We start from the raw sequence: 72,089 nt of genomic DNA on the forward strand, positions 1-72,089 counted from the left end.
TCCACTGTGTCTTCACACTTACCAGCATCTGGGACCCAATTTGCCGGTCCTGCAACATACATGCGACTTTCAACATTTTGTGCCTTTTCCCTCGCTATTTCATCCGCAAATGCATTCCCTCGACCTATGTCATCAGTAATCTTTTTATGCGCACTACACTTCACAATCGCTATTTGGGTAGGCAAAGCAAGTGATTCAAGAAGGTCAGTCACCAACTGACCATGCTGTATTTTAGTGCTGTGGGAGGTAAAGAATCCTCTTTCTCTCCACAAACGGCCGAAGCTGTGGGCAACGCCAAACGCGTATTGACTATCTGTGTAACAGTCACTCTCTTTCCTTTCGCCAACACACATGCTCTTGTCAACGCAATCAACTGTGCAGCTTGCGCTGAATGCTGTGAAATGCGTGCAGTTTCCACTATCGTATGTAGGGTTGTAACTGCATAAGCTGCTGTCGTCTCGCCATTAGGAAGCTTGAAACAAGACCCATCTACCCACAGGATCCCATCCGGATCCGTAAGAGGTGTATCTTTCAAATCAACTTGACCCTTAGTTTCTTCTTCTGTACGAAGAAAACAATCATGCTGATCTTGTACATTTTTCTCATCCAAAATAGGCAACAACGTTGCTGGATTCAGAACATTACTTCTCCTGATATGTATGTGACTAGCTAAAATCATCAACTCATATCCAGACAAGCGGGCACTCGTTAAGTGCTGGGTTTTTGTCCTGTTCAAGAGAGTATCTACTGCGTGTGGCACCATAACATTAAGAGTAGGATCCAACACCAATCCGGCAGATTGACGAATAGAAATCGCCGCTGCCGCAGTTGCTCTAAGACAACTGGGTAATGCTTTAGCAACTGGATCTAACGTAGCCGAAAAATAGGCACATGGCCTTTGCCTACCTCTGAATTGTTGTGTCAGAACTGATAACGCACAACCTTCTCTTTCATGAACATAGAGTGTAAAAGGTTTACTGTAATCTGGAGTACCCAACACAGGAGCCGAACACAAAGCAGTACGTAAATCAGAAAAACTCTTCTGACATTCATCCGTCCAAGGAAAAGGTTGGGGCGTATCTTTCAGAGTGAGTGCCAACAAGGGTTTAGCTAGTAAAGAAAAGTTTGGGATCCATTGTCTACAATAAGAGGTAATGCCTAAGAAAGCACGCACCTCTCTTTGTGTGGATGGTACAGACATTTGCGCAATTGCTTGGATACGTTCTGGGGTCAATCGCCTTCCCTCCTTCGACAAGAGATGACCTAAATAGGTAACCTCTTGGTGGCAATATTGTAACTTAGAGTAAGATGTACACCAGAAGGTGAGCAATACAATGTGGTATGCAGACGTTTCAATAAATCCAAAGCCAACAAATTCTCTCCGCAACCCGTCGTCAAAAGAAGTGGAGCTTCTAAATCGTACGGACCAATGGAAATAGGCAAAGGTCAAGAAACAGGATTGCGAACTGGGGCGCCAGAGAATCCCACAGAAACTTTGGTTAAGCCAGACAAAGGTCCCCCAGGGAGTTTGGAATGCATAATAGAACTTCTCATTGCACCAGTATCCAAAAGAAATGGTTCTGTAACACCCAATGCTACAACATTAACATAAGGTCCATCCTGATCCACTGGAACTGATACGACTCCCTTACTCTGTCTATGGCTGTCCTAGCAAGTGAGGAAGTCAGCATTCTCACCATCTGTGCAATAATCGTCATTGTAATATTGTGCAGACTGAGAATTCGGCTGGTCAAAATAATTTGCAGAGTCCTGAGAGGGAGAGGGACGTCGGTCCTGAGACGACGCACCACGCCCTCTACCTCTGGACAGTGACCGAGAATCTCCACGACCCCGTTGCTGTGATCCTCCATAATGCTGCAACAGAATCGTACAGCTAATCTTAAAATGACCTTCCTGTTTACAATAGGCGCATTGATTAGGACCCAACGGAAATCGCGGAGCTGGGGATGCAACAGCTTCTGAAACTGTGGGGGCTGTTGAAATTGCGGCTGAATAGAACGAGGAGGATAAGCCTGTTGCAGAAGAACCTTCGTTTTTAATTCTTTCGTTTTCTTCACGCTTTTTCCTTATCTTCCTTATCCCTATTCTCATAATATTGAGCAGTAGCTAATATTTGGGCAGTTGAAGAAACAGCCCATGCACTCTCAGATTCTTTCAATTCATGCGATAATTCTGGAAGTAAATTAAAAACGAATTTGTCTACAAATATTCGCTGTCCACCTTCAGTACTCATATCTTGACCACTATGGTCGATGAAAGTCTCTTCAAAACGAGTAAAGAAATCGGAGACATTTTCATCAATCTTTTGTTTGCACGCTGCTAACTTATCCCAGTTAACACGTACAGCAGGCATCATCGTTTTCATAAGATCTATTATTCTACCGGGCAACTCTGTAATCAGATCATCAGGCTTGGCACCACCTACTTGTCCAGCATCTGCGGCTGAAATAGCAGCCCAATCACCACCTAAAGCTTGAGCATGGTCTTGTCTACGAGTTTTAGCCCATAAAGCTTGTGGGAGTACATTTCCCATAAGCAAATCAATATCTGCCAAATTCATAATACATGCATTAACAGTCTGAGACAATTCTTTATAATACCCAGCAGGATTCTTACGAGGGTCCGGTAAGGACTGCTTAAGTGCCAACATTTCGGATCTTTTCCATGGATCATGTACCCATATGCGCTGAAAATGAGCTGGATTAGCATTTGGGTCTGCCTCTCTCCATATTGGAGGAACTTCTTGCATAGAATATTCTGCCATTTTACGACGAACCGCAGGATCAGGCTCAAGAGAAGTTTGAGAGAAGAAGGAAGATCGGAAAGTAACAAGCTTCTGAACAGCAGACTCTACACCAGGACCCACAATAAGTCCCTTATCAAATTGATCCCGTATTTCAAGTAAGCCCTGAGGGGGTAAATCCAAATCCATATCTTCCCACCCTTTGATAAAAGTGTTGCACATAGTATTAAAGACATACCTCTGCGTAGGCGCGTTCCATTGCAGAAAGGTGTCTAAAATATCACGCACACTATACTGTAAACTACTCGTGATCCAATTACGAGCAAGAGAATCTAGCTTAGTCCGTTCTTCCAAATCTGGGATCTGACTAAGAGATTGTCTTTGAGACGAAGCAAGAGAAAAGAAGAGAGATCCAAGAAAAGCTGACAAAAGACCAGAAACAGTTTCAACTAAACGATGTCGAGCTGTAGATGAATCTGACACTAGAACAGGAGACAACGTATTCTGCAAAACAAGAGAAGAGGCAGTAGCAAAAAAGGGTAAAGGAGACTGAGGTACAGGAGTTTGGGGTACAGAAGTCGGTGGCAAAGTGGGTGGAGGTGGAATTACAGGAAGAGGCAACTGTGCAGGAACCAGAACAGCTGGATTAACCACAGGTTGTAATGGAGGTGCATTAGCGCCTGAGACATAAGGTGGAGGTAATGTCAGGAGATGGGACACAAAAGGATCTTCATCAGAACCCTTACTCTTTGAAACAGTAGGTAACACAGGATAACATCTATCTATTGCCATACGATGCTGTCTTTCCGAAACCTCAACTATCTGATCAGCTTAGTTATTTTTAAACTGTTGGGCAGCCAGTAAGATCGTCATATCCTGCTCTTTCTTATCTTTCTTCATTTGCCTAATTTCTTTCTGTTTGGCTTCTTTACGCCAGAGGCGGAAAGAGTCAAACATTGCCGGCCGGGCTTTTCTCTTGAACAGAATTGTTTCCAAATTGTCTAGTATAGCAGGCCATTTTGTGACCACCGTAAAACACCATAATTTTTAGTGTATTGAATCCATGTTTCATTAAAGATAATAGGACCTAAACCATGTTTTGAATAGAGCTCATAAGTAGGAGTTCCAACCGGAGGAATCGGACAAGGATCCTCTAGCCGGGAATCCCTAATACAACCAAAGCAACAATAATTCTTAAACTTACTAAATCCAGGCATTTCGCAACGAACTGGACTACTTACAAACGTCAAGGGATTTTAGACAATATAGTCACAGCACAATCGTACTTACCCCTTGGCTTCGGTAAGTGCACTAATCGAATAAAAAAAACAAAAACAAAAAGTGGGCGCTACCCACGAATACTTAACTAAATGTTTTCTCACGCCAACAGATGTCCGTCTAACGTCTCGCGATACTAATCATCACCAGGGGCCAAAGCACGGCGACAGTCAGGGCAGCAGTTGTCAGCAGCCATCGGGAATGAGTAGCCGCGCCTCAAAAGACCTGTCGGTCCACTTCGACATACAGGGGCCGCTCACATGGCTCACGAAATCCTCAGGAATTTTCTTGGGAAGCTCCTCACGACTCTCGGGCAAAACTACTACCACTGAAGTCGCCCACACGTTGGGCCGCCAATTGGAGAACCTGACCTTATGGGTCAGGTGGCGCAGGGCATGCCTAAGATCTCCGGGTTCACCTGCTTTGGCAGACAGAGACACGTGACACTCTGTTAGGCGTAGAAAAGCAGATTTATTAGCTGCAGCTAAGCACAGTGGTCCTGTCAGTACACCAACTGGTAGGTTATCAGGAGACTGCCACTTCATTCTGTGGCGCACAGTCTATTGTAGTAGACATGTTTACAATGCCAACAACCAAACCATACAAAACTGACAAATAGGAATAGTTTGAAAACAAGCTATCGAATGTCTAAAACACACCCTCCTTTCAGACCCTGTGTGCTCCCCTCCCCTCAAGTTATTCAACACTAGTGCCCATAATTCAATTTGCAGGTGGTAGAACATGTTTGAATGCTTCAAAGGACAGAGTATGTAACAGGAGAACACACGAAGAGAATGGTGAAGGTCAGTTAAGCAAGATGGAGATGAGAAGAATGGTGGGACCCAAACAGTGGAGTAAGACATGGATTAATCAGTCTAGACATAGATTTACAGAACTCGGAGACCCTGACATCGGTTTCATAAATATGGGCAGGAGTTACTCTTTAACGGGAAAGACACGTAGCAGCTGAAAAGGCAAAAACATTGCGTTCACCACATCCGCCGTGCTGCCTGAGTGAGGCAACACAAAATCGGGGTTACATACAAAATGGCGGCTAGATATGAAGCGAAGTAGAAAACCACGTAACCTCAGGATGGCGGAGGGGACCGTGGCGGTGTGAAACACCGCCCGCCTGTTTTCCGCCCCGGTCGCATTGCGGCCGGGGCGGGAAATGATTAATATGAGGCGGTGTCTGGCAGACACCGATTTGTGCCATATTACAATGAGCTTTTGTTGATGCTGCCGCCACGGTAAGGCATGCGGACACTCCCTGCGGGGGCCCCTTGCGGGCCCCCTGGGAGTCCGTGGCTTTGGGGGTGCACATAGGGGGTACCTATGGTACCCCCCGCATTTCTAAGGGCAACATGGCAGGCACCGTGCGGTGCCTGTCATGTCGCGCTTAGAAAAGCACAACTTGCACTTTTACCATTGCGGCGGGTGGAGATTTCTGCTCCGCCTGCCGCAATGGTACATATACAGGATGCGCCCGCCTGTTTGCGGGGCGCATCCTAATGCCCTGATCGGAACCCCTGCCCTGATGACGGGCGGTCCCGGGTCCCAGTATGATGGCGGGCGGACTAAGTCTGCTTGTCATCATAATGACCCCCCAGTTGTTCATACCTGTCAAAAGGGTGACTTCGACCAATCTATGCAGCAGGCTACAAGCAGGGTTCAAGCTGCCCTGTCAGGCTGCACAGGGTAGACCTAAGGCCATGTTTTCCCAGCCACTGTAGTGGATGGCACAAAAGGTGCTGCAGTTCACAGGAGACATTTAAATTTCCATACTATGGATGTACTTCTGCACCACATACCATGGCCTTTTAAAAAAGTTAAACGTGCCAAAAAATGTTTTAGGCCAATTTCTACTTATTTTAGTGGTCAGAGAATATATCCTGCGCACTGGCTGGCAATGTGCATATGTTAGAGTTCACAATACCAGCAGTTAATGGGGTCACAAAAAGGGGTCACTTTGTAACACATTGCCAAATCGATAGGTCTCTGCTCTAAAAGGGCAAGCTATGTACTTTGACAGTGCTTTTTGTTGTTTGCATCAACATGCACATGCCAAGAACTATGCACGTGCTAAGTCAGAAATATTGTAATGGTTTTTATTAAAGAAAACCAATTTCAAGGATGAACACAAATGCTCACACATTCCCCATGATGCATACTCCATGGCACATGTGTATGGATGACATGTGAGATATCATGATGCATGCATGTGCATGCATTATGATACATAGTGGACATTTTCAATTTACTATTAAAACATGGAGGATGGCCATGTTAGAATGGTAATTTTACAACTTCAAAGAGTGAAAATAACGAGTGTGCTTTAGCACTTTGCGGATGCCGGACCCTCATGCAAAAATAAATAAATGTATACATTAAAAAAATAGAAAGGAGAACTGGATGGGGAGTAGAACAGGAAGTGGCATGAAGCATTGGGTATCATCTGGGAGTGGGAGGAGGAGCAAAAAAGAGCACATGTTGGGCAGAGGATACAGCAGAGAGAGGAAACATGCTTTCTTGGAGTGATCACTGCAGTGCAAAAACAAAATGATCCTCTGCAGTCAGCAGGGAAAGGATAGGGCTCATCGATTTAGAACACTGTGAGACCAAAATGGTCCTGGGTGGCGCAAATACAAAAACAGAGAGGAAGGTCATTCATTCAAGAGCAGACAACTAAGACAAACACCAAAACCATCCAATAATGACCAAGGGCTTGACCCAAAACCCACTCTAGGTATTTTATGTTTTGAAAACGATATGTCTACTAACAGATAGCAAAATATTTCTGTATCCAAAACCTAAGCAACCATTGGCAAATGCAATATGTTTTGCCTATGCGATTAATAATTGTTCTTTGTGGTAAGTTTTAGCTTGGTGAGCAGCTGTGCAGTACAAGTTAAAGAAACTCTGTAAAAGTGTTATGACTTGTTTATTGAGAAATGTTACATAGAAGGGTAGAACCAATGGCACTGGGACCTGGGTATTACATGTTACAAGGAAAAGGGGTCTCAGTACATTCACTACTAGATGAATCAGAATTCACTTTAAACTGTTCAAAAACAAGAATAATTTCCACAGTTACTTATGAGAGATGTTGTTTAGTCACATCCTCATCCATGCACATTTATGTACAAAACACATTCAGTGTATATAAACATTGTGCCCAGGGGATAGAAGATAGTTTCAAAGATCAAATATGGTCACAGTATAAGTAGTTGACATCACATAGGCATGTTCTTTTAGCCGTATCAAACACAATTGCAGATCTATCCCATACATTAGAACATAGTAACAATAATCTAGTGTTCATGGGTAGGTGTAGATATAAAAGTTGACGTTTCGACCCCCGATTGGCGTAAGTTGATTTCACCTTACTATGGGGTCTTCTTCAGGACTAGAGCGTGAAGTGGGGTGGGGAGGAGCACCTAAGGTTAATGAGAAAAATAAAATAAACTTACGAAGAAACACCTATTCATGAAGAAACATAAATTCATATTTTTAATTACCAAGAAGCCACCACCGCATGTGTGGGGCTGATTCAATGAAGTTAAGATGGGCCCAGAGGCTCCTAATTAGAGAGCTAGCCACAACCTGTGAAGCAAATGATATATGTGAGAGTATAATAGATTGCATCGAGGCCTGTCGGATGAAAGTCTTATCAAAGCTAGAATAAAGATTTCAACACTAACAGCCATAGGGGGGGCCTACTAGCTCATACTTTCTCTCCAAATTGACATATATCACAAATAGCCCAAAAAGGGGAGGGTCTATTTAACCAGTGAGTGAAGAATATGAGACACACAAGCCTACTTGGAGACGCCTTCATAGGAGACCAAATTCTATCTACAACTTGTCCTGCTTGGACATTTCCAGTGGTACAGGTACTGGAGGCAACAGTCGATCTACACCATTTCTGCTTGGGCATATCATTAGTTTCAGGAACAGCCTATTCGCATATGCACTAAAATTGAGAATGGAGTAGAATGTGTAGGCAGGTCAAAGAATTTGCTAATTAATCGAACACATGGGCAGGGATATACATATTCAAACGTGATAGTGATTAAGTCTAAAGTACAGCGTGGCAGACATAAAATACATGACTACAGTCTCACAATATTGGTTGCCATAGCCTGAGGGCCAATCGCTAAAGACTATTAGTGCATTGTTAACAAACACGTAGTAAATACCTGGACAGAGGTGCGCGTAAATCTAAATAATCCTTGGTATGTTCCAGGTTCCAGAACTTCAAAGGGTCCGAGCCTCAATCTAGCAATAAACAATGAGCCACATAAGCTACTTCTGCGCTCAAAAGCTGTTGAGATGACAGGGACAAAAGGCGCTCATGTAAAATGGCACCCTACGCCCAAATCTACACAATTAAGGGATAGAGCCTATTCTGTAGACACAAATAATTGAGTGTGTCCAGGATCAGTCTTTTTTAAAATTGCTTTCTTTGATGTGTATATAGCTGACAAATAGTACTGTCTGTTGTTTGTCTCTCTTTTGATTATATACTGTTTAGAAATATTTTTACAAACACCCTTCTTTTTTATTGTTGGTCTTAATGAAATAACGAAAGATATACGGATATTAACGTGGTGCTGTATATGTATATGGTTTTTAATGTAATTGTAATTTGTTGTTTTTAGAATTGTATTTCTAAATACAAGTTTGTACAACCTAGGATTTGTTTTTAACTCAACAATAAAAAGAAAATTATAGAATCTACTGATTGTGTATTATACTGTGTAAAGAGACCATTTCTAATATTTGGAGTAAATAGTATATTGTTTGACGTTTGAGTGTTCCACTAAGGGATTTCTCCCCTTTTTTTACCCTACGTGTGCATGCATAACACAAAAGTGGTGAATACCTGGGGCCTTATTTATGAAGGACTTGCGCCGCCGATGCGTCACTTTTTCCCATGTTAAAAGTGACGCACCGGCGGCGCAAGTCCTTCATAAATAAGGCCCCTGGACTGTATAGTGGTGTGCGCAATCCTTAATAATCCTGGTTTGTTCACGAATTCAAAACTTCAAAACAGATGATATCAAGCCCATGCCTCAATCTAAAATAATTTAAAAACTAACCGCATTACCTACTCTGAAATCTGAGCTGAAACGCTAGCATAATGACAACTGAAAGGCGCATCAATGTAAAACTCACCGCGGGACAAGCCGTCTGCACTCCCGAATGAATCACGGAGAGTGCGGTTGGGCCGGTGAATGCGTTTAAATACGTGTCTGCGTGCACCGCGTGTCCCTGCAGCCACTAGATGCTAGCAGGGCACGGTCTGAACGTCTCCGTCCGGTTGACCAAAAGCGTGAAAAGACTACTACCGGCGGGAAAAAATAATGGAATGTTGTCAGGTGGGTTCTTAAAAATAAAGTGCCACAGCATCGTGGAAAAGTTAGAGATGTTAAACACAACGCTACACTCGGACCAGTGTAAAGGATCAATCGATGGCGGTTACGCATATTGTTACACGAGGCTGATAATAATGGGCGGCGACCTCTCGATCTTGTGGCTATTGTTAGAAGTTTGAAGCAAGTCGGAAAGGGCAAATGGGCTCAGAACTAGTGTCCACTGTCAATTAGAAGGTGCCTAGTGAAATTACTCAGACCGTTGGAATTGAGTACAGTTTTAGTAATGGTTGTGAAGTTGTATAATACCCAAGTATTGTTCATGCTAAAGGTACTATGACTAATTAAAAACAATTTAATTGAACAAAGAAATTCCGTCAGCACCTTACGTGCCAAGAAATGGCAGATGGTAATTCAACAAACAGTATAAATTAATACAGTAACTAGTCAGGATATATACAACTTTATCATGTAATACATATACAAGATGTAGTGATGAAGATGAGCGTTATTTCATCTGTTAAGATACCTGTAGAGGAGGTGAAAATACATAAATCCAACAGATGCAATACTTCATGTATAATGTCACGCTTGCACTGTGGTAGGTATAACTAAGACGTGCTAGCTGGGCATAACTGGCATCATGCTCATTCAGTCCATCTTGGATTGAATCAAAGCGTGTCATTCATTTACTCTCCCTCAAATTCAGTATAGATCCTAAATTGCCACCCCGTGGGTCCAAGGCCACTTCTCAAGAACAACCCAGTGTAAGTCCTCAGGTGCATGATAGGCTGTTTTAAAATGGTCAACCAGGGGTGCTCCCTGGACGTCACATCTTATTCTACTGCAGTGTTGCAGGATGCGTGCCTTAATCTTTTGCTGGGTCTGTCCTACATAAATGAGCCCACAGGGACATATAATACAATATACTATGCTGCTGGTGTTGCAATTTGTGAATGATTTAAGATCTATGTTGTGTTGTCTGTATGTGTAGGTATGTGCACTGTTTGGTCATTTTACATGCCTTACACTGTCCGCGCCGAAGAAGGAGCTGACAACATGATCTCTTATACGTTTTGCCTTTTTGAAAGAGTGCATGGGGAGAATCCGTTGGTCAATGTTGTCAGCTCCTTCTTGAACACTCCTGAATCACCTACACTACAAACCACGTGGAACCTGCCTGTGACGATAGGACACTTCCGGTGCGTCTTGACCCTGTGCCTCATGGGACCAGTCCAGCCCAAACTGCCAAGCCATGTCTTCCCTGGACCGGAATCAAGCATCCTAGGACCGGTTTCTGGCTATCAGCCATCTTCAGCCAGGATAGCTTGACTCCAGTGGCTTAGTGAGCACGGGACCCACGTCTGAGCATACCCTTCCCACATAGGGTGAACAACAAAACACACAAGATGATGGACGGAATGTTGCACAATGGCAAAACATTCACCCCCAGTCACAGATCGAGTTTAATCCATTGTTATTTTGCTCACCAAGCCACCCCAGTTCAGACATGGCCATATGCAAGTCAGTCTTGACCATGTGCCTCATGGGAACAGTCCAGCCCCAACTGCCAAGCCATGTCTTCCCTGGACCGGAATCAAGTATCCTAGGACCGGTTTCTCGGTTTCTAGCTATAACGGACCCACGTCTGGGCATACCCTTCCCACATAGGGTGAACAGCAAAGCACACAAGATGATGGACAGCAAAGCACACAAGATGATGGACGGAATGTTGCACAATGGCAAAACATTCACCCACAGATCTCCCTCTTATTTTGCTCACCAAGCCACCCCAGTTCAGACATGGCCATATGCAAATCAGTCTTGACCCTGTGCCTCATGGGAACAGTCCAGCCCAAACTGCCAAGCCATGTGTTCCCGGGACCGGAATCAAGCATCCTAGGACCGGTTTCTACCGTCTTCAACCAGGATAACTTGACTCCAGTGGCTTAATGAGCACGGGACCCACGTCTGGGCATACCCTTCCCACATAGGGTGAACAGCAAAACACACAAGATGATGGATGGAATGTTGCACAATGGCAAAACATTCACCCCCAGTCACAGATCTGGGTTTAATCCATTGTTATTTTGCTCACCAAGCCACCCCAGTTCAGACATGGCCATATGCAAATCAGTCTTGACCTTGTGCCTCCTGGGAAGGGTATGCCCAGACGTGGGTCCTGTGCTCACTAAGCCACTGGAGTCAAGCTATCCTGGCTGAAGACGACCTGATAGCCAGAACCCGGTTTTCTCTCTATGCAATACACTTGTTTGTTTAGCTTTCCGCACTTTTTTTCTGTGTGTGTCCATCTTTGTTTTCTTAACCTGATGTGGAAGCTCTTTGTTCACCATGAGCATCTTGTTCAGAAGCATTTTTTAACTCATTGTCACACCAAGGTCAACCCATCTCGAGCGGCTTAACAAATTGTTCGTGTTGCCTGTTATGCGTGCATGTTTGTCATGCTCCTGTTGTGCTGTGTTTAAAAAATATGTTACATAGCAGCACTGTAACATGATTTCAACTCAATTCATTTTTGGGGCGCTTTTATATAGAACAAATTCGACCAGAAGGTATTGGAGTGCTTTACATGAGACCTACTTACAGGAACACTTTAATTTTTAACCCCTTCACTGCGGCTATTCCGCCGCAGTGCTAAGGGGGCGGGGCGGCCGCATGCTGGTGACGGAACCGCTCCGTCACCAGCGTCGGTTGACCTGTGCTTGTGACGGAGCGGTTCCGTCATGGCCCGCCCCGCTCAATAGAACGTCAGCGCAGTCGCGAAATTCGCGCCGCGCAGGCGCGCCGAGCGTGCCATGACGGAACCGCTCCGTCATCAGCACAGCTCACCCGTAGCTGATGACGGAGCGGTTCCGTCATCAGCACTTACGGGGTTAAAAGCATGTTACACAGAAGCGCAAGCTGCTGTGGCTTCAAGTTAAAAAATGAAGCCCTATGACGCTGTCAACGCTACACACGTCATAGTTTTTTATTTAAATAAAACCTTTAATCCATGTTGTGCAGCAGCTAGCGCCACTATGCAACGCTTTAACACTGTTTTGCTCAGTATTAAGTGGTCTAGGGTGTGCATTTGATGTGTTCACCTACTGGTACCCAGATTGCAGATAGCTGATGGCAGGTTTCAAATGCTTTATGCTCCAAGCAACAAGTGATGAGATGGTTGGTCCCAGCTTTAACGTTCTCCATGCTTTAAAAACAAGAAGGAAGAAAGGTACATAGAGGAATGATCGGAATAGGGACATGATGACAGAGATAGTTACTTCCCTGATTCTCCCACTCACAAAAGAGCTGTACATACCAAGGTCGCATTGTCAAACAATTATGGAAAAGACTTGCCACATGCTTAGTGCCTGTTAGCAAGTTATCAATAATCAGCCCTATTTCATCCTACCCAACATGGAGAGCACAGCACACATTAATATGTTGTGTCAGCGGTTATGCATACTCCCCCAACACATATGTTGAATGAAATGCACAGATTATTTGGAATTAATAACATTTTGAGATAATAAGGGACAGTCAGGGTAGGCTGGAATATGGTACCAGAGGGTAGAGAAGGTGGACAGGCTTACACGGACATGGGTAGAAGGGGTGTAGAGATGGTAGACACAATCTTGGCGACTCTGGAATCAAGGGAAGAAAGGGCAGATGGCAGCAAAGTGACGAAAGTAAAAGGGGCAGAGACGGGGTGCAGTATCATGCTAAGATGGGCACTGGTGGCACACAGCTAGTAGGGATACTTTGATACCTGAGAAGGCAAGAGCATGTGACACTGGCATTTGGGGCAGATGGAATGTGGTGAATGGAAGGCTGAGAAGGTAGACAGGCTCATGTTAACACTGGTACTGGTGGCAGGGGATAAACGGGTGTATGTACCTGAGATGCAAAGAGGGCAAAGAAGAGCAAAGCTACACTTCAGTAGAGGCAGAGAGAGCAGACAGAGGCAAGGGGAAAGGCACAACAACAGAGAGGGCAGACATGAGCGTATTGACTTTGGCACTGTTGGCAGACAGATGCATGGAAACATTGTTATTAGAGGGGCAGAAGTGGCAGACAGGAGCATGTGACATTGGTACTGAGACCAGTGTATGGGAATACTGGGTAGAGAGGGTGTACAGCAGCATGTTGACCTGGGGAAATATCCTTTACAACACAGTCACTATGCAGACCGCGAGATTACCACATGTTACTTTAACCCGCAAGTCATCGCAGCGGCTTGTTGTTGGGGTGCGTTGTTGGACTGGTGTTGGATTTCTAAGTCCAACTCCTTCCCTAATGTTGCTTAGACTGGAGTTGGAATAATAATTTATACTATTCCAAAGTCCAGCGACCCCTAATACACGTCATTGTGATGACTTGTGTGGTAAAGTAATGCATGGTAATGTCAGAGTCGGGGTAGTGACTGCCTTGTCCCGGCATGCAGGTAAATGCATGCAGGGTTCCATCATAAAACAGAGGATTGACGATGAGAGGAGATTGTCACCATGTCCTGGCAAGGTAGCATTGTACAGCCAATTTTCAAAAGTGGCCAGTCGAAAATCCTGTCAGTTATCGGTTAATTGCCTTAACTGATGAGGGCACTAAGGTTTTTGTTATAGATCTGTTTATTTACAAATAATACACAATAAAACAGATATGCAGTGCATATCATATCCGTACTCCATGGTACATACTTGTGCTATTTCCAAGATTACAGCGTACAACTGGTGGTGAGTACGGTACAAAGTTCAAAGTAAACACTTTTGACATATAATTCTCTTGGTGCCATACACTCCCCCCAAACAGAAACGTATAAACCAAAACCAAAAGTGTGATACAGCTGAAATTTGGTATAGTCCAGTGGGAGGGTCAGTTCCTTCTTCAGTCTCACATTATTAGTTACAAAGTTTCTTTATAATTTGTGTGTCCCCCTAAAGAGCAGCTCTTAAAATTGAAACAGGTAAAGTGCCCTGGCTCTGGCAGGGCATGCGTAAAGTGGAAGACCCTCTGAGAGATAAGACACCAGTGGGCCCCACACACATTCAAACTTGTTTGTAAGAGTCTGACAGAATGTCCACCAAGCGCTCCATCGTTAATTCTCTCCATAAGCGTGAGTGCCACTGGGTCATCGGGGAAGCCTCTGTTCTCTTCCACTCTGCTGTTACCGCCATTTTGGCTGCTCAGAAACATAACCACATGACAGATTTATCCCCATACGTCTGGGATTTTAAAGATTCACTGCGTAAACCCAAAAGTCCAAACCCTGGGTCCTCTTGCAAAGGATAGCCCAGGTTTCCTTTAAGCTGCACTAGTATCTCTGCCCAGAATGGTCTAATTTTGGGGCAATCCCACCAAATGTGTTTGAATTCACCTAGGAGTTCACATCCCCTTCAGCAACGGTCTCTTATTTGGGGGAATATCTGCTTGAGTTTGGACGGGTATAAATACCAATCAAACATCAATTCATAGTGTGCCTCTCGTAGCCACATTGAGTGATTGAATCTGGGAATATCTCTCACTACACCTGCCCATTGAGCCTCCATAATGGGCGTATTCAGTATCCCCTCCCAGTGTACCCTATGTCGGGGTTGTGGTGCGTGCATGTTATCTAGCAATATGTTGTACAGAAAGGTGATGGAGCCCTTCATCCCGTGCTGCTCTTCGCAAGTTTTTCAATAGATGTGAGTTCTCTTGTGGCAGCCTTCCGAACCCCAGATTAGGACACCCAGTGTATTAACTGATTGTACCTGTAGCGCTCTGTAGGTGGGAGCTGAAAATCCCGGACAGCGTTTTAAACGGTTCGCACATTCCAGTTATGGAATAAGTCAGAGATCATTAGACGATCCCCTTCCTCCAGGCCTCAAAAGGTCCAATCTGCCTAGCAGGTGGGAATGCTGGATTAAAGTACATTGGAGTAAGTGGAGATGGGAAGGAAGTCAGTTGTCATGCCCCGTGACTGTATCCCAAACTTTGAGGGTGGTGCTCGTTGTGGGTGTGCTTCGGTGTGCATTTGGTGGTCAGCCTGCCTTAGGCTTCCACATCACATCCCATATGTATTTCCCCACAAGCACCCTCTCCATATGGAGCCAATTTTTATCCGATTCTCGGGCTGACCATTCTGGAATTACCCTCAGTTGTGCTACCTTGTAGTGCGAATTAAAATCAGGTAGTGCTAGACCTCCTTTGGCTTTAGGTAGCCGTGGTACCCTGTACAAGAGTCTCACCCTTCTCCCCTGCGATATAAATTGCTTCAGCATGGATCTCAGATTAGCGTACATACTGCGGTCTACTTCAAACAGGAGCCCTTGAAACAAGTAAAGGAGGCATGGGAGAACTGACATCTTAAGTGCATGAATCCTTCCAAGTCATGACAAATATAGCGGGCCCATCCGTTGTTCGACATTTTAATAGTGGAGGATAGTTTGCCTGAAAAAGGTCAGTCAGTTTGGATGTGATTCTAATACCCAGGTATATGCTCTCAAGAGGAGCCCACTGAAAAGAGGTTGAGATGATACTGTCATTTACCATTGCCTGGGAGTCCTGCCACTGCCTCGAAGCGTTGCAGCTTGTCTAGTACTGTTCGCTGGCTCATTCAAAGAGAGCAGGATATCGTCTGCAAAGAGTGAGTTCTTATGTTCATCCTCTTAAACCGTAGTCCACAAATGTCAGAATTTTGCCTAATTGCGGCTGCTAGAGGCTCAATACTAAGTGCAAATAAAAGCGGGGAAAGGGGGCACCCCTGTCTTGTCCCCCTTTCCAATGGGAAAAAGTCTGAGCTCACCCCGTTAACCAACAACCTAGAAACTGGAGATGCATAGTTTGCCTTGATCATCGTTATAAATGTATTGCAGAAACCAAACTTGTTTAGTGTGTGAAGTAAAAACCCCCAGTCAACCCGGTCAAATGTCTTCTCGGCATCCAGCGCCAGAAGACAGCCAAGATCTTTTTCTTGGTGACTTTCTCTACTAAATGGACCACCCGTCGAATGGGGTCATCAGTCTGTCTCCCTTTGATAAACCCGGATTGGTCGAGTTGAATCAGTTCCAGGAGAAGATCATCTAATCGGGAAGCTAAGATCTTTGAATAAAGCTTGGCATCTAGATTTAACAGGGCGATGGGCCGGTAGGAGCCGCATTGTGACGCTAAGGTTTTTTCCTCTCGCCAGTTGATCAATTTGGAAAACTGGGCAGAGATGTAGGAAATAATCTCAGTCAACCAGAAAGGATTTCGTAAGGGCCAATCTACAACTACTAACCTGTTGGCCCTCACTTTACTAGCTGAACGGGCTTTTAAAAAAAAGCAAAATCTATATATTTGTTTTATAGATTTAAAGCTGCCTTTGAAACAGTTCCTTGAGTATTACTATCGAAAAAACTTACAGGATGGGGTATTCCCCAAAAATTGTTGGATGCTATAATACTTTTGTATACCAATACTTGGGTCCAGGTCAATTTAGGTGATGGACTTACTCAAAAAATTAAAACTTATATTGGTCTTAAACAGGGCTGCGTATTTGCACCTTGTCTTTTTAATCTTTTTATGTCAGACCTACTACAGCACCTTGAGTCTGTAAACCCCCATCTAGATATCTTGCTGAGATGCATCTTTGCTATTTACAATACGCTGATGATACCATTTTGTTGAGTCAAACGAGGATAGGCTTACAAAGATTGATTATTGCATTCAATGATTATGTTTTAGTTAATGGCCTGCAGTTGAATGTTAAAAAACGAATATCGTGAAAATTGGCCCAGTGAAAACTAAAACTGATGCATGGAGGGCTAGAGGTGGGCAGTCGAAGTGGTGAAGACATATAAATACCTGAGCATTTGATTTGACAATAGAGTTTCCATTAGAACTCATCTTAAAGTTTTGAGGGCAATAACTTAATCTTTAATTTACGCCTTCAAATGCTTATGTAAATTATTGTGGTGCCAATCGTACGAACATCTCCTTAAAGTTTTGGGAGCGAAGCATATGCATATGCATATGGCTCACGTATCATCAGGGGGAAGGATGCTAAATTAATGGATTTACTAGTAATCAAGGCCTATAAATCAGTCTTTGGAATCCCCAGGTCAATTGGCCAGGCGGAAATTAGATTGAATCTTGGCATCCAGAGACATCTATGGTGGTGCAAGGGTCCATTTTGAGGTGTATGTATTCCGTATTTTCATCTGACCCTGACTCTATGCAAATAACAGCTGGTGTGAAATAACTCACTCTGTCTACACAGATGCCTGGTGATCCCATATTCTAACATGCCTTCAAAGTTTTGATCTGCAGTCAAGGCTTCCAGGAAGGACAATATCCAGTTTAAATATTTTTTTTAAAGAATGATTAAAATTGGTTCACTTAATGCAGATAAGGCAGCTTTAGTGGCAAAAACACATGCTTCACCTGTGATTAATTCTCATCAGTCCTTTCAAATCCAGCCCTATTTGAATGCCTATTTCTTGGCTCATATGAAGGTAACATTTTTAAAATGAAGACTTGGCATATACCCAACTAAGGAGGGTACGCCGACTTAGATACAACAATGGCCAACTACAGAATGAATACTGTTTGGGTGGCCTTGTGAAACCTTATTACATGTTGTGTGTGTGTGTGTGTGTCCTAAATTCCTCAAAACACGTTGTGCACTATTAAGACCTTTATTCCTTAAGGCTGGGGTAAGATCAGCTTGCCAGGCTCTTATTTTATGTTTATTGGGTGAATCAATTCCATTACTATGTCAAAATGATAACATTTTTAACAATTGCTGAAAAACTGCTGGTGTCTGTGGTTTAAATCTACAGGTGTATATCTATTGTTAGGGTATATTTTCATGGTTCAGTAAATACAAGGGTGCTGATTGAAGGCTACTGACACTGGAACATTTTTGCTGTTTGACACAATGACTCTGGTTAGGCAATTATATTAATCAGGCTCCAAAGTGTATATGAAAGCATAGAGGCACTCTATTGTTCGTTTGCACGATGGTACACAATGTATACAGCTTTCACACTTAGGCACTTTGGGCCAGATGTACAACCCTATTTTGCATGTGCAAATGGGTTTGCAACCCTTTTGCGCTTGCAAAATCTAATAGGGCCATGTACAATCCCTGTTTAGAGAGTCGCAATTGTTTTTGCTACTCGCTAAATTGGAATTGCGAGTTGCTATTAGGAAGGGGCGTTCTAAGGGCGTCCTTTCCTAATGGAGATTCAGAGGTCTATATAAGAATGTTTTGCGACCACTCACAATTTACCGCACTCTTCAAGAGGGTGGTAAAGTACTTGCATCCCTTGCGAGTGCAGGCGAAAATATTTTTTAGGGGCAGACAGTGGTCCCAGGGACCACTACCTGCCCTTAAAAAAAATGAAACTAAAACGTTGATTTTTTTGTATTTTTAAATGCATTCTATTTTCCTTTAAAAAATGGGATGCATTTAAAAAAAAAACTGCTTTATTTGAAATCAGTCCCAGACATGGAGGTTTGCTGAGCCCAGCAGGCCACCATATCTTGGAGGGCCAGCCATTCCTAATGAGGTAGCAAATTGCGAGTGCCTTATTAATATGCTGAGGCATGCAATTTGGGACCCCATTAGGAATCGCTAACAGTGCCTTAGACATCGTTGTAGATGGCATTTAGTGACTCCCAAATTGCGACTCACAATTGAGCGCAATGTGCGAGTTGTAAAAGGACATGGTCGTACATCTGGCCCTTTAAAGCTTATTTGCACCATGTTTCATATTGTCTTTAGTTTTTATTGTAATTTCCTGGGAACTTGACAATCATATATTATTACTTTTATGATTAATGAGTGACTGTGGTAAAAGATGCGCATACGTGGTATAACATTTTTAGTACGGCATGTAACCATAGAAATATTGATTTTTTTGTGAAAAGTTTTACAATAATCTGCTAATTAGGAATTTGTTTTTAGTTATGATAATAATGTTTTAATTGCAATGCTTTTTGTTAATCAAGCAATAAAGAATTACAAACTTAAAAAAAGAGAGGAGATATGTGGCACAACGAAAGTGAACAAAGGGCAGAGAGGAATATAGTGATGCTGAGGTAACGGGGTGAGTTAGGGACAAGGAGTGTGACAGAGAGAGCGAGGGGGTAGGGGGGTTGTAGGGAACACCATGGCAGGCAGTTAAAAATTGGGAGAACATGGTGACTGGGGGGAAGAGGTGAAAACTTCACAATAACTGGGCGGGGTGGGGGCATTATAGCAGAGAAGTTGGAACCCGTGGCTGAAAAACAGGGGAGACGGGAAAACTTCACCACAATGTAGAGGAGCATTGAATAACCGCCTCTAAACATAGGGGGCTGTAAGGCCACTAAGTCAAGGAAACATCGTACCTTAAGTCTCCCACTTAGCTAAACTTCTCGTTGTCATGTGGGTGAACAGCTATCAGTGGAGAGGCCCGTTACCTATGCTACCCTGTCCACATGGACAGTGAACCCACATCATTGTTTACTCATAAGAGGGTACTGCAGCAACCAGTGTCAAGGCTGGTATTGGTTCGGGCATCGCTTAGAGACTCTGTGCCAGGCCGCAGATTAATAGTTCCCAGAAAGGGTATGCAGAGAATTCCACAGTACATAAAAAGCACATTTGGTAGCAGAATGCTACAAGTGGTAGCTGCAAGCTAGTGGAACAGGTTTCCTGAAATAAATAGAAATGAGAGAACGTGTAAACTTACAGAGAACAGAGCAATATTATCAATAATAACATGTTCAAGAAGAGATGCAGGGTAAGGTAGGACCAAAAGAGCGAGGTTAAGCTTACGATGTGTAGAGAGCAGTGGAGATAAACCAATAAAAAAATTAAATATCATAGTCGAGAAAACTGCTTGATCAGGCAATGTCGAGAATAGGGAGGGTTTTGTCAGGAGTGATAAGTCGAAAGCTCTAAAGTGACCGGTGAGAAGTAGTCATGTATGTGTTTGGGGAATCGGGATGGGTATCTTAGAGTCTAGGGAAAAATGTGTTCATAAGGAGTACTTTGACTTTTTTCTTGAAGAAGTGGCTGATTAAATAGCTATTGAGTGATAAGCAAAAGCGCCTAGGTAATCCTCAGTTGATGGTGTTTTATAAGTCTATAGACTGTGAGGACACAAAGAAAGATTGGAGATGAGACAATGGTATGTTGGCATGGAGGGAACAAGAAGTACAGAAGGTGCATAATTTCATTGTGGAACAAGGGGCAGAGGTGACCAACAGTGGAGTTCTGGACTTTTTGGTTCCGTCCAGAGGTGTCAGGGAACAACACCCGAAGACCCCGGAGTTCCACCTGCCTTGGTGCACAAATAAACAGAAACACGGGCTTCTCGATGGTGGCGTCAAAGACCAAAGGTTTATTACTGCAGGGACACAGAAGTCACAGAAACCACGCATGGGCAGTGTCTAGGAGCCTGTTCGATTTGTACATAGAGGGTTGCTCCTTATATACTAAAAATTGTGCTCCAGGCAAATATTTCACATGTTAGTACATTCCCAAACCTTTGTGTCCTAAACAATAAATATTTGGCGTTACACAGGAACTGTCGATAATATCTGATGCCAAACATTACGAAGAGGGGTTCCCACTAGTTCATCACAATCCCTTGTCAATATTGCATTCAAGAGCCGGACCGCCTCATCGTAAATTTCGTTGCCTCCCCCTAATAAAGATTCAGAAAGAAAGGAACGGAGCCAGGTGTGGAAGATAGAAAAGTGGGATAAGGGATGTTTGTGGGTTGTAAATGGGCAAGGCTACCGGCTTCGGCCGCCTAATCATGATCGGGACAATGGACACGAGAACCAATTCGGTAGTGCTGGCCTCGGGCAGAGGAGGCAGCCTTTGTCGAGTCATGCAGCTACAGCGTGTTCTGTTCCAAGGTGCACGTGTCACTTAAAGAGGTGAATCGTCGGCTAAGCCTACGTGTCCTTAATTGAAATGAAGTGATCAGAGTTTATTGCGTATGTGAGGGCAAGAAACAAAAAATGGCCGCCATGATCTAAGATGGATGCCATGGGTAGATCAGAAATGTGTTTGTAACAGGAGTACTCTTGCTCGTAGCATAGCGAAAACACCAGGATATGCTAAATGGATCATTTGCGGTTCGCTGATACCAATATTATGTATTTCCGACGATATTGAAAACACGGGTTCAAATCGTCACGGAACCTCAGACCCTCCTTTTGCCCTTACATAGGCAATTACTCAGTCTATGTCAGAGTCTAATTCTATGCTCATCAGGTCAGTGACATGCTGTTGTATCATCATCCTTTCTCGCGCCTTTTCTCCAAACGCAGGTGGTTTTCTGAAACAGGTTGCAGCACAAAGACTACACAGAGCAGGACCACACTGGATAATTAGGCAGCATGAGAAGAGGAATACTAAGATGACACCAATGACCATTAGAACCTTCCATCCCCACGCTGAGATCAGAGTCCAAAACCACTCCATGAAGGACCAGTTTCCCTTGTCTACATGAATAGAGTCGGAAATCTTGTGTAGTTTCGAGATCGCCTCATAGACTGTTGGAGCATTATTAGGAATAAAGACACAGCAGCTCGATTGGATCATTCTGCATACCCCACCTCGATCTGCAAGTATTATGTCTAGAACCATACGGTTCTGCAACGTCATGAGTCTATCCGCCTGAAGCTCAGCTGTCAAATTGCTAAGGGCACCAGCAGTTTCGGTGATAGTAGATTCAACTACCCGTGTTAGCTGACGTATGTTTCTACTATTGGCCATAGGCCCCCAGAACGGAAGGAAACCTTTGAAGAAGTCTCCAGCTTCCTGACCAGCGGTATCTTCCTTGCTGAAGACACCTCTTGCTACTCTGGTCTTGTGGTAGTCAGATGAAGCAGTGTATGTTGGAGGTAACAATCGAGCAATATAACATGATCCTGAAAAGTCAGCAGGCAACCATGTATATGCCCTGTCTCGACAGATGAAGTAGGTACCCCTAGCAGTAAGAAAAGCAGGGGAAGAGTTAGACGGAAACACGTAAGTCTCTACGCACTCACTCCTCCCTAGCTGAGCTCTCGGATTTCTCCCATTACCTTGCAAACAGACTTGACCTCGGTGAGGTACGACCCAGATTGGAGTTGAGCTTTTACGCTTGCTTTCTCCCAAACTAAGGCGATACTCTGAAGAATTCCAACTTAAATATACTCGCAATTCGTCTCTAGGGTAAGATGGAGTATTATTGACGTCCTTGATCATGTCAATAATTCCCTGGACTAAAGCTTTGTTGGCAGAGTTATATTTAGTGGAACGTGGTGGACGCGGAGGATAGGTTTCAATGGCATAAGCAAAGATGGTTTGAAGGGCCTGAAATGATCCATTATAGCTGAAAGGCAAAACCAGATAGGGAATGCCTTTATCCATAGTGTGGGGTATCAAGCCACACACCCAGCAGTCTGTAGTGTTAACTACCAGTTGGTGTTGGTGCAAGAGTTGTACAAAAGTGTTATTAATGAATTCTGAGCGTCGAGCTTGCTCATGTTCAGGAAACGAGTGAAAAGAGTGTATAGAAGAAACAGTAGAAGTAGCAGGATCAAGGGGAGGTACTGTGGTTACTGGCATAAAAATCAAACTCATACCAAAGACGATTCCACCCACCAACGTTATCAAAACAATCAAAAATGTAATGGCACATTGTATCAAAAAGCATTTGCTGTGAAGAATTCTGTAAAGTCTGTTTCTGCGAACATAAATCACATTTTCTCGTTGCAGCGCAGGAAGCTCCATCTTCTACAATCCGCTCGCGACCACTGATGATGTGTACGTAGATGAAAATGCCTCTATTAGCCCTGGGAGTTCCCAGAACCAACAGAAAGATCGACCTTGTGTCAGACCCCCGCAGATTCAACTAGGCACACAGCCACAACCCTACGGCTACCCAGACGGCAAGGCAATTTTAAAAACAATAAAACAATAGCAAACTTCCTGGCTGAAGGCAAAAGTTCAAAATTTCAAAATATCACAATAGGCAGTTGCCTGCTTTATTTGTCCATATTACGAGGTCGTAAATTGTATCTTTGCTTTGCAGGTACTGTTTGATCGGAAAATAGCGTATCACTAGTAGCTGTTGCAGTGTTCAGGTTCGCAGTTGACAGAGTTTTTTCTGATGCAGGGGACAAATGTTCAGAATTCAAAGGAGTCTTTTCAGGAGGAGAGTCAGAGTTCGGAGTGTCGGTAATCAATTCGGCATCGCTGAAAGGGATGAACTTTGGCGTTTTTTCAAATTCGGAGGCACCAATTCCCTTCTTCACCCAGTCGTCGTAAGGAAGTGGCAAAGGTACACGTTTGACATGAGAAGCATGTACCCAGTGCTTGCGACCAGCTACGCGAACTGCGGTTCTTGTCACAAGCAGGACTTGGAACGGGCCGACGAATCTTTCCTGAAGGTTCTTCGTCCTCGCGAAGTTTCTGATCACAACTTGATCGCCGGGTTTCAGCTGATGCCCTGGACTCTCCGGAGGCTTTGGCAATGCATCGAAAACCTGTTGGTGAATAAGACTCAATTTAGCAGTCAAGTCGTAAAGGTAGTCTATCAACATAGGATATTCTAGAGAACAAAACTCCTTTGGCCTAGGCACACCCCACATATTTGCCGGGCGGCTAAAGACAATCTCATAGGGACTAAGCCCTACTCTGGAATGTACAGTTGCTCTTGTTGATAACAAAGCCAAAGGTAATGCGTCTGGCCAGGACAAACCCGTGGATGCTTGTATTTTGGCTAGTTTTAGTTTGAGGGTGCCATTGTAACCCTCAACTAAACCAGCAGACTGGGGATGGTTTGCACTATGGAACTTCTGTTTGATGCCCAAACCGGCACACACACTCTGCATAACTTTCCCTATGAACTCACTTCCGTTATCTGACCATACAATCCGTGGCATTCCGAACCTAGGGAAATATTCTTTGAGAAGAATTTTGGCAGTTGATAGGGCAGTATTGTCCTTTAGTGGATATGCTTCGATCCATCTGAAAAAAGCACAGACTACCACCAGGACGTATTTCAAATTATTACACCGATCCATGTGAATGAAGTCTAACTGAATCACTTCAAAGGGGCAGGAAGGAGGAGCGAAGTGACCAGCAGGAGTTGGAGTTCCCTTGCCAGGATTATGCATCAGGCATACCATACAATTTTTCACCACTCTCTCTGCACATTTACTGTTCCCATCATTCTTCCAGACTGGAGCCAACATCTTACATATCCCTTTAGAACTTATATGCGCTACTCCATGCGCCATCGTCACCACTGCAAGCACATACGCATCAGGCAACATCCAACGCTGTTGTTCTGACAAATCAATCCAACACCCACTCGAATCCAACTTGCCCGTACTTTCTCTCCATACACGTTTTTCCTCCTCAGTTGCCTCTTTCTGAATCTCTTTCACACTTTCCATTGTATCCTCACACATTCCAGACTCAGAAATCCATCTTGCAGACGTAGCAACATACATTCTACTCATCATGTCTCTAGCTGTCTGTTTAGCAGTTTCATCAGCAAAAGCATTCCCACGACCAACATAATCCGTGATTGCTTTATGAGCACTGCACTTCACAATCGCAACTTCAGTCGGCAAGGTTAGAGATTCCAACAAGTCGTTAACTAGCTGACCATGTTGGATCTTAGTCCCATGGGACGTAATGAAACCTCTTTCTTTCCACAAACGGCCAAAACTATGGGCCACGCCAAATGCGTACTGACTATCTGTAAACACATTCACTCTCTTTCCCTTGGCTAAAACACACGCTCTTGTTAGAGCTATTAATTCTGCAGCTTGGGCAGAATTCTGACTCACTCTTGCAGTCTCCACAATCGTCTTCAAAGTTGTCACTGCGTAGGCAGCAGTCACATCACCATTCTCCAATTTAAAACATGATCCATCCACATACAGCGTGCCATCTGGATCTGACAATGGAGTGTCTTTTAAATCAATACGTCCTTTTGTCTCTTCCTCTGTTCTAAAACAACAATCATGGGGCTCGGAATCACTCGACTCTTGATTAGCCGGCAACAACGTTGCTGGATTCAATACATTACATCTTTTGATCTGAATATGACTCGCTAATAATGTCAGCTCATAACCAGATAATCTCGCACTGGTAAGGTGTTGTGTCTTAGTTCGATTCATGAGTGTGTCCACAGCATGAGGAACCATGACCACTAGCATGTTGTTCATCACCAAACCAGCAGATTGTCGAATGGAAGCCGCAGCTGCCGCTGTAGCTCTCAAACAACTAGGTAACGCTCTAGCTACTGGATCTAATGTTGATGAAAAATACGCACAAGGGCGTTGTTTATCACCAAATGTCTGTGTCAGAACACTCAACGCGCAACCTTCTCTCTCGTGAACGTAGAGCGTGAATGGCTTGCTGTAATCAGGTGTACCTAATACAGGAGCTGAACACAGTGCATTTCGTAACTCAGAAAAGCTCTCCTGACATTCATCAGACCATGGCACCGGACTCGGAACATTTTTCCCAGTCAAAGCTACCAACGGTTTTGCTAAAAGAGAAAAATTTGGGATCCACTGCCTACAGTAAGAGGTAATACCTAAAAAGGCACGCACTTCTCTCTGCGTGCGAGGAACACTCATCTGCGTAATTGCTTTTATTCTCTCTGGGGTCAACTTCCTTCCCTCCTTTGACAAGAGATGACCTAGGTAGGTCACTTCTTGGCAGCAGTATTGCATTTTCGAAGGTGATACCTTATGATTCAAATTGGACAAATGATGCAATAACGAAATCGTAGCTGCTTTGCAAGTTTCCTTGTCATCGGCAGCCACTAGAAGATCGTCTACATACTGCACTAGAGCAGAGCCTGGAGGAAGGACAAAGGAATCTAACTGACTCTTTAATGCTTGACTGTAAATGGATGGGCTCTCACAATAGCCTTGTGGAGCGCGTTTAAATCTGAAACTTCGACCTCCTAGACAGAAGCCGAAAATATCTCTGCTTTCTTCGGCTATCGGAATGCTGAAAAAGGCATTCTTTAAGTCGATGACTGAAAACCATGTGGCTGTAGCAGGAATCAATGTTAACAAGGCAGTGATGTCTGGAACTACAGGAAACTGCGGGACTACAATCTTATTACCTTCTCTGAGGTCGATGACAAACCTATACACTGGAGGCTTTGTAGGGTCAGTTCGTTTCAAAATCGGTAATACAGGACTGTTACAGACATTTCCTCTAGTTTCTTCAACTACACCTTTCTTAATCAAATCTTGTACAATCAATAAAAGTGCTCGTTCACCTTCACTAGATATTTTATATTGAGGAATTCGTGGAAATTTTACATTTGCTTTCAAAGTGACTACATATGGTGGTATTTCTAAAAGGCCTACATCGTTAGGACCAGTCGCCCAAAGAGTATCAGGGAGTGAACGCAGCTCTGGCGGGAGTGCATCCATTGACAAGTACATCGGAGAGGTGATTCTTTTGCCCAATGTAAGCTGTACTCCTTCCCGAGAACAGTACAATGTCGCATATAGGCGTTTTAACAAGTCTAAACCAAGCAGATTTTCATTACAACCCGTCGTCAAAATTAGGGGTGCTTTCAATTGACACGGTCCAACAGAAATAGATAAAGGACCAGATATGGGGTTGTAAACAGGGGCGCCTGAAAAACCTACAGAAACATTTGTTGAGCCGGACAAAGGTGCGCCAGGGAGTTTCGCATGAATGATAGAACTTTTTGCTGCACCAGTATCCAACAGAAACGGTTCGACTACACCTGACGTTGCTACTGCGACATAAGGCCCACTCTGATCCACTGGAACTGATACTACTCCCTCTCTCTGTCCATGGCTGTCCTAGTACCCATTTTGCTGAAATCCCTCATCCACTTCACAATAGTCCTCAACAAGATACTGTTGAGATCTATTTTGCTGAGCAGACTGTCCATTTCGTTGATCAAAGTGATTGGAAGGGCGATCATTCGTTTGTGGAGGCATAGCACCTCGCCCTCGACCTCTAGAATTTTGCACAAAACCACCACGACCTCTCTGAGCTGCTGCTGCGTTATTTTGCGCTAAGACTGGACACTCATTCTTGTAGTGACCCTCTTTCTTACAGTACGCACACTGATTCCACTGATATTGAGGTCTCGGTGAACTATAATCTGTTCTTTGATACGAGCCCTGTTGCGTATTAGTCTGATTCGTGCGAGGCGGATACGCCTGTTGCAAGAGAACTTTAGTCTTTAAGTCTTTCGTTTTCTTATCTGATTTTTCTTTCTCCTCTTTATCCCTATTTTCATAATACTGTGCAGTTGCAAGTATTTGCGCAGTTGTAGAGACAGCCCACGCACTCTCAGAATCTTTTAATTTGTTGCATAGCTCAGGTAACAAATTATGTACGAACTTATCGACAAACAGTCTCTGTCCTCCTTCTGTGCTCATATCCTGACCACTATGATCTACAAAAGTCTCTTCGAACCTCGTGAAAAAGTCGGAGACACTTTCGTCCTTCTTTTGCCTGCATGCGGACAACTTGTCCCAATTAACGCGCAATGCGGGCATCAGAGTCTTCATTAAGTCGATTATCCTACCTGGAAGATTAGCAATTAGAGGTTCGGGTTTTGAACCACCTATTTGCTGACCATCCTTTGCAATGATAGCTGCCCAATCACCACCTAGGGCAACTGGATGATTCTCTTTACGAATTTTAGCCCAAATTGGTTGCGGAACCACATTACCAAATAACATATCAATGTCCGCCAGATTCATTACACAGGCCTCAACTGTCTGTGTTAATTCTTTATAGTATCCGGCAGGATTCTTACGCAGGTCTGGCAAGGCCTGCTTCACTGCTAGCACTTCGGCTCGTTTCCATGGAATGTGTATCCACACTCTTTGGAATTGGGCCGGAGCTGCTACAATACCATTAGCATTATCAGCTTGCACAGCTTCGCGCCAAATTGGAGGAACCTCCCTCATTGGATATTGGCGACTTAGCTTCATCTTACTTTTTTCTAAATCTCTTGGTGAACGAAGTGATGGATCACTCCTATAACTTAAAATCAGTTCCATCGCTTCTTCTATATTTTGACCTACTATCATTCCTGCAGCAAACTCTTTCTGAACCTTAATTAAGTCTTCTAAATTTGATTCAACATCATCTTCTTCTATTTCCTCACGTAAAAGCGAGCACATCTCATCAAAGACATATCGTTGCGTTGGTTCCTTCCATTGCATAAATGTATCTAGCACATCTCTCGTACTATATCTCCTACTCTTCGAAATCCATCTGAGAGCCGTGGAATCTAAAATTCCCCGTTCCTCAGTACTCGGAAGCTGACTACGTCTTTGAACAGAGTCAGAAGTAGGAGTCTTGATTAAAGTTTTATAGAGAGGAGACAGAATGCTAGAAACAGAATCAGTGATTCTTCGACGAACAGAAAGCGGAGTCAACACACTAGCAGACGCAGAGAACACAGTAGAAGTAGGGACAGCTAGCGGGACAGTAGGAGTATCGAGGAAGATAGTTTGTGGAACAGTAGGTGTAAGCGAAACAGATACAGGTATAGAAGTCGGCAATCCAGGAGGAGGAGGTGCCATAGGAACATTCATATTGACTACAGGAGGTACAGGAGCTTGATTCTGAGGAGCAGGAGCAGGAATACCAGGTTGTCCAGCAACCGGCAATTGAACATTCGGTAAAGGTGGAGCCGTAGCACCTTGTGCATACGGTGGAGGTGACCTTAACAAATAAGACAACAAAGGATCGTTTTCGGGGTCCTCCAGTATCTTAGCTGTTTTCGATGGCAAGGCAGGATAGCACTTGTCGATCGCTAAATTATGCTCTCTAATGGCCACCTCTATGGCCTTCTCAGACTCGTTAACTTGCAACTGTTTAGCCGCTTGTTCTAGAGTCAACTCTTCTTGCTCTTTCTGTTCTTTCTTCAATCTTTTAATTTCTCTCTGTTTAGATTCTTTTCGCCAGTAACAGAAAGAATCAAACATTGCCGGCCGGGCTTTCTTCCTAAACAATTTCGCTTCTAAATTATCAAGGATTTCGGGTTCAAAACTACCATGCAGTGGCCAACTAAGGACACCATCTTTTTTCGTATAGCGGACCCACACCTCATTATAAGATATAGGACCCACACCATGTTTACAGTACAAGTCATATAAGGGAGTCCCAATCGGAGGAACCAGACATGAGTCCTCCAATCGTGAATCGCTGTTGCAGCCAAAACACGCCAACATACAATTTCTCCGACTTACCATTTTGCAATCCGGAACACAGAACAAACAAAACACGAAACAGATATGTGCACCTGAACCAAGAACTTAGGCCTACCAAAAGCGAACTGATGTATCGATACCCAAACTAAACCAAATAGATTATCGTAACCAGAACAACCAGTGATAATCTTACGAAACCAAACCAAACCAAGAACCAAAAAGGATTTTAACAACCCTCACGAAGTAACCAACTAGCAACCACTAAATACTTAACTGAGGCACTGAAGACGTCACCAAGGAGAAACCCGTCACGTTTCGCCGTACTAAGGACTGCACCTCGGGTCCAAGACAGGGCGACGGTCAAGGCAACGGCCCACTGCAGCCGTCCTGAACGGGAACCCTCGTGGAAGAGAACTTCGGGCCACTTTTGCGATATGCCGGGATCGATGAAGTGGGGCGCCTCCCTCAGGAATCTTCACACGAAGCTTCTCGAACTCTTCAGGCTTTTGGACCGGTACCGAATGATGTCGCCCCACGTTGGGCGCCAATTGGAGTTCTGGACTTTTTGGTTCCGTCCAGAGGTGTCAGGGAACAACACCCGAAGACCCCGGAGTTCCACCTGCCTTGGTGCACAAATAAACAGAAACACGGGCTTCTCAATGGTGGCGTCAAAGACCAAAGGTTTATTACTGCAGGGACACAGAAGTCACAGAAACCAAGCATGGGCAGTGTCTAGGAGCCTGTTCGATTTGTACATAGAGGGTTGCTCCTTATATACTAAAAATTGTGCTCCAGGCAAATATTTCACATGTTAGTACATTCCCAAACCTTTGTGTCCTAAACAATAAATATTTGGCGTTACACAGGAACTGTCGATAATATCTGATGCCAAACATTACGAAGAGGGGTTCCCACTAGTTCATCACAACCCCTTGTCAATATTGCATTCAAGAGCCGGACCGCCTCATCGTAAATTTCGTTGCCTCCCCCTAATAAAGATTCAGAAAGAAAGGAACGGAGCCAGGTGTGGAAGATAGAAAAGTGGGATAAGGGATGTTTGTGGGTTGTAAATGGGCAAGGCTACCGGCTTCGGCCGCCTAATCATGATCGGGACAATGGACACGAGAACCAGTTCGGTAGTGCTGGCCTCGGGCAGAGGAGGCAGCCTTTGTCGAGTCATGCAGCTACAGCGTGTTCTGTTCCAAGGTGCACGTGTCACTTAAAGAGGTGAATCGTCGGCTAAGCCTACGTGTCCTTAATTGAAATGAAGTGATCAGAGTTTATTGCGTATGTGAGGGCAAGAAACAAAAAATGGCCGCCATGATCTAAGATGGATGCCATGGGTAGATCAGAAATGTGTTTGTAACAGGAGTACTCTTGCTCGTAGCATAGCGAAAACACCAGGATATGCTAAATGGATCATTTGCGGTTCGCTGATACCAATATTATGTATTTCCGACGATATTGAAAACACGGGTTCAAATCGTCACGGAACCTCAACAGGTACACACAGACAGTGTAAACATGAGAGGGAGAGATAGGGAAAACAGGGATGGCTGCGCAGATAAGGAGAAGATGCAAGGCTGATTAGGGTATGGAGGCACAGAGGAAGAGAGAGATAATGGCTGCAGGAACTTTAGGCCTGATTACGAGTGCAGAGGTTTTGACTGTTTAACTTGCAGTCGCGCAGCAGTGGTGGTCCACAATCTGACGGATTTTGGCTTTCAAAGTCGTACCAGCAGTGGACCGCCGCCTGCACCAGGGAACCGCTGTACCCTTGCTCTGGTGCAGCAGAGGCCCAATGTAACATGCTGAGTGGGACTGATGCAGTCCCGCTGAGCATATTACGAGTTCCCTCCACTACCAGCCATTTCATGACGGGCTCACTACCATGAAAAGGCTGGCGATGGAGGAACAAAGGAGGCCTTATAGGGCTGCCTTCTCCCCCCCCCACTGAAATGGGGATACATTGGGGGGAACATAACATGTGCATCCCTGTGTGCTTGCACCCCCCAGTTTCAGCACGGCTAGGACGCCATGGTCTATGCTGTGCTGGAACATTTTTGCCATTCCCATTGTGGTGCCTGTTTTTCTGGCACCGCCATGGGAAAGCCAAAAGGATGGAACTAGTTGAACTCGGAATCAGGTCGGCGGTCCTCTTATGAGTTTTTGCGCAGCCCTGCCGGCAGAGAGCCGGCGCAACTTCGCCAAAGTCATAATCAGGCCCATTGAGACTGAGCGACTTCCACTTGAGTGACAAACCAGCATCAGACAGCGGAGCAAGGAGGCACTGAGGGAACAGATCTGGAAGGGGCAGTTTGGGAAGAGAGAAACTAATGGAAAAGGTTGATAGACAGTGGGTGTTGGTATAAAGAGATAGGATGGCGTGGATTTCATGTGGCACAAGAAAGGAGAAGAGAGGCAAGTATCCAATAGGGCTTGTCCATTTCTAGATTCCTTTATATTCCTTCCAAAATATTGTAAAGCAATGACTATGAACGTGGCCGTCAGGTCAGTTACACAAGTTGTTTGTCTTTGTTAATGTATTTTTGAAGAGATACACAAACATCACATTTCCATTCTGAAGTTGGAGTAAACTGGTGCCTTTTTTAAATCTCACAGTGAAGATTCTTACAAAACTTTTATTCAGATAAGTCCCACATTTAGACGATAGCAATTCACTTGCAGAGCTTCTACTTTTTTAAAGAACTAAATTGACGTTTTTCTGAAAAAAAGTAAAGTATATATTTGGAAAAATCTAGATTCATTGATTAAAAAGTATACCTATGTAACAAACGAGGGTGCACACACAACGCTCATGCATACTTGTGCATATGTCAATTTCAAACAGACACATAGAAGTACTTTAATATAGCCTTATAGCCCGCCGTAGCGGGCTATACCGGCTATTAAAGGCCCATTGAATCGTTAAAGGCCCAAGCCGAAGTTGAGGGACTTTAACGAAACAGCGGGACTTTAATAGCCGGTATAGCCCTGCTACGAATGGCTATTAGGCTATTAGAACATTCTGGCACTAGAGGGCAGAATGTTCTAACAAATTAAACAAAGGGTTCTCGAAGCTCGAGAGGATATAAATCCCCTCGAACTTCGAGAAGCCTTTGTAGAACATTGGAATGTTGCTCTGCGGGCCTTTACCGGCCCGTAGAAGCAGGAAGCACTCCATTGTCTGCAATGTAGCTCCCAACATTCCAATGTTCTAAATAAAGTTATGACCTGATATCTAAGCATGGGCGGAAAATCCGTTCCGCTCACGGATTTTCGGTAAATTCGCAATCTGCAAGATTCGCGAATTTCCCGCAAAATCCGCGAGCAGAACGGATTGGGTTAGAGGTTCAAGCTGACTTGTGTAACTCTTTTAGAATGGCGCCGGCAAGCTCCCAGAGACATTCTAAAATAGTTACAAAAGTCAGCTTCAACAGGAAGCTCTAATAGATAAAGTAAAGCAGGTGCTCGAGTTGAAGCTCAAATTCAGTTACACAATCATTAATCACCCCAAACTTGGGGTGATTAATGATTGTGTAACTTAATTTGACCTTCAACTCGAGCACCTGCTTTACTTTATCTATTAGTGATTCCTGTTGAAGCTCTTTGTAGCTATTTTAGAATGGCGCTGGCAGCTTGCCGGCGCCATTCTAAGTGGGGCTGAGGGCACAAAAGTGGGGTAGAGGGCAGAAGGGGACAGAAAATGAGTGGGGCAGAGGGCAGAAGGGCACAGAAACGAGTGGTACAGAGGGCAGAAAGGGCATAAAAAACGAGAGGGTGGCAGTGATTAACCAGGCAAAAAAAAACCCCGCGAACACGCAAAGCGCCCCGCGAACACCCGCGAACACGCAAAGCGCCCCACGAACGTGCAAAAATATAAAAATCCTCAAATTCGCACGAATTCGCAAATTTTGCGGATTGCGAATTCGCAAATCTGCAGATTCGCGGATCGCAAATTCGCAAAATTCCCCCATGCTTACTGATATCCAGTGTAACACTGAAGTTTTTTGAAAGATAGAAACCATTGTACAGCAATAGTACATAAGTTGTGCGGCTGCATGGTTGCATACTAACAGCGATCTGGAAAAGGCTGCAGGGGCTGTGTGTAATGTGTTTTTTCTCTGTGACTATTGGAGGTGAGAGCCAGACCCCTGTCACTACAAGATGGCAATGTGATTTTACAGAACAACAGAAGGATGTTCCGAAGCACTCTCAAACACCCCCCCCCCCCACCACACCACCGCAACACACTGGCAGAGGACAACCTAAACATGCCTTGGGGACATGTTTCAGAATGTGTTTTTATTTAGAAGAGATGTATTTCTGCTTGAAAAATAGCCCAAATTGAATGTTGCCGATTAAAAAGAAAATACAAACTCAAAACCTAATGCATCATAATTTTTAAAATCACACATCACATGAGGCGAAGATGCCCTTTAAGGAGTTTTGCCTTCCTTAGGTGTCTCTTCAGAGATCATGGCATACACTTAAAGGATCACAAATTAACCCAGTATGCAACAAACTTATTCGATGCAGAAAAAAAAGACAATTCATTGTTTATTATTGTAATCACAACATTTTCCTTTATGTCTAGACTGGTGAAATTAGACTCGTTTGGAAAAAAAAGTGTACCGTAATAAACATTTAGCCTAAAAAAGCAGGAAAAAAATCTATGCTGAAATTCAGCAAATGGAAATCCCACTGATAAAATAAATAAATTCAAATTTATTGTAATAGGATAATGTACTACTACCACCAAAGCTAAGTTGTAGCTCAGTCATCGCTCAAACTGTAAGGCAGAGAGGCAGCACCAATAGACAGGTGAACAGACTCCTTGAGTGCTTTGGGGTGTCGGAAACAACTACATTGGGCTCACATGCTAATATAAAGCAGAATAAATTGGTTAAAACACTTTATCTACTCACTTTTAGTGGGGCCAGCCAGTGTGAGAGTAGGAGTTGAAGCTGCATTTACATAATTTTTTGAGAACTGTGAAAAGAGAATCAAATGACTGCATGTCTATTATTGGCACAAGTCATTAAGAATGGCACTCATCACGTTGTGTGCTCAGGGGTGTAGTTCACGAAGTAGCGCTACGTGAAGCTACGCGAAGTGCACTTCGAACTACACTAACTTCACGTAGCACTCGAGCTGCGTAGTAGCATGTCGCTCTGTGCAAGATGCGTTTTCAATGATTGCACAGTGCGGACAAGCATCCGGCACTGTGCAATCATTGAAAACGGCATCTTGCACAGTGCGAGCTGTAGTTTTCTGCTGCTCGAGTACATTTTTAATCGAGCTGCAGCTTTCTGAACGCGAACTGGTAGTTTCTCATTGCAAGCGGTCGCGAGCATGCACAACCACTCGCAATGAGAAACCAGACCTCCCCACGTTGAGAATCTTGCCGGGATGTCATTTTGCTTGCTCTAGGTCGCGAACATGATGTTGAGGACCACGAACAAGCAAAAAATGACCGCTGCACTACGCTACGCTGCACTACGCGTGTTCGCACTGTGCTACGTGCAGCTCGCGTAGTGCGAAGTTGCTCAAACTTTGCAAACTACGCAAGCGTAGCATAGTGCTTCGCCCAGTGTTTAAAAGTCATTCTGAAGCCCACCTATTACTGCCAACACAAATAACAAATGCACTGAGAACTTTTCCCCTTTCCTCTGAACAACTAATTCGGTTCTTCAAACTTCCTAAATGTTTGATTTAACATAAAAGGTATATGCGAGGAAAGGAAAACCTCAGGGTTAAGCTAATTTTACCTGTCTGACCACCACTTTTCCTCATCAGCTTTTCAATGTTGAAACTGGAAAGTCAGTTTATACTTTATAGCAGCAGCAGAAGGAGACAGTGTGGGAGATGGCAAGCATCCAAGAAGCAGCAGTGAGCTGCAGCATTAGTGAAAAAACTGATAGAAACAAGTTGAGGCTGCTCAAACCATGGAGCGGCTCAGTGACCTGACCCATGCACATGGGCCATGCAAAGCATGCCACTCTGTTTTCCGTGTGATTTTGGGCATATAACTTACAGGTGAAACCATAGAAGCGGAGTATCTGAGGCCTGCTGCACCGAGCGGATGGGAGCAACTAAAATGAAAACACCCTCAGCCCTTTAAGCCGAAATCTTGTGGGATTTTTGTAAAACATTAGAGACCTCCTCCTATGATGCAGCAGATCACGCGGTTGAAGAAAACCTGCTGTGTTACTGTGTTTTTAGGGCAGTACCTGGCAATGACACCACCAGAAAGCTGTTGCCAAGGGGATACCAAATATTGCACAATGTCGGGCCGCTCGACATCAACCCTGTAACAACCTATGAGACGTAGCTCCCACGGAGAAGCCTAAATAGTTTGGGCACTGCATGCGCGGATGATTAACGTAGAGCATGTCCATGCATAGTGCACAGTTCCAGTCCCTGTCAAGCTGAAATACAACCGGTACTGTAAAGTAAAGTGCTCCGTAACCTTCGGTCGAGTTTGCTTACCTTCGTTCGAGTTCATTATAAACAAATACCTATACTCTATGGAGTGGGGGACAGAGTAAAACAAGCCTTAACAGAAATGTCTCAATTCAATTCAATCAGCTTTATTCGATTATAAAAGTAATCATAAAAGCACAATACAATGTTGAAGGCAATATATACACACAGAATATGAAAATCTATAAAATAGCAGTGCAGGTCATATCCGATAGAGTTAGAAATATAATTTACATCATGATTGAATTTCTTTTTATCACCAGCTTTAAAAATATTAAAATTGAAACGGTCAACTGTTCTTCTCCTAGTGTTTGTAAAAACAGAAGAGCAGGCCGGCACCTATGCCTATTGTGAGAGTACAATTTACAGAAAAACAAAAGGTGGATAGTCGATTGAAAGGACACATCATCCCAAGGGCATTTACACAGCTCCTTTGACCAGTTGTTTTGGGCAGGAAAAGTAACAAACCTATGAAAAATGCCCAATATCAGACGGGTCAAAAGAAATCTATCATGTTCTCTTGTAAACATGTTTAGATAGGGCTGGAGTCTATAACCTGCCACTATTTACTGATGGGCTTGAACCGAAACTTTTTGGAATTCTGTATAGCTTCTCCAATTATCCAGATAATATAGACAGCTAGTTTTAAGTTCTTTCCTATTTACATCTAGTAAACTAAGGGGCTCCAAAAAATATTCAGGATGGCCGAGATTACTAACAAAGTTCTTAATGTACTCAAGCCAACTAATCTTTCTCACCCCATCCAATTTACCACAATCTATAAGTATCTGTCTATTGGGCTCCAGCAAGTCGGAAGTGCAGATTCTGTGCCACTGGAGTACAGCTTGGATTTTACAAATATCCGCTATATAAGGCAAGCCCAATTCAGTGTGGCAAATGTAGGTAGAGGTGCTATCTGGGACAGCCAATAAAAATCTTAAAAACCTGTTTTCAATACATTGAAGTGAATTGACATTCACATGACCCCCGATACTTGCTCCATAGGTGGCTATTGAGATGCATTACACCTTATAGATCTGTATTAGGACCTCTGGATCCCGTTTCCTCAATTTCTTACTAAAATTAAAAAGTGTGGCTACCGCTTTAGAAAACAGTAGTTTCCCTGTTCTGATAGCCTGGGTTCATGTCCCCCTCTTATCAAAACGTATTCCCCGGTAGGAAAAGGTTTTGCAACAGTCGATGTATTTCTTTTCAATTGAAATGGGTCTAAAATGTATATTCCCTGTCCCACAAATCATCACAAAGGTTTTAGAAATATTAACTTTTAGTTCTAGTTTAGCCATATAAACAGGAAAACAATCAACTAGCTTCTGCATCCCTATTGGGGTATGGGACATCAGGACCGCATCATCGGCATACAATAATGTGGGTATGGGTCTCTTACACACTGTGCAGCGCAGCCTTAATAATGTGGGTATGGGTCTCTTACACACTGTGCTGTGCAGCCTTAAGCAAAAACAATAAATGATGTGTGCGCAGCAAGTGAATTAAAGTAGTTCCACCCATCAAAGAGATAATCGGCAGATGAGAATGAGGTACTTGAGTCACGGAAGACTGATAAGAGGAAGACACATGGAACAACAGGAAATAGAATGCCTACAAACAATGAAAAGGAGGAATAGTAAAGTAACAAGCACATGGACCAATAAGGAAGGCGGGATGTGAACAAAGATTCAAAAGGTGGCGGACAGCCAAATTCAACACCCAACTTTGCAATTCCCTTTCACTTATTTTTTCACATCTTGACCAAGAGCATTGTCTCAGACTTTCCATTTGACCTGGAAGCACTCCCTCAATATGCTGCCCCAGTCACCACAGACCTGATTGGCACCAGCACCACTTCTTGACTGGAAACAGTGACCTCTGCATCCACCAAAGCTTACAGATCAGAGAGCGCAAGAAAATCCGGGGTAAGCAATACATACAGGCTGGCTTGGCAAAATCCACCAATAGCAGTAAAGTCTAAGAATGTACACGCTAATGCATGAAAAAGAACCAGGTCTTACATTTCTTTTGAAATATTAAAATAGTGACTAACTGTAACAAGAGGATAGGAAGATTGTTCCATGAATTGCGATCTTTTGTGGGAAACATATTGCCCTTTACTCCTTAATTATGAGTCTGATGGAGCAGAATTCCAATATGGAGTACCACTCTGCATGATCACGAATGGTCTGGTGTTCCTGCATCTGTTTTCCCTGCATATAGGATCACCAGATCCAATTTTACCTACTAGAAATTGTATGAAAGTTTTTCTACAACAATAGCCAAACCTTGTCCCTGTTCCATCCCTATGTTTTCCTCTGGCATAACTAATCTTCCCCTTCCCACTCCTTCTACCTCACCCTTTGCCTTGCCCCAGACATAACTCACCAAACACATTTACCATCTGCTTAGAGTGGATGATATATGTATGTGCGTTAAACCCTTTGTAAAGGTAACAGTGTGTCAAATTCTGAACAATAATTTTTTGTCTGCACTGTGATTCCTCAAAATAGAAGTACACATGTGTAGAGATGTTGGTTGGAAATGGTAATAACACCCCCGTAATCTTAACACACTTTTACTCCTAAGTAATTAGATGGATAAATAACAGTGAGACTTGACTTTGTCAACTGAAGAGTGCCTGTAAATGAAATTGTGTTTAAAGCTGTTGAATATTACAATTCTGTGATTTTCAATCCTGTTTATCATTATAGCACTAGAGTTTTTGCCTATGAACCTGACTTGAAACGGGAGCATGGACTTAATTGGAGGTCAACGTACCAGTGAGTGGGGCAAATATGCTGACTGTCGACCAGAGCTCATAAAGTTCTAGCTGCATGGTAGGTACAGAATTTTCTCAAGCCTACAGAGTCTACAGCAGTAATCTATGCACGATGCCATGATGCTGAAGGCTATATTAGTTTGCCACACGTTCTTGAAGAAATGCAGTAGCTTGCCTAAAGTAGAAATTGCCATTCTAAGTCAGGGCAGTTACTCAGCCTTCAAATGTAGGATGAGAGGTAAACAAAACTTCCTAACTTTTCACTTTCCAGACCACAAGTATCCCATGATTGCCTAAATTTATAGACACATAATCCCTGCCCAGTTCCACAATTGCATGTTGTCATTCCACCAACATTATTTCCCTCTTGGATATGTTGAGGACTAATCGATTCTTTGTTGTCATCTCTGGCAGCTATGAAGGAGGTCTCGCTCTGTGGTAAGGCCTGAATCCAGATAAGGTGGCGTTGAGGGAGTGGTTGTTGTTGAGGTGGTTGTCCATGGGTTTCTTGATGACTTTCTCCAGGATTTGGCAAGATAGGGTAGCAAGGAGGTTGGCCAGTAGTTAGCCAGTGTCTCAGGATCTGCTGAGAGTTTCTTCAGACAGGCAAGTATGAGCATTTTTCCAAGCATCAGGGACGAGGCTGTGTTGATGGAGTTGCTGAATTTTGGGGTCATGCTGTGCAGATAGGGTGCAGTCATTTGGTGAAAATGAAATGTGGGCAGGGATCTGACAGTGCTCCTAAATGAATGGAAGGCGTGATCACAGTGTTGTCTGCCGTGGTGACAATGGATCAGGAGGTCAAGACGGTGTCCGGTAGGTTCATCTCATCGGCAGGAGGGCTGTTATGATGGAAGAGCCTGGCTGGGAGGTGAAATTGCTGTAGATGCTTCTAAACTTGTAGCTGAAAAAGTGGAAGAGCTGGGTACCTAGGTCTGAGATAAGGGGATGGTTGTGGAGCAAACAGTGGGTGAGGTGAAATCCTTTATGACTGTAAACATTGCTTTAATGTTGTTTGTGCTACTTTCAATGCGTTCAGTCATTGCTAAATGCTTGGTTGATCTAATTTGCTGGTGGTAGAATCTAAAGGCTGACTTGAAGGTGTGTGTCACGATTCCGATAATGAACTTCAAACTCTACTGCCCTTTGATACGGACACTGTGATTACAGACATCATATCCTCCTCTATGCAGGCAGGTCTGGAGCCCTTTAAGAAACCACAAGAAGAATCTGTGGAGGTGTGGCCCGTGACATCCCTCAACACCAAACTTTCGCAGGAGCAGACGGGCAAAACAAGAGGGCCAAACCTCCGAACACGAACGGGAACGGAGACTCACAAGGGAGAAGAGCTCGTGGGTGGACTAGCAAGGAAGGAGGAAGTGGAATGAGAGAGGAGACCGTAAAAATCCCGCTGGAGAAGGACGCCGAACCCAGAGCCACTGCTGTTTACACGGAGCTCCAGCCGGGAGGCCCACAAGACCGCACTTTGCCCAGCCACTCTCTAGGAAGAGGGTGGCTTGCTAAGGTACGGGTGACATTTCAGATGCTCAAGGGGCACAGGACAGAGAGAGGTATATAACGAGGGAGATCACGACGGGCTCCACATGGTGACCGACTGGCGGTGACAATTTCCCTCACTCCTGTTCCCTGAATAAGGAAGTATTGACTTCCTAAGCATTGACCCGATATTTTCTTTTCTTTATTTGTATCCGGGCTGCTCCTTAAAATTGAGACTGAACCTCAAGTAGAAGGTGAAGATAAGAGCGGATTCCCCACACCCAGAAAGACTCTTGGTGACGACGGAAACAGCTCACAAAGGAAGTCCTCTAAATTGTTATTTTCACAAATAAACAGAATAATAAAATGTGTGGAACTCTATTTTTTTAGTGCTTTCTTTTGCCTTCCATACAATCAACGACCCCAATATCTGACAGTGTCTTTGTCAATTTCCTCGAGGGTGTGTCTCCATCTACATTTGAGTTGCTTGCAGTGGGATTTGTCAGACTAAGTTCTTCTGTACACTAGCTTGCTTGTGGCCTGGTCCTGATTGCGGTGGCGGTTTTGAGCATGGCTAGGAGGTGATGCAGGTGTTAAAGTTGGTGATGGATCATGAAGGGTCATGGTGCAGTAGTGGTTGGCAGGCTTTGGAGCCTTCTAGTTTCCTTGGGTAGTTTTAAGAGGTGCTGCTCTGTGCCTGTGGGATGAGCAAATTGAACTGGATGAGTGCATAAAGGGTCCAGGCAAGATGGTGGGCGTGCCCACTGAGAAGTTAGTGAAGATGGAATCAGAGACGCCTGATGGCATGGGTGGGGTCCTTCACTCAAGTGAGTCAAAGTGTGGTCAGGTTCTTGAGGAGGTTGCTTGTGTTTGGGTCGCCAAGGAGGATGAAGGAGCTGGATTGGAGCTGAAGTCGAGAACCAGGCGCCTATGAAATTTGCGATGGATTTGCCAAAGTTGGATTGAGGCAATAAAGGAAAAGAGTTTTCCCATCTAACCTCATGTTTCCTTGGCTAGGAAATATAAACAAAAAGGTTTGGTATACCGCAGTGCCACATGGATAAAAAACACTCATTTCACAATGAAACAATACATTTCCACCGGAATTATGACTCGATCAAAGGTATTTTTTATCAATCACTATTGTAAGCCATTCTGTGTATCACTTCATATTCCATAGTTTTTTATGTGTGATTTCCGTTATGTTGACTCAAACTACGAAACATTTATAATATACAAAGAGTAAACAAGACATTACCATTTAACAATAATACATTAATTCTTGTTGACTGCAAGACTGTTCATAGTCCAATTTCTCTCTCCTTGCTTAGCTGTTACTACAGTCATAAAGTGGATATACATCCCGTCTGAATTGTATCCTACTTGGAGGTAGACCTCACTTCAACTGAATAATTGGGCACCAATCCCCTTATTTTCTCCTTGTGCTTACATTAATTACACACATTTTGTCTTTTTGGACTCCTCCGTTTCTAGAGTTGACTCGACTTAGCCTTTCTTATTAACAACCCAATCATGAGTTTCAGGACTAGGACGACCGGAGAACCTAAACACAATGGAGGGAAAAATCCTGGCCCATGGACAAGACACTGGTGCTCCTCAATGCAAGATTTGGCAAAATGCCAAGCCTGTGCCATCGTCCACCCTGGGCAAGAACGGTAACGCAAACCGAATGTAGATTGTGCAACACCTGTGAAGAGGATATCCTTCATCTTCTTTGCACTTGTCCGGAACTCTCCCAGGAGAGAAAAACTTTGCTTAAGATACCTCTAAATGCACGAGGCATAAGGACAGTCAGGCAGGCCGTAATAAGGTGTCTGGACTCGAATGATATTATTTTAAATGCCACGTTTGTAAAATTTCTAACGATAGCTTAAAGGAAACTAGGAGAAGTAACTATTTTAAATATTTAAATTTTGAATGATATTTTAACTGTTTTATGTATGAATATAGCTTTTATTGACTTTTTCTTCGAATGTGTAATATTGTAAGATTTAAATAATCAACACAATTAACTTACTTACTTACTTACTTACTTACTTGGACAAGACACTGCATGGAGACCGGAGTGTCAATATTCCACATTTTCAAATAAGCCTCAGAAACAATACAGCCGCCAGCATCTAAGTTGTGTTCGTAGGAAAGTTTGAGTGTGGGTTGTGTAGTTTAAAGGTGTTCCAGGCGATCACTGGCAATTGTGGACATAAAGAAGTTGTGGATATGTTCTTTGAAGATGATGGTTAGTCTTCCACTGGGTCGGTAGGTTTTATCCTGCCCTTACGATCTTGTATCCAGGAGGGTTGCTGTAGTGATGTTGAGTTCGATGCCATGGTGAGCCAGATTTCTTTCAAGAAGAGCAGGTCCACAAGGAGATCACGTAGGCCATCCCAGACTTCAATGGCATGTTTTGCAAGCTAGCGTATATTGAGAAAGAAGCGGGTCAGGGAGGGTCGAGAGCTGTGTGGGTGGTGGTGTGTGATCTTGTGTGTCAGAGAGTGAGTAGGATACGGAGGCAGGGGGAGGGGCTGGCAGAGAGGCTTGTAGGAGCAGTGCCAGGGGGGGGCTGAAGAATGCACCTTCTGTGTTGGCCGCTGAGACTCAGCTGCAGTGCTGGGTGGAGCATCTAAAGTTCGGTCTTGGAGGGCTCTGGCAGAGTAGCCTTTGAGGGTGAGGTGGCTGAAAAGGTGGAGGACCAGGAGTCATGGCGCTGGGCATGGGTACGTTCTTCCACAGGTGAAAACATGCTTGCCTTTGGCACACTAGCAGCACATTCTCCCTGCAGCAGTCATTAAATAGGAGTGGGGAGGGCTTGCGGGTTGAGATGGGTGGGCTTGGAACGAGCAGCAGAAAGTAGGTGAGAGCACAGAGCAAAGAAAAAAGTGGGAAGGCCTCAGAGAAGGAAGTAGCACAAATTTGTTAAAAGGCTGAGAACAAGAGGCAAAAAGCATAGAGAGAAAAAAGGCAAGAAGGGGAAAGAGGCAAATAAGCTACAAGAAATGAGGAAAAATGGAGGTAGAAAAGAAGAAGAACAGCAGAAAAAGCGTATAGGAATTTGTGGAAAAGCAAGCAAAGAGGCAAAAAGCAAAAGTGCTGAGCAAGATTGATAGAGCAAAGATTGAAGGGAAAACAACATAGAATCAAAACGAAAGAAAGAGAGAAGAAGCAGGCAAGAGGAAAAAGAGAGCTTAAGGAAAAAGATCTGAAAATGTGTGATTTGTTGGCTGAGATAAAAAAATTCAATAGCTAATTATAGGTAATACGATCTTATGCCATAGTATCGTGCATAGCAAATTATTGGCACCTTACATCAGAGGTGTAATGCAGGACCCTGCACCCCTGCAGTGCATGTGGGCCCCCAATCCTCAAACGGGCCTCAACTTTTCAAGGGGGCTCAATTCAGCCCAATGTCAATGAATATCTGTGAGATATGGGAGACTCCCGGGCCCTTCATCACATTCTTCAGGGCGCCCCATCATTTCGCCTCACGCCACTGTGACGGACATCTTTGTAAAGGCAATGGCTTGGAACAGAAGCTTGTGTGTTCAGTTGAGTCCCCATTCCCCGCTCATTGTTCACACTCCGTGTGAGCTTGTGCAGGATGCTTTTCGCCCTGTTCTTCAGTGTCATTACGTGCCCCTGTCCGTCAACACAACAGACACTAATTTCGCATGTAAAAAGAGCAGTGCTAAGCAAGCTATTGATGTTCTATGTGGTACAAGTAAATTCATTCAGACCGTGCCTGTGCCTGACGTGTGCCTGTAAATAATGGATTGAGCAGCACATGTCCGCCGTGCTCACCACAAAGGCAATTCTTTCGGAAATCCCACGAGATGTGATTTAGACGGAGCCTTCGCTCCTCAGCTGTATATTGGCACATCTACATTCATGGAGAAATCTGTTTTTAGTAGTAATGGATGCTTATTAAATTATATTTGCGCGAAAGCAACCCTGCAATTTAAAAATGCAGGTTGACGTTTTCGAGATTTTTGTCCCGAGCAGCTGTTGATTTTTATTCAAGGTGATGAAGGCACGACCGGCACGTATTGACAGGACAATAATTAAGCAGGCATGTGGGACTTCCAGGCAGTAAAAGGATCTGCTGTGTGGTTAATTTTTATGATTCCAACAACTCACACTCCTTTGAGGAGCCGTTTCCTCAATGACACCTTGTAAATACCCTCCATTTTATTTTATCACTTCACAGAGCCGTAAAACAATAACACCATTAGTGCATCCTTTTCGCCTCGGTTGTCAGTGGCTGTGTGTGCGTGTGTGGTCAACGGTGCTTTGGGGACGAAGGCGTTGTTTTCTTTTTCTTTAATTGAAATGTCGGGCAGAGCTGTCTAAGACACAGTGCATCAGCCTGGAATGCCTATCAATATTATAAAATGATACCGATCGCCAAACTGTTCTCCTGACGATAAATTGTGAACCGAAAGAAAGAAAAATATTTAAAAATGCATAAATAGTAAAAGAGAAGAAAACATGTACAGGCATTTTAATAAAATGGCTGAAACATTAACATACCGTCTGCTGTGTGCTGATATAAGTACATAAGGAAACACTGACTCTTGTTCACAGAAATTGCCCTAAAAGATTTTTGCTTCATTCGCAGTTAGGCCTTATTTATGAGGCCTTGCATCAGTTTTGCGCCGCCGGTGCGTCACTTTTTGTGACGCACCAGCGGCGTACAAAATGCGCCTTGTTGCGCCATATTTAAAAAATGACTCATCTAGGTAGATGCGTCACTTTTTAAACCCCTGCGCCACATTATACCTGCGTCAGGGATAATGTATGCAGAGGGGGCGTTCCCCCGCAAAAAGTCTCGTAATGGTGACGCAGTGAAATCTATGAGATTTCACTGCGCCACTTTTAGGAAGCTGTTGCGTCAAAATCTTGCGCCTGCCTCACAGCAGGCGTAAGACTGAAGCAGGCCCTTTCACATGGGACTTGCCCCATGTGAAAGGATGCATTGCTGGAGTTGCGTCACTTTTGTGACACACTCCAGCAATGCGTCACTTTTGCGCTTACAGATGCGTCAGAAATACTGACGTATCTGTAAGTCCTTAGGACATGATGCGTCATACATTAAATATGACGCAACATTGGTGTCGCAAGGAGTGCGCTGTGAAAAGTGACGCATCGTTGTTTTCACGCGTCACTTTTCATAAATGAGGCCCAGGGGCCTCATTTATGAAAAGTGACGCATCGCTCCGCAACTAACCCACTGGAGGGCAGAACTGTTTTTGAAAAAGACTGCAGGTCCCAGTGTGCATTGGGAAAAACAGAGACTGTCAAAAGGCACACCGGGGGCCTGATTGAAATAGCACGCAGAAGACGGTGCAGTTACACGTGATTGCAAGCTGCTCCTGTTGGCCTTTGAGAAAGAGGAAAGAATCCTTGAAACGCGTCAGGCCGAGGACATGAAAAAATCTGTGTGTGAAGCTGCTTGTCCTTTAAATAAATGGTGATTACCTACCTACAACGGAGTGCGTCCTCAACTCTGGGCATCTTTGTGAAGGCATGAATACACGGCGGTTCCAGGCCGTGGAGGAGATGCACCGCCCTAAGAAACAGTAGGGTCTGCATGAGGGGAACCCGTTTCCCTTGTGATCGGCGAAGTGGGAAAAAACAATTATACAAGCAGAATCACATTCGGAGGCTCACCGAGGAGCTGTGAAATTAGTTCCTTTAAAGAACAGAAGCAACTAACCCACTGGAGGGCAGAACTGTGTTTGAAAAAGACTGCAGGTCGCAGCGTGCATTGGGAAACAAGCATTGGAAATGCAATAGGTCTCGCAGCATTAGAGTTAGTGCTTTTAGAATTGTTTATGGGTTTTTTTGTAAATCTTTAGCATTTTTGTTTCCTGTAGCCAATGCTAAAGAATTAAAAAAAAAAAGCCATAAACATTTCTAAAAGCTCTAACTCAAATGCTCCGAGACCTATTGCACTGTGTGAGGGTGAGGGGTTGAGGGTGAGTGAGGGTGAGTGAGGGTGAGGGTGGGTGAGGGTGAGTGAGGGTGAGTGAGGGGTTGAGGGTGAGTGAGGGTGAGGGGTTGAGGGTGAGTGAGGGTGAGGGGTTGAGGGTGAGTGAGGGTGAGTGAGGGTGAGGGGTTGAGGGTGAGTGAGGGTGAGTGAGGGTGAGGGGTTGAGGGTGAGTGAGGGTGAGGGGTTGAGGGTGAGTGAGAGTGAGGGTGAGTGAGGGTGAGTGAGGGTGAGGGGTTGAGGGTGAGTGAGGGTGAGTGAGGGTGGGTGAGGGTGAGTGAGGGTGAGGGTGGGTGAGGGTGAGTGAGGGTGAGGGTGAGTGAGGGTGAGTGAGGGTGAGTGAGGGTGAGGGATTGAGGGTGAGTGAGGGTGAGGGGTTGAGGGTGAGGGATTGAGGGTGAGTGAGGGTGAGGGGTTGAGGGTGAGTGAGGGTAAGGGGTTGAGGGTGAGTGAGTGAGGATGAGTGAGGGTGAGTGAGGGTGAGGGGTTGAGGGTGAGTGAGTGAGGGTGAGTGAGGGTGAGTGAGGGTGAGGGGTTGAGGGTGAGTGAGTGAGGGTGAGTGAGGGTGAGTGAGGGTGAGTGAGGGTGAGGGGTTGAGGGTGAGTGAGGGTGAGTGAGGGTGAGTGAGGGTGAGGGTGAGTGAGGGTGAGGGTGAGTGAGGGTGAGTGAGGGTGAGGGTGAGTGAGTGAGGGTGAGTGAGGGTGAGGGTGAGTGAGGGTGAGGGTGAGTGAGGGTGAGTGAGGGTGAGGGTGAGTGAGGGTGAGGGTGAGGGGTTGAGGGTGAGTGAGGTTGAGGGTGGTTGAGTGAGGATGAGTGAGGGTGAGTGAGGGGTTGAGGGTGAGGGGTTGAGGGTGAGTGAGTGAGGGTGAGGGGTTGAGGGTGAGTGAGGGTTTGAGGGTGAGGGGTTGAGGGTGAGTGAGGGTGAGTGAGGGTGAGGGTGAGGGGTTGAGGGGGAGGGGTCGAGGGGGAGGGGTTGAGGGTGAGTGAGTGAGGGTGAGGGGTTGAGGGTGAGTGAGTGAGGGAGAGGGGTTGAGGATGGGTGAGTGAGGGTGAGGGGTTGAGGGTGAGTGGGTGAGGAGTTGAGGGTGAGTGAGGGTGAGGGGTTGAGGGTGAGGGGTTGAGGGTGAGTGAGGTTGAGGGTGGTTGAGTGAGGATGAGTGAGAGTGAGGGTGAGTGAGGGGTTGAGGGTGAGGGGTTGAGGGTGAGTGAGGGTGAGGGGTTGAGGGTGAGTGAGGTGGTCAACATATGAGGTCTGAGCGTAGAGTACTCAGTGAACTGAGAGGCATGAATAGGCGGCGGGCACTGGAGTGGGGAGACAGTGCTCAGAGCGAGGTCATGGTAACAGCTGAACGTGTCACGTCGACCTCCCCTTGCCTTGTCTTCCCAGCGGTTTGCAAAGGAAATGCTTTGAGAGTTGGACACCGACTGAGCAGGGACACATTTTCAATCGATTCCACGTCCTTCTGCCGTGTGATCTGACCTTACACTGCAATAATAATTTATTGTAAGGATACTGCTAATGATTGCAGTGTAGAGGAGTTAGCATTAAGTATTAGCCGGCATAAGAGATACAGTGAGAAATCCGTTAGTTCTGCTCGCTGTAATGGTATGAGGTGCTAAGCATTTGGAAGATAATAATAGATGAAAAGCGCTGGGGCTTAGACGTATTTAAAAAGCTTAATAGCACCATATGTAAGGGGGCTACAGGTAACCCATTAGAGACGCATGGTGCAGTGTAACTAGAGCTGTGCACGCGTCCTCGTATAGAGAGAGCCTGACTGTAAGCGGAGCTTCAATCTTAGGAGATGTTGGCAAGTGTAGATAAATTCCGGACCCAGTGCAAATAGACGCTGATTGCTACAGAAGATTTAAGTGTGAAATGCTCTGTCAGGGTGCCGAACGCATGAGGGAGGCTTGGTGCAATATAACTAAAGCTGCGCATGAGTTCTCACATAGAGAAAGTCTTTCCAGTGGCTGAGTCTCAGCCGTAGCAGCTGCTGGCATGTTGAAATAAGTTCTGGAACCAGAGCAATAAAACGCTGATTAATACTAAAGACTGAGAGCACTTATCTTTGTCAGGATACCGGATAGCCAATTAGGACACTGGAAGTCTATATGCGCGAGTGTAAGGACGTCATTTGCGGCGAGCTTTCACAGGCGGCGAACGATTTACGAAGACGGGTAGTGCCCTGCGCTAAAAGTGCATGGGTGGCTAGCTAGGCAGGAGTCTTACCTTAGTTGATGGATGCTGACGGTGTAGCAAGGGGTTCCTGGGTGTATCCGCAGATGGTGCGAGGTACTGCTGGGAAGACGCCGATTTAAATAAGGCAGTTCCCGCCAGCTTGAAGTAAATGAGCTGCAGCTGGGTAAGCATTAACACTGAGGAGGGACTAGTAACTCGGCAAGGGAGCCCGCAAGCTCTGGTTGTAATGGCACAAGACACAGAGGAGGGACTGCTAGAGCAGCAGAGCGTAGGAGCCATTTTGGATGAGAGTAGATGCCCATAATGAGTATGTAAAATAAATATAAAGATAAAGACAATTAAATGTGAAGATGAAGACAGTTACTGAATGCTTAAAAAAAGGGAAAATAACTATAAAGATATTAACATGGGGAGGGCAAAAAGCACCTTTTAAACAACAGGTAACAGTAATAACAAGCCGGAGGGAAGAGAGGGGAGGGGGGAGGAGAAATGCGACACGGCGGGAAGGGGAGGGGGCGGGGGAGAGGGTGTGTGTGTTAGGAGGGCATTGCGAAATGCGAGACGGCGGGAAGGGGGCAGACATGGCGGGGAGGGGGCGGAGCGGGGGAGAGGGTGTGTGTGTTGTTAGGAGGGCATTGCGAAATGCGAGACGGCGGGAAGGGGAGGGGGTGGAGCGGGTAAACAAAGACGGACGTGCACGCGCTTTTAAGCTCAATGCGCATGCGCATTGAGCTTAAAAGTCACGGGCACTGCAAGGAATCGCCACGATTCCTTGCAGTGTGGATAAAGAGCGGATAAGTCCCAATACTCTCGCCTTGCTCGATGCGCATGCGCATCGACAGGCGAGACCTAAAACAGAGACTGTCAAAAGGCACACCGGGGGCCTGATTGAAATAGCACGCAGAAGACGGTGCAGTTACACGTGATTGCAAGCTGCTCCTGTTGGCCTTTGAGAAAGAGGAAAGAATCCTTGAAACGCGTCAGGCCGAGGACATGAAAAAATCTGTGTATGAAGCTGCTTGTCCTTTAAATAAATAGTGATTACCTACCTACAACGGAGTGCGTCCTCAACTCTGGGCATCTTTGTGAAGGCATGAATACACGGCGGTTCCAAGCCGTGGAGGAGATGCACCGCCCTAAGAAACAGTAGGGTCTGCATGAGGGGAACCCGTTTCCCTTGTGATCGGCGAAGTGGGAAAAAACAATTATACAAGCAGAATCACATTCGGAGGCTCACCGAGGAGCTGTGAAATTAGTTCCTTTAAAGGACAGAAGCAACTAACCCACTGGAGGGCAGAACTGTGTTTGAAAAAGACTGCAGGTCCCAGCGTGCATTGGGAAAAACAGAGACTGTCAAAAGGCACACCGGGGGCCTGATTGAAATAGCACGCAGAAGACGGTGCAGTTACACGTGATTGCAAGCTGCTCCTGTTGGCCTTTGAGAAAGAGGAAAGAATCCTTGAAACGCGTCAGGCCGAGGACATGAAAAAATCTGTGTGTGAAGCTGCTTGTCCTTTAAATAAATGGTGATTACCTACCTACAACGGAGTGCATCCTCAACTCTGGGCATCTTTGTGAAGGCATGAATACATGGCGGTTCCAGGCCGTGGAGGAGATGCACCGCCCTAAGAAACAGTAGGGTCTGCATGAGGGGAACCCGTTTCCCTTGTGATCGGCGAAGTGGGGAAAAACAATTATACAAGCAGAATCACATTCGGAGGCTCACCGAGGAGCTGTGAAATTAGTTCCTTTAAAGAACAGAAGCAACTAACCCACTGGAGGGCAGAACTGTTTTTGAAAAAGACTGCAGGTCCCAGTGTGCATTGGGAAAAACAGAGACTGTCAAAAGGCACACCGGGGGCCTGATTGAAATAGCACGCAGAATACGGTGCAGTTACACGTGATTGCAAGCTGCTCCTGTTGGCCTTTGAGAAAGAGGAAAGAAGCCTTGAAACGCGTCAGGCCGAAGACATGAAAAAATCTGTGTGTGAAGCTGCTTGTCCTTTAAATAAATGGTGATTACCTACCTACAACGGAGTGCGTCCTCAACTCTGGGCATCTTTGTGAAGGCATGAATATACGGCGGATCCAGGCCGTGGAGGAGATGCACCGCCCTAAGAAACAGTAGGGTCTGCATGAGGGGAACCCGTTTCCCTTGTGATCGGCGAAGTGGGAAAAAACAATTATACTAGCAGAATCACATTCGGAGGCTCACCGAGGAGCTGTGAAATTAGTTCCTTTAAAGAACAGAAGCAACTAACCCACTGGAGGGCAGAACTGTGTTTGAAAATGACTGCAGGTCCCAGCGTGCATTGGGAAAAACAGAGACTGTCAAAAGGCACACCGGGGGCCTGATTGAAATAGCACGCAGAAGACGGTGCAGTTACACGTGATTGCAAGCTGCTCCTGTTGGCCTTTGAGAAAGAGGAAAGAATCCTTGAAACGCGTCAGGCCGAGGACATGAAAAAATCTGTGTATGAAGCTGCTTGTCCTTTAAATAAATGGTGATTACCTACCTACAACGGAGTGCGTCCTCAACTCTGGGCATCTTTGTGAAGGCATGAATACACGGCGGTTCCAAGCCGTGGAGGAGATGCACCGCCCTAAGAAACAGTAGGGTCTGCATGAGGGGAACCCGTTTCCCTTGTGATCGGCGAAGTGGGAAAAAACAATTATACAAGCAGAATCACATTCGGAGGCTCACCGAGGAGCTGTGAAATTAGTTCCTTTAAAGGACAGAAGCAACTAACCCACTGGAGGGCAGAACTGTGTTTGAAAAAGACTGCAGGTCCCAGCGTGCATTGGGAAAAACAGAGACTGTCAAAAGGCACACCGGGGGCCTGATTGAAATAGCACGCAGAAGACGGTGCAGTTACACGTGATTGCAAGCTGCTCCTGTTGGCCTTTGAGAAAGAGGAAAGAATCCTTGAAACGCGTCAGGCCGAGGACATGAAAAAATCTGTGTGTGAAGCTGCTGGTCCTTTAAATAAATGGTGATTACCTACCTACAACGGAGTGCATCCTCAACTCTGGGCATCTTTGTGAAGGCATGAATACATGGCGGTTCCAGGCCGTGAAGGAGATGCACCGCCCTAAGAAACAGTAGGGTCTGCATGAGGGGAACCCGTTTCCCTTGTGATCGGCGAAGTGGGAAAAAACAATTATACAAGCAGAATCACATTCGGAGGCTCACCGAGGAGCTGTGAAATTAGTTCCTTTAAAGAACAGAAGCAACTAACCCACTGGAGGGCAGAACTGTGTTTGAAAAACACTGCAGGTCCCAGCATGCATTGGGAAAAAAAGAGACTGTCAAAAGGCACACCGGGGGCCTGATTGAAATAGCACGCAGAAGACGGTGCAGTTACACGTGATTGCAAGCTGCTCCTGTTGGCCTTTGAGAAAGAGGAAAGAATCCTTGAAACGCGTCAGGCCGAGGACATGAAAAAATCTGTGTGTGAAGCTGCTTGTCCTTTAAATAAATGGTGATTACCTACCTACAACGGAGTGCACCCTCAACTATATATATATATATATATATATATATATATATATATATATATATATATATATATATATATATATATATATATATATATATATATATATATATATATATATATATATATACATATATATATACATATTTATATTCATTGAAAAAAAGACAGGTTTAGGGACCTTATAGTTAGAAATTAGCATTTAAAAAACCTTAGATTTTCACGGAAAAAACAAAGGTTACAGGGACGTTATAGTTAGCCTGACATTTCACTCCTATAAAACCAGAGAAATTCAGCTGTTATAGTTTGCTGAGCAAACTATAACTTGCAGCCCCGCAATGCACTGGTTATGACCTCACATATTACATCACTCATGACATGGACAGTGACATCACTAATTACATCACTCATTACATCAGTGATGACATCATCCAGTGACTGTGAGTGTTTTTTAAAAGTTTATGAGTGTTAAATATATATACCAAGGTTTATTGATCAATCAGTGGGTGTATGAGTGACTGTATGTATGACACAGTGGGTGAGTGACTGTCTGAATAAGTGGGTGGTTAGGCAATGTAATGTAATGTAAATGGTCTTTTGTATCGCGCTGCTATCCAAGCCGCATCTAGTTCCCAATTACTAATCCAGAGATGTAGGAAATAGGTTGGTAGCAGGTGGTAGCTCATCCAACTATTACACTAGTGCTCTAGCGCAGGTCTCCTGTAACTTAAAGACCCAGGTTTTCAATCCTTTTCTGAAATCTTTTTTCTTGTCTAATGCACGTAGAAATGGGGGGAGAGTATTCCAGGCTTTTGCTCCCAGGACTGGGAGTGATTTGCCGCCTCTTGTGCTAAGTCTGAAGGTAGGAACCGACAGTAAGTTCGCATTAGACGATCGGAGGGTGCGTGTTGGATGGTATCTGGCAAATCTCCGCTGTAGGTATTTTGGGCCTAGAGTGTGTACGGCTCTGAAGGTAATGATCAATATTTTAAAAAGGACCCTCTTGGTTATTGGTAACCAATGCAGTGTGTTTAGTGCCGAAGTTGCTGATGATTTCTTCGGCCATTTAAGGACTAGCCTAGTGAATGTATGGGTGAGTGACTCGTTGTGTGAATGTGTGTATCTGTCTGTCAGTTAATGTCTAAGTGGGTGTATTAGTGTGTTAGTGGGTACATGAATGGCTATATGGGTGATTGATTGGATTGTTTGTTTGTGAGGAGGTGTGTGACTGCCTGTATGGATCAGTGAGTGGGGGAGTCAGCGGGTGAGTCAGTGGCTGTATGGGGTACTGTTGTGTGTGTGAGAAGTTGTATGGGTGTGTGTGTGTATCTGTGTTGCTGTGTCAGTGATGGAGTGCATCTATCAGTATGAGTGAGTAACTGAATATGTGAAAGGCAGTATACATGAGTGACAGAGTATATGAGTAACTGTATGCTTGAGTGAGTGAATGTGACAGTGGCTATATAGATGAGTGCATGCTTCTGTCAGTGACTGTATAGCTGAGTGAATATGTGTTACTATTTGTATGAGTAAATAAGTGGATGGGTGTGTAACTGTTTGGAGTAAGTAGCTGTATCATTAACTGTATGGGTGAGTGTCTAGATGTGACTGATTCAATGTGTCAGCACATGTGTGCTTGTATGAGTGGATTTGTCAATGGCTGTATTAGTGAGTGAGTGGGTCTATGAGTGGCAGTTTTGGTGAGCAAGTGGATGTTTGTATAGATCAATGAATCAGTGAGTGTGTGTGTAAGTACTGGTATGGCTCTCTAAATGCTTGTGTGGGTGTGGCAGTATGTATAAAATATTCTATAGGGGTGTGAGCGGGTGCATCAGAGATACTGTGGAGGATGTCATAGCGGTGTGAGGGTGTGTGTCAGAGATGCTGTGGATGATGTCATCACTAATGTCATCAGTGAGGTCATTTGAGATGTCATCAGTGATGATACTGACTATGTCATGAGTGATGTAATATATGAGGTCATAACCAGTGCATAGTGGGGGCAAGAGCTATTGTTAACTCAGCCACTTTTAACTGCTGAATTTCTCTGGTTTTGTATAAATGAAATGCCAGCCTAACTATAATGTCTGTGTATCCTTTTGGGGGATGAAGACCATTTTAGTCATAAGGCCCTCAGGATGCAAGGGGACCTCATCCCCCACCAACAATGCGCCAAGAGGTGCATTTGCAGAGTGGTGTAAAAATAGGCATGACCTTCGACCACCTCTCAGAAATCCCACTGTGTGGGGCTTACTGGTGGTACCAGGTGGTCTAGTTGGCCCCTAAGGACCCTTAGCAGCGAAGGGGACTTCATACCCCACCCAAGAGCACACCAGGTGGCGTGTTTGTAGAGTAGTGGACAATGGAGGCGGGCCTCCGGTGAGTTGCTGGATTCCTTTCTTTTTAAATGTAGAAAGGGGGCTGTGTGTCCCCCTTCCCTTGGCTCTTTTGGGCCCCAGGGATCCCATCCCCCAGGCCTGACCCATTAGAAAAATGTGTTAATAATATAATGGGAGGAGGACTGCTTGGCCCCCTTACCTGGGCTAGTTTTGGCCCTGGAAACCCCATCCCCCTCGCCTGCCCTCAATTTAGTTTTTTTTAATTTTTGGAGGGGGGCCATATATAGCCCTGGGGACCCAATCCCCAAGGGCATGGTCACATCCTTTCTTTTTTAATTTTTTTCATGGGTTTGGTGGCCTGTGTGGCCTCCCTCTCAAGCCATTTTTGGCCCAGGGGACCCCATCCCCGGGGCATCGTCAGCTGGTTGGAGACCGCAGGGGAGCCTCAAGGACCTCGCGGTCCCTGCCAGTTCCCCGCCTCCTACGGGAGACAGCATTGATTTTGGGCAGTTGCAACTGCAAGCATGCAGCTCCCTCTGCCCAAAAGCAATTCTGCTTCACTTCATGGAAGCAAGAACATTTTCCATGCTCTTGCTTTTGTGAAGCAGAGTTTGGTATGGCATGGTGGGAGCAGTGGTCCTGTCATGCAATAGCAAACTGCAATTCCCCGGAGTGGGCACCCCGGGACATTGCTGGATCTGGCCCTGGGGTTGGCAGCCCTAGCACCATTTATGGACAAGGAGGGGTTTGTGAAGCCTATCTCCCATCTTGGAAATAGTTTGGGATGTAGCTGCGTCAACAGTTTCCTATATAAGTTAACATGGAGGAAAAGCATTTTGGAACTCCCCTTTTTTCCAGACCCCTCTTGACAGACCACCCTGAAATTTTCAAGACTGCAGGTAAAGTGAATGGGCCATTAGTATTGAAAATTTCGCAAAGATTTGTCAAACAGTGCCAAAGATATTGGCAAAATAAAAAAAACACTTTTTCAATAGAAAAAAGGTCCTAACTATAACTACCTTTTGGTGACCGCCAGTAGGTTTGTTTAAATGGAACCTAAAAAATAATATATGACATATAAACAGTAATTAGCAGCCACCAGATAAGGAAAAAATCATCAAACATTAAAAACAAACCTATGAAATTAAATCTAAAACAAATGAACCAATGGAAACACTTTACTAAATAAAAGGAGATCAGATATAGAGCTCAAACCTGTGCAATAAATTACAGCAGAAAACCTAAAACTGCAATAAAGAGAAACTTTGCTGGATTTCTGACACAGAAAAAAGAACATAACCACCTCCAAGGAAAGAAAATGAATTTTGTTAAGTAGATAAGATAAACTACATTTTTTAAACTAGCACAAAAAGTCAAAACTTTTACTTAAACAAAATAATTATTCAGATCCTTTGTATTAATTTTTCTTGACTATAGCTAACAACAATGGACCATAACCGAAAATCACAGCAAAAACAAAATGAAAAAGTGTTTATTCTGAAGTACCAAAACTATCAACCATAACTAAAAAAGTAAGTTTATATAACTTAATTAAAAAACACTCTAGAGTTCAAAAAAATAACCAAAACTAAAATAAACCCTAAACATATATATAAATATAATTTCTAACATGTAACACTAACAAGTGTAAGTTTTTCAAAAGAAAAGAATCAAGCACCTCGAATATAAATTAGCTCTGAAAATACAGCTACCTTAGATCAGTAAGAATAAATGTAAAAACAATGTTAAGCATGTTCAATAATAATGCTACTTAAACAAATATAATTTGTATTAAAATAATTGTTTTCATTTTTGTTTAATAATAATATCTTTAGTGTGTCTACTAAAAAGGCATATTATTTAAAACATTATTTAAATTGAGATAAAAAGGATACAAATTAAAATGGAGATTTTCTAAAATTTTTCACAACTTACCATTAGCAAAGCACCTTTAGTTTATTCAACATTAAATGACAAACCATACAGTTTCATTCTCAAACCCATAGTTACAATTGTGAAAAGAACCACAGAAATCCAATCTCAGAAAGGAAAGTGAGTATTGGGAAACATAGGATATGCTTACAACAAATAAGACACACACAGTGAGAAAACACAATGGACCAGCACAAAGTATTACTTTAATGCATGTTTTGGGAGGGCTAAACAAACCTGAAATAGTTGGAAATGCTATGGTGCACAATGCTATGGTGCACAATCACTCGCCAAACATTATGTAGATTAAAGTCAGATATGTATTACAAGGCCAAGGTCTCAGGCGAAGTTAGCACAGTCACAAAAGGGTCTACAGGATTAATTTTAAAAAATATGATACCAAATGTTCCTGACTATACTAAAGGTCAGATCCTGGTTATCCCAAATTTAGAATGACTCATAGCCAGAACTAGAAAAGCAACCATGAAAACCCTACTGCTGTAAAATAGATTCCAAGTTAAGAAATATCCCTGGAAACATAACTGTAACAAACAGTAATGAACCTTTAATTGTATCTGACAAAACCATTAATGACAGGAGAATAATTATGAGAATAATTATCAATAGATCTGAAAAGAACCTGCTACAAGGAAGGGCCCAATTTATATGCTTGCAGAAAGGGTACTCTGTTGCAACCCTTTCTGCCAGTATAATGGCCCGCCTGCCTGGTTTAAATGGGGGCATAACCTGTGAGTAACCAGAGCAGAGGCGCCTCCATCTCTGCCATGGTTACACCCCTCCGATGTCCCGACCGAGTATGGGCTGTCCGAGGTAGAACTGCATGTTCCCCCATCTAATTTAGATGGGCAGACATACAGTCTGGTTTTCACTGCCCATCACTGCCAGAAAAACCCAGGCAGCAAGGGACAGTGAAAACTACAAAATTCCCCTCTCCCTATTGGAGATAACTCCCAAGGCAATCATGGCATTGCTTTTTTCCATTTTCAAAAACAAAATATCACTATTGTATGGCAAAGTTACAAATGCATTGCCAAGAAATTCCTTGACAACAGTTCCTGTCAATGTTTGAAACGTCCTCTGGCCTGAAAGATATTTCAACATTTGGCAGTCAAATAATAAATCAGGCCCGAAATCAGAACAACGCATGGAAGATAGATGGCTTGTTTAAATTGTGGTCTCCACCATTTAGACAACTATACAAATCCCACAGAGAATACAACAGCACATCCATCCTGTTAATCTACACACTTTTACCATATAAAGTGCAAATACCATGAATTAATAAATGAAATAAAATCCTAAACTAACATTCACAATCCCCCCAAAAATCATTGACTTAGAGTGAGATATGATTTCTAGCATTTTTTAAATATACTTACATAAAGCCATACCAAAAACACTATGTTAAATAATTGCAGAATCCTGTAAAAATATAAATATGTTTGAAAAATGTAAAATAATAAGTGAAAAATATTTGTAACAATAATTACTTTTGAAACATCCATTAACAATATGTTAAAAACACATACAAAATAAAACATGGAAGAAATGTATAAAGACTGTATCAAACAAAATGTACAACTACTGTAAAATTATAACGTATCTTACTAAACCAATGTTTCATGATTTGAATTGAAATTCAATTATACATTAGATATTCCCACTCCAACCTGAATCACACTGGGGAACGTGTTGGACATTGAGGGGTGTAGATTTACTATTGCCACTCGATCTAAATAACATCAGGGAAAGTGCTGGAGTTTGAGAGGTAGATTTACTATTTCCACTCCAGTGTAAACCACATTTGGGGAAGTGTTGGACGTTGAAGGGGATATAGTTATTGTTCACACTCATATCTAGAACACATTGGGGAAAATGTTGGACAAAATGGTAGCTTTATATTCCCTCTCCAATCTAAGCCAAATGGAAAAAGTCTTGGGCTTTGACAGGGGTAGATTTACTATTCCAACTCCAAACTAAAAAACATTGAATAAATAGTTCTACTGTTAAATATATAAATAAAAACACATTTGAAAATTTGTATACATATACTTTAAATGATAAAAATACAAAAACATCAAACATTTTCACAAATTCTAACAATTTTAAAATTATAATGATTAGAAAATATTATTTCTTTAAATAAACAAACTTGCGTATAAATAATACTTTTTTTAACTAAATGGGATTTAAAAAAAAAAACATGTAGAAATATTTTGCAAATATAAAAAAATATTAAAATAGTGAAAAAGAAAAATAACATTTTAATAAAAAGAATATTTAATAATTATACTAGTAATAAATCAATGAGTATTCCAATATCTAACAAAAATAATATGCCATAATTAAATAAATATAGCAACATTTTTTTTAAATAGATACAAATCCTATAAAATATTTCATTTTCTTCACTCAGCCTACAAATTCTATAGCCAATATTTAAAAAAACTTTAAAAAATCAAATATATAATTTCTTTTATGAAAAATAGAAACATACCAAAGTACACAAATGAACGTAACAAAAAACATTTGACAGAAATGATTAAAAACAAAAAATTTAAAAGCAATTTAAAAAGTCACACAATAAATTGTAAACAATCACCACCCTTTTCCCCTATAAACCCTGCATTAAAAACATAACAAAAACACCACCTACAAATACTACATTTACAAATAACAAAAAATCTTTAAAAAAATAACATAAAATTAATAGAATGAGTAGTAGTACCAAACTAATGATAAAGGTACCAAAGTTGCAGCCCCACATAAAATTTGAACCAGAAGATTCCCTCATAAAGAAAGCCATCCATTGGCTAAGGTACACCAGAGGCTGTCGCTCGATCATTTGAGAAGACTTCCTTAGTGCCCAAAGGAGCTCCCCTAAGAATATAATGTACAACGTGATTAAACTAACTTTGAAAGAAGCAAGCTTGGTGGATGATTTGGTGGCCCTAGACATTAGGACAAATCCCTCAAATAACGCATTAGATTTAAGTACTGTAGTCCAGGAACTGATGCACTGCAGGACTCTAGGTACAGGAAAAGGCTGCTATCCCCATTGCTAGAAGTAGATTGACTTAGGAACCATACCAATCCCCCCCTTTTAACCCCTGCACCACTTCATGTAAACTGCAGCAATACATGTGTACCAGGGCTGGACAATACTATTCAGACCCAACCAACTCAAGTGGCTTAGTGGCTCAAGGGATGAATCCAGTCCGAATAGCATGGTATGCAGCCAAAAGGGGAACTGGGAGTCTTCACATTTAACGCTACATTCTACAGCTATCAATAGTGGTATTACCACCATGCTAAGCCATTTACCACCAATTTACTGATGCACTATCCAACTGTGATCTTGATACGCCCAATTTGCGCCTACAATGGCAATCCCTGAACTAGGTGCCCAATATTTCTACCTGATCATTGATAATATGTTGTCTTACGAGGTTGAAACCTGTAGATGTTTGCTTCCACCTAACAATGAGATAAAAGACAGATTGACTTTAATCTCCTGGAACCTGGCGGGATCCATCTAAAACTCCTAGACCCAGAATGGCATTCTTTCATAGGCAACAATAATATCTGCATTTTCCAGGGGACATGGGCTATGGACAGGCTACATATAAATGGTTATACAACCTATAGTGTGGAAGCCATTGTGCCTAAAAATCCGTCTGAGCTAGTCGGGGTCCGATAATTTTTGTGAGGAATACTCTAGCCTGCAAGTACAAGCAACTACCAATAAACTCACCAGATATACTGGGGCTCCAGCTCATCTTTCCAAGAGCTTTAAATTTGACTGTGATTAATGTCTATGTCAGGTCAGAACCCTATAATAACGAGTCTCTGGTATTATCGTTGTTAGATGATCTAGATGGTGTACACCAAGGTAACTTTTTTAAAATCGTAGTAGCTGGGGATTTTAATGCCTCTTTCGAGCCTTTTCCCCTTCTACACACCTTATTGGAGGAAGAGGACAAGGCTTGGGGAATACGCAATCTGACAACGACTACATGTAACCATTGTTTAACAGCCATTACCCTCTAGATTGCATCACTGGTCAGAGGAAGAAGCTTGAGGGCATGTAATGGGAGGGCCATATCTGCTATAAATAGACAAGCTACCTTTAAACTGGCTGCCAGTACTAGTGTTATTGACTACATTTTAGTAGATGCTAGTATCTGGTCACTAGTCAAGGACATAATGATCGTCCAGAGTTTTGACAGCGATCATAACCCCTTGCTGCTAAATATGGAGGGCACCACCCTGGATAGGAAGTTATCCAGCGGTACCTCAATGGTGCAAGAGCTGCTTGTAGCCAATAACCACAGAGGAGTCACCTGGCCCAAAATTCTTGTAGAAAGGGACTTGTATACTAGGATTCATGATATATTTGTACACTTCTTGCCTAGTTTGGACAGCGGTTTGAATAGTGCTCACTCTTTAGGGGTAATATCTTTACTGTCAGTACATAGGGAATTTAATGAGGCCCTGAAAGTGTTTTGTTCCACGAAGCCTAATGGCAGATTGAATAACAAATGGTTCAATTTACATACTTTGCCTGCAGGAATCATGGTCTGTGGAAGAAAATCATATTGAAGGCTATAAGACTTTTTATACACCAGCTGTACCATCGGCAAGTGGGAGGCCAAAGGGTGGCCTATGCATATATGTGTCAGATTTATTAAAGATAACTAAAGTATGGCTGGCAATCTCAGAACCAAATTATCAAGTACTGGTTATGAAAATAGACAATCGAGAAACAGTTGTTTTGGTAAACTTTTATAATAACGCACAAAGAGAACATAATTGATATGCTAAAATAGCTTAGAGATGCGATGTCGAATACTGAGAAGGACAACAGGGAAAATGTATTATTGGTTTTGGGGGCGATTTTAACACTGCTTTGTGTCTAGTAGATGAAAGAGATTGTAACCTCCCCCATTTTATTCATAGTTTACCGAGTGATGCTTTGAATGAGATTTCATTCTTCCTAGATATGGGATTTGCAAACATATTGACCTTGCCACCTACCCCATTTATGCAGACGTTCCATGGAAGAGGGTTGAACACAATTACAGACTTCATAATAACCCAGAATAGGTCTGCCTCTAGGGTTGTAAGCTTTAAAACCCAAGGAAATGTTTTAAGTGATCACTTCCCACAAAGCCTGGAGATATCAGTTGCGTCAAAAATAAGGTCGGCACATTCCGAAAGGATTTAGCAATTACAAGGATTAGAAATAAACAAAATAAATGGATACTCATTAAAATGGGCCCAGGTTGAACTATCTGTAGTCACTAAACTAGTGGTGGAAATCAGCATGGAAGATATCTTGAAGTGTCTCGATGAGACCACACCACATGAAGGCATACTAGGGTCCTATATTTCCATAACAGACACTATCAAGAACACATTGAAAAGGGAAGTAAAAAAATGGAACGGAAAGAAAGCTGGTTGGTTTCACAGCAACTGCACAAAAGCATATAACATCTTAAAGCAGGTCTTACATAAAAAGGAACGGGATAAAGCAATAAAAACGCGATGTAGGCATGCATCTAAGTTAGTTTTAAAAACCAGACGGAGGGAGCTAAAAATGAATGCTGGGGCCGATTTACATAAAGCAAGCATAGAGGGGGACAGTATTGCATTTTGGCATGTGGTCAACTCTCCTTTTCTTAGGTCTGGTACAACTCCAAGACTGGAAATCGCAATTGATGAAGGGCAATGGAGAGACCACTTCTCCAAAATGTATGCCGATAAAAAGGAGCTTAGTAACCGAATTGCAAGCCCAATATCGCCTAGCTCCACAAACGAGCCATTCCCAATCAATATAGATTTTACTCTAGGTGAAGTTCAACTTGCTCTGAAAGCTAGTAAGGGCGGAAAGGCATGGGGACCAGATGGGGTACCCGTAGACATATTCAAACAAAATTAGGGGGCTGTGGGGCCCCATAATAAAACAAGTCCTCACATCAGTGTGCAAGGTAGGACTCATAGGATCTTGGTTTGAGTCATTAATGGTCCCAATCTTTAAGAAAGGTGATAAACAAAACCCTACATGCTATCAGCAAATTTCCCTAATAGATTCGGCGGGAAAGGTGTTAGGTAGTATCATTTTAAACCGTCTTCAGGAATGGGCTGAAGATAATAATGTTTTAACTGATCTACAATTTGGATTTAGGGAAGGCTTAGGTACCCTAGAACAGGGCCTCAACCTAACAATTTTGAAGGAGAAATACACAAAGGCAAAAAAAGGGAAACTGTACCTAGCCTTTGTGGATCTCCCTACTGCGTTCGATTCTGTGTGCCACAATAAATTGTGAAACATCCTTGAAGTAATGGCAGGTGAAGCACTACAAATCGAACTTGTAAGAGAACTATATTCTGATGCCAGAGCCAGATTACGGTATGGGTTAAATGGGGAATATGCAGCTCCGTTTGCAGTGGAGAGGGGGTTAGACAGGGTTCTGTCCTGGCACCCTTTTTGTTTACTCTGTACACCAACGGACTTGAACGGGTGATGCTGGAGGGGTGTCAGGACTTACCACAAGTACAAAATCGACCTAAACCCACCCTACTCTACGCTGATGATGCTGTGATAATGGCCCAAACACCACTAGAGTTACAACGGGTCCTGTTCAGATATAATGACCACATGGAAAGTCTGGACCTAAAGACCACATGGAAAGTCTGGACCTAAAGATTAACACTAGTAATGAGTTGCGGGAAGGAAAGGAGGAAGAACAAATCTATTATTATAGGGAACAATAAACTTGGAAACACAAAAACGTATCCATATCTAGGTATCCTGGTGGACAATATGGGCACCTGGCAACAGGCCATAAGGGCAAAAAACGTATATTTATGAAAACAACAACTGCCCTCGTAAATTTTGCACAAAAATTAGGAAAAAGGCCACCATCAGAATTGGTTAAAATCTATCAAGCAAAATGTGTTAGTGCAGTATTATATGGGGCTGGGATTTGAGGACACTGTAACATAGTAGACATACAGAATGTGGAAAACGCTTTTCTTAGCTACATATTGGCTGTCCCTCGTTCAACCTCGACCTTTGTCTGTCACACAGAGCTGGGGCTACAATATATCACAGATTAAAATAAGGGTCCAGACAGTTTTATTATGGCATCGAATCTGGACCTCAACAAAAACAACCTTCAATCAACAGGTCATAAAATATTCTCTTAAATTGGACCAAGCCCAAGCCATTAGATGGCTGAAGTACATAAAAGATGTTATGGGGGACTTAGGACAGCCTGAATTTTTCCATAATCCAGGAAAGATGATAAATACCTCTAGAAAGATTTTAAGAAACAATGTATGTCCCATTTGGAAGAGCTTAGATACTACAGTGAAGCCCATAAAGCAACAGTTCACCTACATCAGATCCTACAACAAATGACTGGTCAAAAAATCTAGGTGTTTGCCCCTGTGATAGTGTTGCGTCCCAATCAACAATTCACATTGTTTTATTCTGCAATTATTATTGGGAACACAGAAAAAGGTGGATACTCCCAATTTTAAAAATGTGGGGTCTGCACCAATTTCGCCCTGCCTATCGTGCACTACAACTACTGGAAAATGAATGTTATGCCAGAGATATTGCATTATTTTTAAAAGCAGTAATCAAGGCTAGGAAACAGCTGTACATTTTAATGTACTGTTTTTAGTTTGATACATTGTTTTTAATGAACAGTATTATGTATGGAAAAATGTTTTTTATTGGGTAAACCCGAACAAGGAAGTACTAATATAATGTGGTTCTGATACTTTCCTAATAATGAATTTAAAATAGATTGTTTAGAATGTATACATTTGTATTTGTGTACTATGCTTTTATGGTTTTTTATCAAAATGAAAATCAAATAAAGCAAATTTTGAATTTGAGTGTAAACTAGCAAAGGGGGCTTTAAAGTTAGCGGTTATCGAGTGCTGTCAGCCTGGGATAGCCCTGGCTTGCCGTAGATACAAAGCTGCACTTGCCAAAGCTAAGCGTGATTCTGCTTTTAAAAATTCACAAGATTTATTACCAGCAGCCAGGTGCAATGATAATCATTTGTTCGGGCACATCATTACAGAGGGAAGTTCCGATATTGCAAAGACTCTCAGCTATCACATCCAGCAGGAGGTATGGGTTGGCCACTTTTCCACACTATATGCCAGGAATGAGGATATTAGCTGTATAGATAACAAAAGAGCAGACCAGAATACCCCTAACACCTTCCCTGTTATGAATATGACTAGCAATGCACAGGCTTTTAGTTTGGACGACAGCATATCAGCAATCAATAGACTTAAAGCAGGAAAAGCCCCTGGACCCAATTGGATACCAGGTAATTTATATAAATCTGAACCTATAATATGGGCCCCGTATATAAAGCTTTTGTCAAATTGCATATCGGCTGGTGGGGATATTCCAACAACCTGGAGGGGAGCTGTGATAATCACAAATCATAAAAAGGAAGATGCCTCCATCCCCTCGAATTATAGACCAATCAGCCTGATTGACAATTTGCAAACGATTTTTGCAAGACAGGTACTGAACAAACTGCAAATGTGGATAGTTGAAAATATAATACTGTCTCCCTATCAAGCAGGTGTCCGATCTAAAATAGGTTCATGTGACCAGGCCTTTAGATTCACCTCACTCATGTGGAAATATGTGCTCCTAAGGAAACAAAAACTATGTGTAGCATTCGTTGACCTGAGAGTTGCGTTTGATTTGGTACACTGCAAATTGTTATGGAGAATCATGCTTGACCTAGGTGCCCTAATCGATCTGGTAATCTTGATAGCAAGATTGCATGAAGATAATTACGCTCAGGTCCGATGGGGCAAAAATGGTGAAGTAACAGGTAGGATACCTATACAATGTTGGGTGCACCAGGGGTGCGTACTCGCTCCCACATTAGTCTCTGTTCATCAATGATGTGGCCAGAAGATTATTGGACTGCAGAAACGACTCTCCTGTTACTAGTAGCATGAAAGTTCTGATCCTGCTCTTTGCTTATTAATTTTTACTCATTTCTACAACACCAATGGGCCTACAAATCCTAGTCGATAAATTCTTAGATTTTGGCAAGGATAGGCGCCTGGCACTTAATGTCTCTAAAACGAAATTTCTGGTCTTTGGGAATGCAAAGGGGAAAGCACGAGTGGTCAGGATTGCATCCAAGCCTCTTGAGAGGATGAAAAGCTTTGACCATCTTGGAATAAGGTTAAATGACTTAATTGGTTCCGAACATCAATTAGACAAGAGCTATCTTACCCTATGCCATAGGTCAAAATCGATATTAAGGAACCAAAGACAGTCACACACTCAATTATTGACTCCAGCACTAGAGGTTTACCATGCAAAAGCCCAAGTGGTGCTTTGTATGGAGCCGAGATATGGGGTTATATCAATACAAACAAGCTGACGATATGCTAAAACATCTTTGTTGGATCACTTTTTTGGGTACCCACCACTACCCCACTGATGCCATTATTTTTTAATATAGGGATGAAAAGAATAGGGGATATGGCTTTGTTGTACCCTCTAATGTATTGGCTGCACGTATGGCAACACCCCAGCGGCTTGATTATTGTAATTCTCTGTGGGAGAATTTGAAGATCAGTGGCACACAAAAATTACTGTGGGTCAAATGTATCGCAAATTGGTGTTCATCATTGGATATGTTGGAACTGTGGGACCACCCAGAGGAGGCAAGCAAAGGGGGCCTATTTAGATTGATAGTGAAGTACTCAGCGTTTGTGGGAGATCACTATACGACTAGACCGGCAAATGGCCATTTAACAACACAATTTTTAAGTGTTAAGCTTTGCCCCAGATTTGAACCCTATTTGGACTAGATTTCGCACCACCAAAACAAAAGATTATATGTTAGATTTAGATTTGGCAATCTACTCCTAAAGATCTTTAACCAGCAGGCTTCTGGTTAAACATCAGAATTATCCACTGCTTGCGCCAGAGAGCAAGAATCCAAAGAACATATTCTGTAGCAAATACCAACAGATCCATAGGAGGTGGATACGACCAATCTGCTTAAATCTTGTAGCCAGAGAATACTGGGTCGCTTATAGAATCCTTAAAACAGACACATCTGTCCCAATAGGTTGTGTTGTAAGCTTCTTCTTCTTCTTCTTCTTCTTCTAGATTAATCACCAGAAGCTTTTAACCTAGTTTTCAATGGCTGTTATTATAATGGAATTGACATGCCCGTGAATGTGATCGCCATAGGAATGAATTAATTGTGTCCTGTACATAAGATTGTATGTTTTTTGTAATGTATTTAGGCAGCGCAAGTTTTTAATTGGAAGTTTGATTATTTTATTGCTTTTATATCTTGCTTAAATATATGTTAATTTATGAACTTTATTCTCTTGTGAAGACTGGAAAATAATGGATCCTTTTTGTATACTTTGATGGTTTAAAAATCAACTGAATCAAGTTATTTTAGTAGTCCAAAATACGTTTTTTAGAGCTGGGTCTTTTATACACTACACAGTAAATATAATAAATGTATTACAAATATAGATTAAAACATAATTTGTTGAATTTAATTAAAAACTTTTCCATGAGGGTGTAATCATTCAAAATCTACGTACAGCACAGTAACATTTAAAAATGTCATTACAAATAAATACCTTATTGCTTCTCCTCAGACCTTAATCCCACATTTAGGGGTCGATTAGGATCGCGGACGTAAACGTGTTCCGTTCGCCGAGGAAGGTGGCAAGATACTCTGGACCGGTCCGCGGATAAACCGCTACAGCGATTAGGATAAAATATGAACGAAACACCGATCGCGGCGGACGGAGCACACCAAACCCCGTCCGCGGCGGTCGGAGTACACCTGAGACCGCCGCAAGCGGACGGAACCGAAAAAACACCGACCGCCGCGTACGCACATGGCCGCGAGAACATCCACATCTCCCGCTATACCTGCGTAGTGTCCGTGTCCGCAATTAGGATAACTCCGCAAGTACCCCGGTAAGCACCGCGATCCACGTCCGCTGCGGTACCAATGCAACGAGAAACTGTGCTTCACAGCGGAAGGCCAACACGAACAACATCCCTACCGTCAAACCAATGCCAAACAGTGCGACGGAAGTTCATACCAAACACAGGAAAATGAACTACCACCCACCTGAAACATCAAAACCAATCACAAGACACAATGACCCACCCCCAGGTACCACATAATTCACACCAGTCAACACACCCACCTAGCACCTGACTGCCAATAACCATTCAGACAGGACCAAGACACAGACTATAAAATACATCCCACCCACTCCCGAAATCCTCTGCATCACAGCATAGCTGCTAGCAAGAGATACTAGAGAACATACAGCACACACCGATAGAATACACATAACTACCACCCAAACACACCCACAACACAAAGACCCACCACACCATTCCTACACACCACACACCTGCACCTCCCAACTCACTCAAACCCACACCCCGAGCACCACACACCATGGCACCAAAAAAGAACCCCAAATTCACAGACACCGAGTTAAAGGTAATGGTGGATGAAATCATCCGTGTAGAACCCCACTTATTCGGGGCCCTAGTGCAGCAGACCAGCGTAGCCAGGAAAAACCACATGTGGGACAGGATAGTCACCAGGGTGAATGCGTCTGGGACCGTGCCGAGGACCAAGCAGGAGATTCAGAGGTGGTGGCATGACCTCAAAACCCGTGTCAAATCCATCCGTGCCAAAAACCATCTCCGGGCAAATCACACTGGCGGTGGAACCCCCTCGGAGCCCTTACCCTACACCGACTGGGAGGACAAGGTGCTGAGCATCCTGCACCCAGAGACCCTTGAAGGAATTGAGGACGGAGAAGAGGCTGGTAAGTACAAACCAAGCACCACGAGCACAACGACATGGTGTGCCTCACACAACTCAGAAGACACATCTCCCAGACCCTAACCCATGCATGCAGTCCACATACTCACCAACGTCTAAACCACTCCAACAGGCCCCCATGTCCAAAGGGATGGCGGTGGTGGTGGGTGGGGTGTGTGAGAGAACGGCACTACAACTCCCAACAGGCCCCCATGTCCATAGGGATGGTGGTGGTGGTGGGTGGGGTGTGTGAGAGGACGGCACTACAACTCCCAACAGGCCCCCATGTCCATAGGGATGGCGGTGGTGGTGGGTGGGGTGTGTGAGAGGTCACTAGTCCAACTCCCAGCAGGCCCCCATGTCCATAGGGATGGCGGTGGTGGTGGGTGGGGTGTGTGAGGGGTCACTAGTCAAACTCCCAACAGACCCACATGTCCATAGGGATGGCGGTGTTGGTGGGTGCGGTGTGTGAGAGGACGGCACTACAACTCCCAACAGGCCCCCATGTCCATAGGGATGGCGGTGGTGGTGGGTGGGGTGTGTGAGGGGTCACTAGTCCAACTCCCAACAGGCCCACATGTCCATAGGGATGGCGGTGGTGGTGGGTGGGGTATGTGAGAGGACGGCACTACAACTCCCAACAGGCCCCCATGTCCCTAGGGATGGCGGTGGTGGTGGGTGGGGTGTGTGAGGGGTCACTAGTCCAACTTTTAACAGGCCCACATGTCCATAGGGATGGCGGTGGTGGTGGGTGGGGTGTGTGAGAGGACGGCACTACAACTCCCAACAGGCCCCCATGTCCATAGGGATGGCGGTGGTGGTGGGTGGGGTGTGTGAGAGGTCACTGGTCCAACTCCCAACAGGCCCCCATGTCCATAGGGATGGCGGTCGTGGTAGGGTGGGGTGCGTGCGAGTGGCCACTGAAAAGTCATCAATATGAAAATAACACGTAATGCCCACAGTACTCATCTTCACAATTTTGTTTTACAGGTGATCGTAATCTCACAGGTAGAACCACCACTCGGCTTCCAGACTTGCCTCACTCAGGACTCTCTGGGGACGATTGCACAGGCAGCTCCGGTGTGGAGGATGGTGCAAGTACAAGCAGGCAGCCAGGGCCATCTGGCTCCCAGGTGATTCCAGCACCGACTACTACGGCCTCTGCTATTCCCACCACACCGGCCACTGTGACCTGCACAGCCACCACCAGCACCACCACCACCACCTCCACCACCACCAGTACCACCACTCCTGCCCCTGCCACCCTGCCTAATCTACCGCACGACGCCGGGCCTGCGCCATCCCAGCCACGCAGGGAGAGTGTGCGGCAAACCAGAAAGGCGAGGCCACATCAGGCAGGCAGGAGCACAACGCAACGACGTTCTGAGGAAGGACACCCACCCAATGCCGTGGCACAGTCATTGGAAGCCCTAGCCAGGGTCCAGGAAAACTACGTACGTGGGCAGGCACAGGCAGATCGTGCCCACCAGGACTCAGTTGAGAACACCGAAATGTTGGGGGCCATTGAGAGGCGGCTTGGCCAAATTGTAGACATCATGTCCCAGAACACAACCATGTAGATGGGATGGATAGCCCGCAACAACCCCCCCCCCCCACCCCCCTCAAACAACGCCACGGGCAGCAACACCACTGCCACCTGCGCCCCTGGCGACGGATGTGGAACCAGAGCAGCCTGCGCCCCCAGCGGACTCCGTCCCGCCTCAAAGACGGAGGGGCTGGCAGTAGTGGGGGGTGGGGTGTGTGAGAGGTCACTAGTCCAACTCCCAGCAGGCCCCCATGTCCATAGGTATGGCGGTGGTGGTGGGTGGGGTGTGTGAGGGGTCACTAGTCCAACTCCCAACAGGCCCACATGTCCATAGGGATGGCGGTGGTGGTGGGTGGGGTGTGTGAGAGGACGGCACTACAACTCCCAACAGGCCCCCCAATAGACGACATACACACTGCCACAAACGCTGGGACGACATTTCCAGGCTGAGCAAGAATGTAGCGGAAGTGAAACTAGGGATGATTCCAAGAACGCCACGTCTGGCCCGACGCTCAATGACCCCTCTCATGCACCGTATCATTGCTGTAACGCATCCTGACCTGTCCGAGCGGCTGCGTGTGGATCAACAGCAAAGTAGCGGTAAGCATACTGTCAGTGTATGTTGCTTGTGAGTGCAATGCATGTATTGTTGCCCAAACACATTAGTGACTTCCGTGTAGCGTATGTCTCGTTGCAATGGCATGTTGGTGACATTGGCACAGTCAAATGTGACGTCCAGGTCCGGCATGTTGACACGCCACTCGCTAAGCAGTTGAGTGTTGATGCACATGCTGTAGTGGTCCGTCACCCCATGGCAAGACTGGTGTGCAGATGTACGTGCTCATGCCCTGTCCGCATGCTGTACATGTTGCACGGCCAACACCACTTATTTCATGTGAGGATGACTGGTAGGGATGGCCCGTGTGCAGGTTGGGGGATCGATGTACTTTGTCATCAATGGCATTAGGGATTCCGTTGCAGTGCTGTACGTGAGTGTGCCCATGACTTACACCAATTTTATGTTCATTTCAGCATTGGCAGAGGGGACTCAGCCACAGACGGAGGAGATGATTGGAGGCAATGCATCCGGATCTGACTTCGCGCACATGCAGACTGACACAGAAGAGGCCAGCGCCGGAGAGGGGGACAGGACCGTCACTGAGGACTCGCATGTGGAGACAACATCGTCCTCATCTTCCGACAGTGTTGGTGAGTCAGCACTTTTGTCACAGACTGGGAGTGGGCAATCAACTCCTTCGGTCGGGACACAGCACACAGGGCCCACCCTGCCGCCAACTGCACCATGTACTGTTCGTGCACGCAGGAGTAGGGGGAGCAGAGAGGTGTTCGGTGTCGGCACCGCTGCCCCAGCCTCGGTGAGCCAAAATGCTCTTTGTGCTGAGGCTGTTGATCTGCTGCGACAGCTGTGTGTGGGGCAGACCAATATGATAAATGCTTTCCAAGACCACGATAGGAAGTTGGGGCAGGTGGTGGCATTCATGGAAGGGATGCATGGCGATCTTGCTGGTCTACACAGGACAGTTCAGTCATTGGCTACCAGTGTGTCGTCTGCCATTGTACAGTCGCATGGACTGGGTGCTACTTCTGTTCCCCCATCTACAACACTGGATGTCTCAGGGGGAGTGAATATTCAGACCAGGACTCAAATGCAGGTTATTGCACTAGAAGCAGCGTCAGCCAGCACGTCAAGGCACGGAGGGCTCAGACACCATCCCCTAGGCCAGCAAAATCCGTTCACAAAGACAACGTCAGATACACTGGAGTACACTCACGGGATCCACAAGAGGGGTTGGGTGAAATGCCTTCACATGCTGCACAGGCATCCCACACAAAAGGTACTCCCAAGGCAAGGGTTACTCCCAGTTCCATGGACACTACCTTGGACAAGGACAGTCAGAAGCCGAAGGCACCTCATGAGAGCAGGGACACTCCCAGGGACAGGGACACTAGGAAAGAAGGAGCCAGTCCCAAGGGCAGGGACACTAGGAAGGAAGGAGGCACTCCCAAGGGCAGGGAGACTAGGAAGGAAGGAGCCACTCCCAAGGACAGGGAGACTAGGAGGGAAGGAGCCACTCCCAAGGACAGGGACACTAGGAAGGAAGGAGCCACTCCCAAGGACAGGGAGACTAGGAAGGAAGGAGCCACTCCCAAGGGCAGGGACACTAGGAAGGAAGGAGCCAGTCCCAAGGGCAGTGACACTAGGAAGGAAGGAGGCACTCCCAAGGGCAGGAAGACTAGGAAGGAAGGAGCC

The sequence above is a fragment of the Lissotriton vulgaris genome, chromosome 9 (assembly GCF_964263255.1).
Source record: "Lissotriton vulgaris chromosome 9, aLisVul1.2, whole genome shotgun sequence".
Classification (NCBI taxonomy): domain Eukaryota; kingdom Metazoa; phylum Chordata; class Amphibia; order Caudata; family Salamandridae; genus Lissotriton; species Lissotriton vulgaris.